The 70,943-nt window shown below is 46.9% G+C and overlaps 4 protein-coding genes and 3 pseudogenes across 5 annotated transcripts; 3 read left to right on the top strand and 4 right to left on the bottom strand.

The window, feature by feature from the left end:
* Positions 1 to 11,570: 11,570 nt before the first annotated feature.
* On the bottom strand, positions 11,571 to 14,818 carry LOC120662632. Its single transcript, XM_039941739.1, has 4 exons — positions 14,662 to 14,818; positions 12,219 to 12,724; positions 11,921 to 12,142; positions 11,571 to 11,816 (listed from the first exon to the last, which is right to left on the bottom strand). Exons 1-4 carry the CDS (start codon positions 14,816 to 14,818, stop codon positions 11,571 to 11,573), a joined length of 1,131 nt encoding a protein of 376 aa, XP_039797673.1.
* A 329-nt stretch (positions 14,819 to 15,147) lies between these two features.
* Positions 15,148 to 24,676, top strand: LOC120660506 (probable U3 small nucleolar RNA-associated protein 7). 2 transcript variants are annotated; one of them, XM_039939053.1, is made up of 8 exons: positions 15,148 to 15,388; positions 15,607 to 15,675; positions 15,815 to 15,904; positions 16,572 to 16,704; positions 16,877 to 16,995; positions 21,890 to 21,957; positions 22,560 to 22,608; positions 23,259 to 24,676. In XM_039939053.1, exons 1-8 carry the CDS (start codon positions 15,359 to 15,361, stop codon positions 24,276 to 24,278), a joined length of 1,578 nt encoding a protein of 525 aa, XP_039794987.1. In that variant the 5' UTR covers positions 15,148 to 15,358; the 3' UTR covers positions 24,279 to 24,676. The 2 variants fall into 2 exon arrangements, with proteins under 2 accessions (XP_039794987.1, XP_039794988.1); XM_039939054.1 differs by having other exon boundaries at positions 15,610 to 15,675; positions 23,259 to 24,278.
* Positions 24,677 to 25,575: 899 nt separating this feature from the next.
* Positions 25,576 to 26,570, top strand: LOC120662631 (uncharacterized isomerase BH0283-like). Its single transcript, XM_039941738.1, has 2 exons — positions 25,576 to 25,755; positions 26,325 to 26,570. The coding sequence occupies exons 1-2, from the start codon at positions 25,576 to 25,578 to the stop codon at positions 26,568 to 26,570; spliced, it is 426 nt and encodes a 141-aa protein (XP_039797672.1).
* A 617-nt stretch (positions 26,571 to 27,187) lies between these two features.
* LOC120658837 lies at positions 27,188 to 28,634 on the bottom strand (annotated as a pseudogene).
* Positions 28,635 to 32,151: 3,517 nt separating this feature from the next.
* On the top strand, positions 32,152 to 33,424 carry LOC120662630 (annotated as a pseudogene).
* A 19,477-nt stretch (positions 33,425 to 52,901) lies between these two features.
* Positions 52,902 to 55,258, bottom strand: LOC120658836 (putative cyclic nucleotide-gated ion channel 7). Its single transcript, XM_039936994.1, has 2 exons — positions 54,374 to 55,258; positions 52,902 to 54,254 (listed from the first exon to the last, which is right to left on the bottom strand). Exons 1-2 carry the CDS (start codon positions 55,256 to 55,258, stop codon positions 52,902 to 52,904), a joined length of 2,238 nt encoding a protein of 745 aa, XP_039792928.1.
* An 8,611-nt stretch (positions 55,259 to 63,869) lies between these two features.
* On the bottom strand, positions 63,870 to 63,997 carry LOC120663173 (annotated as a pseudogene).
* Positions 63,998 to 70,943: the final 6,946 nt, after the last annotated feature.

Below are 70,943 nucleotides of genomic sequence, written 5' to 3'. Positions count from 1 at the left end.
GAGAACTGTCCATGGTCATGTTGACAAAGTTGGATAACTTATTCCAAGGAGTGCAAACCATTTTATTTTACATTTTTAGGATTTTTTTACAAATTTATATCAATTTTACAAGTTTCCCTATTTTAATTTCAAACTTGAGTTGCATTTTTTAAATTCCAAGGAGTCCCTCCTTTTAAAATCCTAAAAGAACCTCTGAAGTAATAATCCTAAAGGCCAATCCTAAAATCCTAAGATTGAGTTTGCATTTTTTAGATTTCTCTACAAATTGATATCAATTTTACAAACTCGTTGAAATGGATTTTGTAAACCCTAAACCCTAAATAGGGGCTGACCACCAGGGCCAACAGGTCAGTGCCAAAACAGTCGTTGTGCAGGCACCAGTGCACGCAGTCGTTGTGCAGACAGAGTAGGCTTGTCGCGCCAACACCACTGGCGCGACAGATGCCCGCTGTCACGCCATTGTGTGCCCACGCCCAGTAAGGACTGCATTTTTCACTTGGTGGCGTGGCAGCTCCCTTTGGTCGCGCCACTCCCAATGGCACGACAGAGTAGCTTTGTAGCGCCACTCCGAGTGGCGCGACAAGCACAGAATTCGGCCAGCTAACTACCTTGCTGCTCTGCCTTGCTGCTCCCTCTCGCTGCATGCTATTTGCAACAACATTTCAAATTCAAAGTATTTTCGTAATTTGTTCGCATAAATGCTTATCGACATCTGTTGCACCTATGATTCGGACACCGAAACATATTCTAATTAAAAAACATTGAGCATGGACGTCGCTCAAAACTTCAAAACCAACAAATTCGCAATAGAGCATTCTTGAACAAATGTTGCTCCAAATTTTGAAATCTATAACTTTCATACACAGCTAACACAATTCAATGCTATTTTCTATTTCTCTTGCATAATTTTTCAAATTTGAACAGAAGATATACTTAAAAACAGTACTCAATATTCAAAAGATCTAAAATATTTCCACTTTCAAATTCAACGTGCTTTGGCATTCATTTTCAAAAAAAATATTTATAAGATTACGGTGCGCAATTGTAATCTAAAACACTTGTTCAATAATGGAGATGACCCATCATTAAATTGCACACGATACAAACTAAATAAATTCCTAATTTCATAACCATACAATGTTCAAAACTACAAATAAAGTCTCATACACATACGACAACCACATGAATAGCTAAAGCCCATAAATAGTCCAGCAATAAAAAAGTCCGTCACACACATAGTCCAATCATATATAGAGTCCATACAATTATAAATAAAACAAGTTAATTAGAGTCGCCGTCAATCAAAAGCTCTCCCCAACCATCATCATCATCATCTCCATCATCTTGGACTACAGCTTTCCCCTTTCTTGTCTAAATTTGGGACACTATGACTTCTACTTCATCTGCATTCATTGACCACCACTCGTCATCATCTCCATTATCAATAACGTGGTCATGCTCAGAAGCACTCTTCCCTTTGTCCTGCACTGCACTATTCCCTTGGTTATCGACTACAGGTGTGTCCACTGCTTTTCCTTTCCTGTCAGACGGGTGATCCTGCACTGCACTTTACTTTCTGTCAGACCTTATTTTTGTGCTCAATCAACCCTTAAATTTTGTAACGACACACCTACGCTAAGGTAAGAAGGTAAGGATCCTCAGTCAGCTGAGGGAGTCTGACCTTCCCGTCGGTGATGCGAGCCGAACGTTGCCCTCAAGCAATGACTTACTTGAGGTGCTGCCAATATACCAACTATCAGTTGACTATATTGGGAGTAAAGTATACTCAGTCAGCTGAGGGAGACTGACCTTCCCGTCGGTGATGCGAACCGAACGCTGTGCTCAAGCAGTGGTCTACTTGAGCTGCTACCAATATAGCGACCTCGGTCGATTATATTGGGAGTAAAGGAACTTGTGAATACGCCACTGAGTGGCGTATGTTAACGTTGGCCATACGACGGAAATTTGTATGGCTGCCGTTTCTATAGTGAATGGCAATGTATGGGTGAATATGTGGGCAACTGCATATGCGTTACTCATGTGGCGTAGGACACATGGGGGCCGTTCGTGAGTGCTGGCACGAAGGGTCCAGTCGTGGATATTCATATATATATATATATACATGCTATGCATCTTTTGCAGGTACACTAACCGCGATTACGTTAAGTTAAGAACGGTTAGAATTCGGCTAGACATATATAGGGAGAGACGTAATTTTGTGCTATGCTACCGGCGCTAACCCCGTAAGTCCAAAGCTATTTGGCAGTTGTTTGTTTTGTGAGGACGAATAGGTCGTGCATGCATCATGATCTTAATCTGTAAATCAATAAAAGTACATGTGATAATAGTGAAATACTGAGGTTTGCACCTGAGCACATGTTATTTTTACACGCTTAAGGTCTATCTAGACTCTGTTCTGTCTGCCGTGTCTGGATATAGGAAGTTACCGAACTCAGCACAGGACTTTATTTGCCGAAGTGCTTGAGTAGAATACCAAGGTGTAGAATGTTAAAATACCCCTCTGCTGTCAAGAGTTGTTCTTGAAACAAACAACTTTTTCTCCATGTTGTTATATAATTCATGCAAGTTTCATTTAACTGCACTTACTCTTTTGTACTTTGGGGCATGGTATATCAATTGCTCACAAAAGAGTTTTGCATGTTACAGATGGTGGGATCTACGCGTGGCAATCCGGAGGGTTTCATGAACGCGAGTGGTAGCGGATCGCAGCAGCCGCCACCCCCACCACCAGGCTTTGCGGAAGTCCTGGCCGCCCAGACTGAGTTGCTTCGCCAACTTGTCCAACGGCAGCAGCGAGGTGGACACCACGCCCATCAACCTCAAGCTGCTGGTTATCAGGATTTCTTTGCAACCCAGCCTCCTCTGTTCCACAAGACAGAAGAACCACTGGATGCGGATGCTTGGATTCGCACAACCGAGTCCAAGTTTGCACTACTTCCGGTGCCATGTTCGGAGGAAAATAAGACTCTCTTTGCCGCACAACAGCTTCGCGGTTCTGCTCGTCTTTGGTGGGACAACTACTATGGCATGCTCCCGGCCGATCATGTTGTTACTTGGAACGAATTCAAAAATGCATTTAGGGACCACCATATTCCAGAGGGTCTTATGGAAAGGAAACTGAATGAGTTCCTGGCTCTCACTCAAGGGACTCGTACGGTTATCCAATATGCCCAAGCTTTTAATGGTCTCTGTCAGTACGCAGGCTATCATGCTGACACAGATGTTAAGAAACGTGACCGCTTTCGCAGAGGACTCAATACCAAACTCAAGGAACGTCTGAATCCCATTAGGGTTGACACATATAATGAGTTGGTTAATCTGGCAATTACACAAGAAGATTGCATTGTGGCTCATCGTGCTGAGAAGAAGCGGAAGGCTCCACCTGGACCCTCGAGTGCTCAGTCACCGAGGTATCATTTCGTGCAGAATATTTCTCCTACAATCCCTCAGAAGGCCCCTCAGCCAGGGCGTTGGGTTATTAGGCCGCCACAGCAACAGGGTGTAATGCGACCCCCTGTTCCTCAGCTAACTGGTCCCAGGCTAATTGCCCCACCACCAGCCCGTTCAGGCGATAAAAATCGTTGCTTCAACTGTGGGAGTTCATCTCATTTTGCCCGAGAGTGTCCGCAGCCTAAGAAACAAAACCAGGGTCAAGGTTCTACTCAGAACAACCAGAACAAGGGAAGAAGGCAGACTGTTCAGGTCAGGCAAGGGCGAGTCAACTTCACCACTCTTGCAGAACTTCCTGAGGGTGCACCAGTGATGATGGGTACCTTTTCTATCCACAACAAGTCTGCAGTTATACTATTTGATTCCGGTGCATCCCATAGTATCATTAATGCAAAATTTGGTGCAAAAGTGGGTTTGGATTTCTGTCACACAAAAGGGTCTTATATGATATCAACACCGGGTGGAAAAGTTGCTTCCAATCAGGTTATAAGAAACGTACCCCTTAAGCTGGGTAGTAAAATTATCAGAACTGAACTGATCCTTTTGGCACTTGAAGGCATAGATGTCATTTTAGGGATGGATTGGATGACGCGATATGGAGTAGTCTTAGATATTCCTTCCCGAGTTGTGGAAATCAATTCCTCTACCCATGGAGCCACTACTCTTTATTTACCCTCCCAAGAGTGCACCAATTCTTGCGCATATGCCATGAGCTAATCCAGATTAGAAGAAATCCCAGTGGTATGCGAGTTTGCCGATGTTTTTCCGGATGACTTGCCAGGAATGCCACCGGATAGGGACATCGAGTTTATTATTGAGTTGCAGCCAGGCACTGCACCTATCTCAAAGAGGTCCTATAGAATGCCACCTAAGGAATTGGCCGAATTAAAAATCCAACTTCAAGAACTTCTTGACAAAGGTTTTATTCGCCCTAGTGCATCACCTTGGGGTTGTCCGGCCTTATTTGTGAAGAAAAAGGATGATAGTTTGAGATTGTGTGTGGACTACCGGCCTCTCAATGCGGTGACAATCAAAAATAAATATCCCCTTCCCCGCATTGATGTTTTATTTGATCAATTGGCTGGAGCTAGGGTGTTTTCCAAGTTGGATCTTCGTTCTGGATATCATCAGATCAAAATCCGACCCTGTGATATTCCTAAAACCGCCTTTTCTACAAGATATGGACTATATGAATATTTAGTCATGTCCTTTGGCCTCACAAATGCACCTGCCTATTTCATGTACCTTATGAATTCGGTGTTCATGCCTGATCTTGACAAGTTTGTCGTGGTTTTCATTGACGACATCCTTGTTTATTCTAAGAATGAGGAGGACCATGCCAAACACTTGCGCATCGTTCTTCAACGTCTTAGAGATCATCAGTTATATGCTAAGTTTTCCAAATGTGAATTTTGGTTAGACAGGGTGAAATTTTTGGGTCATACTATATCCAGTGAAGGCATAGCTGTTGATCCTGGTAAGGTGCAAGAAGTGATGGACTGGAAATCTCCTGCTTTCGTTCATCAGATTCGCAGTTTTCTTGGTCTAGCTGGATATTATCGTCGATTCATTCCGGACTTATCAAAAATTGCTAAGCCTATGACCGAACTGTTGAAGAAAGGAATGAAATTTGTCTGGGATGAAAGATGTGAGAAAGCTTTCCACACCCTAAGGGAATTGTTGACTAAGTCCCCCGTCTTAGCTCAACCTGATAATGCCAAGCCCTTTGACGTGTATTGTGACGCGTCGGGTACGGGTCTTGGTTGTGTGCTCATGCAAGACAATAGAGTCATTGCCTATGCTTCACGATCTCTTCGGCCCCATGAGCAGAACTATCCTACTCATGACCTCGAGTTAGCAGCCGTCATTCATGCTCTGAAGATTTGGAGACACTATCTTATGGGCACTCATTGCAATATCTACACAGACCATAAAAGTCTCAAATATATCTTCACCCAAGCCGATCTAAATATGAGACAAAGAAGATGGTTGGAATTAATCAAAGACTACGATCTCGAGGTGCACTACCATCCGGGCAAGGCCAATGTAGTCGCGGATGCACTAAGCCGCAAAACTCATTGTAATTGCCTAACTGTGGAATCTTATGACCAGACACTGTGCTCTGAAATGAGAAGACTAAATTTGGAAATGATTCCCCAAGGAACTTTAAACCATATTTCCATTGAACCAACCCTCCACGATCAAATTATCATGGCGCAACTACATGATGAAGGTATTAATATCATCAAGCAGAAGCTCTCCCAAGGGGAAGAGAAATATAAATGTTTCCGCCAAGATCACAATGGAATTCTATGGTTCGAAAGCCGCATAGTCGTTCCAAAGAATCATGAGCTCAGAAAGCAAATTCTCGATGAGGCACACCTTTCCAAGTTCTCCATCCATCCAGACAGTAACAAAATGTATCAAGATCTTAAACAAAACTTCTGGTGGACTAGGATGAAAAGGGAAATTGCTAAGTATGTTTCTGAATGTGATACCTGTCGGCGAGTAAAAGCCAGCCACTTGAAGGTAGCTGGTCCTCTTCAACCTTTGTCTATCCCATCTTGGAAATGGGAAGACATAAGTATGGATTTCATTGTTGGATTGCCAAACACGTCCCAAAAGCACGACTCCATTTGGGTTATCGTGGATAGACTTACAAAGACGGCTCACTTCATTCCAGTACACACCACCTATAATGCCAAGAAATATGCCGAGATTTATCTCGATCGCATTGTTTGCCTACATGGCGTACCTAAAACGATCATTTCCGATCGTGGTACTCAATTCACAGCACGCTTTTGGGAACAATTGCAAGCTTCTCTTGGTACCAAACTGATTCGAAGCTCAGCTTATCATCCTCAAACCGATGGACAAACAGAGAGAGTAAACCAAATCCTAGAAGACATGTTGAGGGCTTGTGTCATCCATTTTGACAAGAATTGGGATAAGTGTCTATCTCTAGCAGAATTCTCGTACAACAATAGCTATCAAGAGAGTTTAAAAATGGCACCCTTTGAAGCCTTGTATGGTCGAAGGTGTCATACTCCGTTGAGCTGGTCGCAAGTCGGAGAACGAGTGGTATTCGGACCTGATCTTGTAACCGAGGCAGAAGAAAAAGTGAAGGTAATCCAAGCAAATCTTAAAGCGGCACAATCTAGGCAAAAGAGCTATTTCGACAAAAGAAGAGATCCCTTGCAATTCGAAGTTGGAAATCATGTATACCTTCGGGTTTCTCCAACCAGGGGTGTACAAAGATTTGGAATGAAAGGAAAACTAGCTCCCCGGTATGTAGGTCCTTATGAAATCATCGAAAATTGTGGACCCGTGGCCTATAGAGTGAGACTTCCTCCGCAACTATCCACCGTACACGACATCTTCCATGTTTCTCAGCTTAAGAAATGTGTCCGAGTTCCCACGGAGATTGTTGAACAAGAGGATATACGGGTTGAACCAGACCATTCCTATGTGGAATATCCTATGAAAGTTCTGGATCGGAAAGAAAGGGTAACCAGAAGAAAAGTAGTTAAAATGTACAAAATCCAGTGGAGTCATCACACGGAAGAAGAAGCCACCTGGGAGACTGAAACCTATCTGAATGAACATTACCGTGGTTTTCTAGCTTCTCTCCAAGGTACACATACCTTCCACACTTAGCCTATGTACTCGAATCTCGGGTCGAGATTCTTTTTAAGGGGGGTAGGCTGTAACACCCTAGGTGTTTAATTAGTTAAACTAGGGTCATTAGCATCAAATCCTGCACCCTTAACCAAGAAACGTCGAAATAAATGCATGTGTTTGTATGCGTGTGTTTGTGTATATGTGCATAGTTCGGAAACCTTAAATAATTATTAATCCAACGCTAGTATGCATATGAATTTGAGTTGGCATGTCACTAACATCACGATAAATCAAAGTCTAGTTGAAGTCAAAGTGAGAAAGTGAAGTTTTGCACATGAAATGACGAATCATTTGAATCAAGGTTTTAAAGGTTTAAATTGTATTCTTTTCAAGTTTTAAACAAATATTCTTAGAGAATAATTTCAAAAAAAAAACATAGCTCAAACAAAATTTTGCCCAAAACCAAAGTTGTAGCATGTTTTATGTGAACAACTTTTATGCGCAAATATTTTCGAGTTTCGATACAAAAGTCGAAGGAAATTTGAATTTTAAATTCGAACCGACGAATAACGTACATTCGTCGGGATGTCAAATTAACTTTTGAACGAACTCTCAAACGAACTAGTGCTTGAAACAAAAAGTGTAGCATTTGAAATTCTTTACAACTTTCATATTCAAAGTTTTTCTTGTTTCAACAGAAATTTTTGAGAAAAAATTGAATTTGAATCATTCAAACCTCTCTTTTCTCTCTCTCTCTCTTCTCTCTCCCTTAATCTCCTGTTCTGTGCCGGGCCGTGGTCGCTATAGTATGGCTCTGCAACATTTCCCCTTTCTTTTCGGGTTGTGGATCAGGGTCACCGTCCTCGACTACAGAGTACGACGACTCTGCACCCGCATGTGCGCGCATGAGAAACGACGTTCAAAGAAGGTGAGGGAAAAGTCCACTCGCCGGGCCAATCAGGTACTTAAGCTTACCGATTACCATATTCTCGGCATGTGTTTAATACGTTCAAACGCTTAACTACCACTACCACACACTGCGGCCTTATCAAATTTCACTAAACAGACGGGACACCCCAAGTACCACAGTCCCGTCCGTAGACCTTATGGTTGCAACAGGTAGTAAACATCCAACTCCTATAATTCTCGCGAGTGACAGGAAATCACTCGACTTCTACCGAACATTAGCATAGCCAACTAGCGACCTACACACACTAGTGTTCAAACATCGGTACCTAGGATTATGCAACTAAGGTTCCAGTCAACTACTGTAAACTTAAATGCACAATAGATAGGAACAATAATAAGTTGCATAAATTTAAAAAAATAGTAGGACATGCTCCGGGGCTTGCCTTCCTGGGCGTAACTGGATCCGTGCTCTTCCGAAATCGAGTTCGGGTCTTGCGCAGCTTCAGTTAGATTAACTTGAGCTTCGTGCTGCTCACTCTCGGACTCGGGCACCAGCTCGTAAGTTCCGTCAGCGAGAGTAGTAGTATCTATATGAGATGCAAGGCACATGAGTAAGTCGTTGTGATGGTAAGAATTTATGAATTATTTCACAATAACGGTGTAACGCAAACAAAACCCGAAGTTAAAGAGTGAAACACTTTCATTCATATTTTACTGGGCAATCGTTTATAGAGTAGTAACTTAACATATCTAACTACACAAAACATCATGATCAACAGCACAAGAAAGCTATACTAACTCCTAAACAAGTGGGAGTAGTTTCCTATAGCAATTAAACCATGGTTGGTTAATAAATCAACAACATAGCACACATATAGCAGTAAAATCAACAAGAATTACATCAACCAGAAGGTAAACAGAACTAGCTATCCTGCAAAATTCATCCCAAAACCTGTAGTCAAATAACCAGAACAAATCATGTAATCAGACAACTCCTAGAACAAGATTGAATTATACATATTAAACCAGAGTATAAAACAATCTCAAACTTTAACAGTAGGTCTAAAAAGGGATTAATTAACTACTGTGAATTTTTAAGGATTTATTATGCACAGAAATAAATAGGAGAAAATAAACAAAACATACATCAGCTTAACAAGATTAATTTTTAGATCCTGTTCTAATCATGAACTGGGGCTCAAACTCCATGGACAAGCGATACTATGCAAAAAGAACACACAGAAATATTTTCATGATTTATTATCAAAATAAACTATTTATCATAATTAAAGTCTATTAAACAAGCATTAAAACAAATAAATAGCTACACAAATCTATAATTAATGAAATTTGGACAGCAGTGTTCATCTAGTATTCTAAGTACACATAAAAAGTTTCATACATATATCTAAGTCAGAACATCCAGAAATAAAAAGCAAAGTGTTTTACTAGATCTAGACAAGACTAGGGTTTCATCTAGTTACAAAGGTCAACTGGTGCTCAAATTTTTACACAACACTAAGAATGGCATGTATTAGCTACCAACCAAAAATCAGACACAGATAATGAGTAGAACTCCTAGAATAATTATAGTCTATGAAACCTAATCTTTTTCCTAGATTAAAATACAGACAGAAAATAAACATGTGCATGTAATGAAAGTTGTAGATCTTGTTGCAAGGATTCCAGAACATTTGGATTTGCATTTTTCTGATTTTTCTATGAATTTATATTGATTTTGCAAATTTGCTGGCTTGGAAAACAAAAAGGAAAAAGAATTTCTTTTTGCACAAAGACCCCTGGAAGACATTTTCTTCTCGCGGATAGGCCCCTGGCCGGACATCAGAACAGGGGAGGCGGCGGTTAGCCGGATCCCGGCGCCTGCGGCGGCCGGCGGTGAGGGGGAATAGGGGGAGGAGCACGAGGGCGGCGAGAGCAACCTCGGGGTGGCCTCGATTGGGCGCGGGACGGCCGGAGGCGGCGGCTCCGCGGAGCAGGAGCGGCGGCGGCGGTGGTTGGCGGCGGCGGCGGCGGCGGCGGCGGTCCGGTGGCCCGGGGCAGCGGCAAGCGGGTCGGGGAGCACCAGCGGAGGTCAAGGGAGCTTGCTATGTGGTCCGTTTGGCGCGGGAAAGGGTGGAGGGGTGAGCTCCACGGCGAGCTAGGGGGAGGCGGCGCTGATGGCGGCGGCGGCGGCCGTTCCTGGCAACAGGGGCTCGCGGGGCGTGGGGCTCGCGCTCAGGAAGGAAGGAGGGGAGGGTGAGGACGGCTCGGTGCTCGCGGAAATGGTCCAGGCGAGTCAAGGCGAGGGGGAGGGCGTGACGCAGTCGGCCGGAGCGATACGGCGTCGCCGTGGCGCTTCGATGGCGGTCCTCGGCGTGCGCGCACGGGATGGCGCCGCGTGGTGAGGCCAAGAAGCTACGGGAGAGGCTAGGGACGGGGCGCGGCGAGAGAGCAGCGCGTGGCCGGCGGCGACCACGGCCCGGCACAGAACATGGGAGGGAGGGAGAGAGAAGAGAGAGAGAGAGAAAAGAGAGGTTTGAATGATTCAAATTCAAATTTTTCTCAAAAATTTCTATTGAAACAAGAAAAACTTTGAATATGAAAGTTGTAAAGAATTTCAAATGTTACACTTTTTGTTTCAAGCACTAGTTCGTTTGAGAGTTCGTTCAAAAGTTAATTTGACATCCCGACGAATGTACGTTATTCGTCGGTTCGAATTTAAAATTCAAATTTCCTTCGACTTTTGTATCGAAACTCGAAAATATTTGCGCATAAAAGTTGTTCACATAAAACATGCTACAACTTTGGTTTTGGGCAAAATTTTGTTTGAGCTATGTTTTTTTTTTGAAATTATTCTCTAAGAATATTTGTTTAAAACTTGAAAAGAATACAATTTAAACCTTTAAAACCTTGATTCAAATGATTCGTCATTTCATGTGCAAAACTTCACTTTCTCACTTTGACTTCAACTAGACTTTGATTTATCGTGATGTTAGTGACATGCCAACTCAAATTCATATGCATACTAGCGTTGGATTAATAATTATTTAAGGTTTCCGAACTATGCACATATACACAAACACACGCATACAAACACATGCATTTATTTCGACGTTTCTTGGTTAAGGGTGCAGGATTTGATGCTAATGACCCTAGTTTAACTAATTAAACACCTGGGGTGTTACAGGTAAGTCTCCTACAAGTGCCTCCATTTGAGTAGCTCTAATACCCAAAACCTCCGTGCTCGCGGATGACACATCCTTCTCAACGTTGGGCACCTTGTGTGGCAGATTGGCAACTAGGGCCTGCATTGCCTCCATCTGAGGCTCCTGAGCTAAATCCTCCATCTTTTCCATTTCTTCCATCCTCTTGTTAGCCTCCAATTTCTGAAAATATTCTTCCCATGAATCCTTTGGGTATTTAGCTTCCGAATCAACAGTAAAACCTTTCTTTGCTCTTTCCTACCTTAACCTCTGCCTCTCCATCTCCTCCTCCTTCTCCTTCTTCTCATAATTTGCCAAAAGCTCCCTATCTGTGAGGGGCTGTGGGTACTTGCTTCGATTCCTCCTTCAATAAATAATGCAATCCTCAAGAGTCGTCTTTTCTGCTGCCTTCTTTCCATACTCACGCCGTAGGTCTTGGAGTACAGGCCCTGACAGAAATGACTCAAGGGGCAAAGTAACTTGGTAATCCTTCCTTATCTTCAGTTTTCTATTTAAAGTGTCTCGAGATTTCCAAGGCTCTTTTGTTCTGCCCAATTGCAACATTAGCTCATACCGGCCTTCAAACCACTCCCAATCATATGTCCTTCCCTCCTGAAAAATTATTGAGAGCCAAACATTTAGAAATGTTAATATACCAAATACTAGCACAATGACATAATCATAAGGAGTTTCAACTTTGTGGTTAATATACGAACCCAATACTCTCCGTAGCTATTGCCACAGTAATATCCGTAGCCAAGCTCAGAAGGAACTACGCCTTTTGTGGCCAGAATACCACACTTGCATCGAACACTAGGAGTAGTTGTACATGGCCATGGCTTCTTCCCACTCTCAAATTCTCGCACTTCCTCTTCTGTCGGCCAATGAGATCTAGAACCATAAATATACTCATTGAAGTCACATGCCGTCCATCCATCCTGCATGACACGTAACATTAGCGAGCATCTACTCCTGCAAAATTAAAGAATCAATGCTACGCTACATGACACTTACTCTAGTCTTTAGCGAGCATCTAAAAAAGGGAGTGAACTTTGGAGGGACACCAATATTAGGCCTTTGAAGTTTGGCACGAACACCGCAATGACATTTGGGAGGATTGTTCACACGATATATAGCAGCTTCTTGCTTCTCTTCCTCTGTCATAGGTGGTGGATTTGGTGGGGGAGGGACCCATCGTCTAAACTCATTGTACGCCCACGACTCTGACCGATAATAAGGGAACAGCCGAATTCTAGCATCGAACTTATCCGGACCATCGATCCACTGAAAGAAAAAGCAGTGGCAAGGATTCAATGAATCATTCCACTTGCATATGTAGAATGCTCTACAGGCCGTCTTGGGATGCCTCGATTGCTTCACCTCTGCCAGCTGATTGCCCGGTTCACAACGACAGAATGGAACTGGAAGGGCAGGAGGGACTGGGGCATCCTCATCACACTCGGATGGGTACTGTCCACCACCAAGCAGCTTGTACCGGGCATCACTCATTGCCATGTGCACTGCAGATACATAAAATCAATTGCCATGTGGAATAAAAAAACTTATGGAAACAAAAACAAAATAATTATGGAAACAAAGTATGTACTAATTAAGCATAATATACCAGCGCTCAAAATATAATATGTACATTCCTAAAACTATGGAATAAAATTACATGTAACTCATATTAACATCCCCACCACTCAATCCTAGAAATCATATTAATCGATGCATGCACATACTACCTCACGTCCAAATCGAGAGTAGAGTACCATCTAAATATCATCTAAAATCCTAATCATGATAAAACTATCAACAACACCACCATTTCTCATATCAAGAACCTAACCCTAATAAAAAAACCACCAATAACTACTAATGCACACGGTTAAACGATGAGATATTAGAGGCAATACCTTCGGGGAAGGGTGGGGAACGATTCCCCGTACTTTTTCTCCTCAAAAAATCCGATTTTGGGGGGGATCTGGGAGGGGGGGGTTGGCGGCGGCCGGCGGCGACCCTGGACGCGCTGTGGTCGGGGTGGAGTGAGGGAAGGAAAGGGAGGGTGGGGAAGAAGGGGCCGGCGGCCCAAGACATTGGCCTTGTCGCGCCAGCCCACATGGCGCGACAGGCTTGTCGCGCCAGTGCATGTGGCGCGACAGGGAGGGCCACGTCATCGCCGTTGTGGCGCAGCGCTGGCTCGGGCCGCCAGCGCTGCCACACTGTCGCGCCACATGCACTGGCGCGACAGAGGCTATCTGTCGCGCCATGCGGGCTGGCGCGACCAAACGGGCTACGCCCTGCAAATAAAAACCAATACGGGTTAAACTTATAATATTTTTTTTAAAAAAGGTTAAAAATAAAAAAATCCCTAGCACGACCTCGCGCTACTTGGCAAGGTGTGGCGACTGGCGCTCGGTGGCGCCGCTGCCGCGGTCTTTCTGCCCCAGCACCGTCGTGGCTGCGGTCATCCATGGATTTCGAGCGCGCGGAAGCGGGAGTAGCAGATCCGAGCAGGGCATCATCAAGATGGAGCAGCAGCGTACAACGCGCTCCGAGCTGTCCCCAGGCCCTCGGAGCAAGAGCCTCCGTCGTCGCCTCGCGAGGCGACGAGGAACTCGTCTGCTCGCCCGACCGAGGGGCTTTTTGCAAAAAGGGAATGCATGTCGACTCCCCGTTGTACGTGCCCTTAGGTTCTTACTTTTAATGTAATTACCATGTTTATTTGTGATTAGTAGATTTAATTTTGGTGGCCCCTGAAAATGGGCTTGTCGCGCCCATTACGATGCCTGTTCTACGGGCTTGCATGCGCGCGCCGCACCGTGCTGCCGCCAGCCCCTGCGCGCACGCCGCACCACCCTCATTGCCCAGCGCTGCCGCCCAAGCTACCGGAGAACAAGATCCAGATCGAACGAATCAATTCAATATTTTGAATATAGGTTTTCAACATTTAATGTTTACAGCTTCAACATTTCATCTTTTTAATTTCAACATTTGAAAATCAAATGTTGAACATGTTTAAAAAAATATTAAATATATTTAAAAAACCTTACATTAAATTTATCTCTATCCTTAGTTAATTGGATTAAAATGGACTTTAAAAATACATAGTTTATTTATCTTTCCATAGATTTTTTTTTGAGGGGATCTTTCCATAGATAGATAGGAGCCCCATGACTCAGGGAGGGGCTCGGGATTCGGGAACAACAGATGTAGCCGTACAATCAAAATGTTTAGGCCGACAGCGAATTTGTGGGCCGCTCAATAATGGGCTGTGGTGGGCCGTGCGACGTGTAGCTTTCCTGTCTTCCGGAAGAGGTGTATAGGAGCGGAAATCCTATATATCTTTCGGAAGATTTTTTCTTCCCTACCTTCCAGTATTTGAGATTCATACAAATCATCTCATTCGTTAGATCTTCTCAATTCTATCTTCTTCCTCCTCCTTCCTCTTTTTCACCATGCGCCGCCGCCCCGTCGTCACGAGCACTGCACGCCTGGGCGTAGTGCTGCTGCGCGCTGCAGCGCTGCTGCGCGCTGCAGCGCTGCTGCTGCAGGGGGCTGCGCGCTGCTGCTCCTGCGTGCTGCTGCCGCGCATACTGCTGCTGCTCTGCCATGCTGCTGCTGCTTCGCGCTGCCGCACATGCTGCTGCACTGCTGCTTTGCTGTGCTGCGCTGCGTTGCTGCTGCGCCGCACGCCGCCGCTCCCGCTCCCCGCCGGCGCCGGAGAGGATGGATTGAGAAAAAAATGTTGATCTAGATTTTGATTTGTTGAATCTATTTTTTTAGATGTTGAAATGGTTTGTAAAAAATATTGAATCTATTATTTTCAAATATTAAATTATTTTTTCAAAACTTTGAAGTTGATTTGGGTTTAATGGGCTTTATAGATAAATAGTTTATATATCTTCAAGTTATATGGGATAGGAGTGCCCAGAGAGAAACCCTACTACCGGTGCCACGCTTGGCGGCTCCCTCCCACCGTTGGCCGTCGCTGCGAGTCCCGGTCACCCCCGTCGCTACCGGGGCACCGTCTCGTCTGAGATCTAGTCGCCCAGTCCCTCCCACCTCCGTCTCCCCTCGGCCCTTGCCACGCCCGGGCGCCTTCGCTCCACCCTCTGTCGGTCTGCTGCCGTCGTGTGCGTTGCGGCCTCGCCATGGCACCGGCGCCGGCGAACGCCGAAAAGGTAACTAAAGAGATCCGCTTATTGATACACAGAAAAAAAATCTCCCCCGCGTTCTCCGAGGTGACACGGGGGCCATCGCCATCGCCGCCGCCGACCCAGCCCCCACGCAGCAGCCCAGCTGGCCGCCGCCGCCGACTCCGTATCCATGCTTCTTAGTTTCTCCCCATTCATGCGGTCGTCTTATGCTTCTCTATCATTCGCTGCATCGATGGCGCTAGCAGGACGCCGAGGACGAGCTGGAGATGAAGGTGGAGAAATATTCGCGGGGGAAGGGTGCTGACCTGAAGGTAATCCATTATGGTGCTCTTACATGTTACAAGTGCTAATCATGCTACTTTAGCGTGAATTTGTCGGCCACCTATGCTACTACTGTCGCTCCTCTTGAAACTGCGCATTGACTTGTCTGGTTTTGGAATGGTTCCACAGGCGCTGAGGGACAAGAAGTTGAAAGGCCAGCTCGCTGTAAAAGAGAAGCTCTATGGCCAGTCTGCGAAAGTTGCTGCGAAGGCTGAAAAGGTAGCCCTTTTTTCTTGCATGCTTGTGGATTTTCTGCAAAAATGTCTACAAATTTATACTTGGATTGCAAAATATGCAAGTTGGTGTCTCACTAGAAATCTTAGGCGCCGTTATGAGCATTAGTTGGATGAGACAAGTGAGTATGATATTGCAAACCTGTGATTTGTTATAGTTTTTTTTTGTACCACCCAACTGATGTTTAGCTGCTTCAAGGGAATCCAGTTTGGATGAACTGATGAAGTGAGTAGCTGCACATACAGGATTAGCTTTCTAAGTATTATATGAGCCACTGAAACATTACTGGAAAAAAGGACAAAGCCTCAGGAAGATCTATTTTTAGTTTTCTATGCATTGGCCTGAAAGTACTCTTGCTAAGCTTAAAAGATACATGCTTTGGAGCACAATTTTTGTTGGCTTAGATCAGCTCCAAGCTCTTAGCCAATTGTCACACCAAGTGACTATCATTGTGAATCAAGTCCTAGGGACTCTCTTGCATAACTTAAATTTGTTTGTTAAAATAGCAATGAAGCGCTATGATTTTAAATTTTTAATTCCTTAGTTTGACTTGCTATGCTCATAATCTTCATTCTTGATGGGTATACTCTTGAATTAGCTGTTGTTAATTTCAAAATTTATCCTTTTCTGATTTTTGTTACTCCATTTGCAGTGGCTTATGCCTAGTGAGGAGGGTTTCTTAGAGCCTGACGATTTGGAGAAGACATATAGATTTCCACAAGAATCGATTGTGAAGGAGGTGGATCTTTTGAGTTCAAGAAAACCATTTGATATGATCTTACCTGGTAAACCTGTTAACCAATTTTAGTGTTCTATGAATTTCTGTCAACATAATTTGTCTTTTGCTCTTATCAAGTCCAGAAATCCATATATTCTATATTGTTCGCTTTCCTTACTATTAACTTTTGTGATTATGATCACTGAGGACTATGGATTGCTGGCTCTCGTTTTGTGCAGTACTTGGTTCTTATACTATAGAGTACACATCAAATGGCCGCTACATGCTAGTAGGTGGACGAAAAGGCCATCTTGCTATGATGGATATGCTGAATATGGATCTGATCAAGGAATTTCAGGTCAATTATTTTACTATTGAATCATTTAAACTTCCCCTTGTCTAGTTCACGTTCTCATTCTGCTACTTTGGAAGAGTTGTTTTTTTCCTTTAGTGTGGGAATGATGCTTCTGGGAGAGGGTAATCGAGCACCGCCTAAGAAGAGTGACAAGTATGACCCAAAACCAGTTTGGGTTCATGCCTAGAAGGTCGACCATGGAGGCGATTTTCCTAATATGACAGTTGATGGAGAGATATAGGGAGCATAAGAAGGACTTGCACATGGTCTTTATTGACCTCGAGAAGGCGTATGACAAATTACCGAGAAATGTCATGTGGTGGGCCTTGGAGAAGTACAAAGTCCCAACTAAGTACATTACCCTTATCAAGGATATGTACAAGAATGCGATGACGTTTGTCCGGATATGTGGTGACGACACCACTGACTTTTCTATTAACATAGGCCTACATCAAGGGTCGGCATTGATCCCTTATTTATTTTCTTTGGTGATGGATGAGGTCACAAGGGACATACAAGGTGATATCCCTTGGTGTATGCTCTTTGCTGATGATGTGGTGCTAGTGGACGAGAGTAGAGCAGGGGTAAATAGAAAGTTAGAGCTGTGGAGATGCACATTAGAGTAAGGGTTCAGACTTAGTAGAACCAAGACCGAGTACATGATGTGCGATTTCAGCGCATCTAGGCATGAGGGTGGTAATGTTAGTCTCGATGGGCAAGTGGTGGCCCATAAGAACACTTTTCGGTATTTAGGTTCGATGCTACAAAAGGATGGCGACATTGATGAAGATGTTAGGCATAGAATCTCAGTTGGCTGGTTGAAATGGCGTCAAGCTTCTGATGTTCTCTGTGACAGGAGGGTGCCACAAAAGCTAAAAGGTAAGTTCTATAGGACAGCGATTCGCCCAGCGATGTTATACTGTGCTTAATGTTGGCCTACAAAAAGGCGACATGTCCAACAACTGAGTGTAGCAGAGATGAGGATGTTACAGTGGTTTTGCGGGCACACAAGGAGGGATAGAGTCTGGAACGAAGCTATTCGGGAAAGGGTAGGGGTGGCACCAATTGAGGAGAAACTTACCCAACATCGGTTGAGATGGTTTGGACATGTCCAACGGAGGCCTCCAGAGGCGACGCTGCGTAGTGGGGTGCTAAAGCGTGTTGATAAAGTAAGGAGGGGTAGAGGTAGACCTAAACTGACTTGGGACGAGTCGGTTAAGAGAGACCTTAAAGATTGGGATATCTCTGAGGAGTTAGTTTTGGATAAGAGCGCTTGGAGACTAGCTATCAACGTGCCTGAACCTTGACTTTTGTGTCTTTTGGGTTTTATCTCTAGCTTACCCCAACTCGCTTGGGACAAAAGGCTATGTTGTTGTTGTTGTTGTTGTTGTTGTAGTGTGGGAATGATGCTAGAGAAGACTAAAACTATGAGTGACTAAGTAATAGCCCGTGCGTTGCAATGGGCACATAAATTTTCACGAGATACAACTTTTCCAAACAAATGACATGCAAATTAGAACCCTTTACAAATTTTCTAGTACATGTCTATATGCTAAAATAATTATTTTCTTTAAATATCTTTTGAGGCAAACGACCATCACCATATGGCTTGAATTCATTAGGGCAGCAACTAAAACCTCACTGTAATGTGAGATGCGTACATATTCAATAGCTATGGTATATTTTGCTTTGAAAGTTCAAGTAAAATATATGTGGAGGCTCAAGCCACTTCACATTGAGGCACAAGAGCAATCTAGCACTCTATAAAATCAGTAGACAGTATAAGCAAACTCATATACTGGCTATTCACGAACAAGGACCAAGGAACTGCACAAACCCTTTTAACATTATGCATTCTGCTCACATGTGAGTCATCTCAATAGTTGCCAGTCAAAGATGGGTAGGAGAATGTATCCCGGGTTCAGTTATACCATGTCCAGCGTCAGACAGACATGGAGATCAAAGCTCATATGCAAGTATAGAAAATTATACAAGACTCACTTAACAAGTATTTACCATTTCTTTTCTTCTCCATGCACACCCTCTCCCTCCCTATCCTCTCCATCCGCAATGGCTCCAAGATCTAGCTGCACATTCACAAGAGGAGTCCTTGCCACCATTCAGCAACATTGCGCCTTGCTTGCACGCTACCATGGGCGAGCTGTCCCATCATCATCCGCCCGCTAACTTGCTGGCGTCCTTCTTGTGCTCGCATCATAACATCGCCTACGCGTCCACGAGCAGCGATGATCTCTTGATAATTGGGATGACGTACCCGGAACGTAGCTCTGGAACATTTGGTATGAGATTCATAGGGGGTATACAATGTTCGACAAGTCGCCATTCCGCGGCCGCCTAGGCGACCCTAGTCGCTATGCGGAGGGGTTTCCGCCTAGCCTAGAGGGTAGGCGGTACCCTAGGCAGTGCCCCAACGCCGACAACAAAGGGCAGGCGGGCTGGGGCGTCGGGCGACGACGGCGGAGGCTCGGATGTTAGCTGTGGCGGCTGGGATGTCGGTCTGTGGCGATAGTGGAGAAGGAGGTAGGGATGGGCGCGGGAGAGGCTAGGGCGGGTGGCGGCGGATCCTTGGGCATTGACCCGCGTCGGTGAGGGCGATGACATGATGACGGTGGAGGAGTAAGCAAGGGCGGCGGCTGGGGCAGCGGACGAGGAGGTAGGGGCGGGTGGGCAGGCGGCAGCGGCCTGGGCAGTGGAGGAGGCAGGAGTAGGCAGGCAATGGATAAGGTGGAGTTAGGTTAGGGTTGAGACTCGGGTTGGGCTGGTTTGATGGGCCTTCTGTCCAACTTTAGACATATTAGTCTTCAAATTTTCTTTTCTTTTAGAGATATATTTGATGTGTATAGCAAGGTATATGTAATTATGTATAGGTACAACACCGCCTAGTAAACTGCCTAGAAACATCTGGGCTCGCCTAAGCTCTAGGCAATGAGTCACCGCCTAGAGACCGCCTTGCGCCTTGTCAAATATTGTGGGTATACCTTTTCGTGACGTTTGGTTCTTAGGTTTGGATCGTGATCCCTAGATGATTGGGACAATGTACCCGGAACATAGCTATGAAACGTGGATCTTACTTCGTACTTCGAATTAGGATATGCAGTTTTTTATCACAAGGGTCTTGGAACTTGGTTACTGTGTGTTAGGATGGCATGACGACCCATTAAAACGCACATCCCAATACCAAACACACCAATCTCTAGCGGCCCAACATATATAAACAACACCCCTCAATTCCTAAACCTAACCCAATTTCCATTTGCCCTCAAAGGCAGGCACCAGGCATCCACCGGTGGCGGCCAACCAACCACCCACCCATCCAGTTTCGATCTATTAGTTCCTGCTTTGATCTATTAGTTCGTGCTTTCTTTACTTGGATCTGTTGATTCCCACGACCCGTCAGGGTTCGGGGATCCCACGGGGCCTTGGCGCCCATCGTCGAAGAGCCGCACTTGTGTCGACTCGCTGGCACTAATGCTGCCGTCTGATAGTTACTCGTAAGTTTCCTCCTCTTTTCAGATCCTGTTTCTTCCTCCGCATGATCCGGTTCCATTTGGTATGGCGTTCCCAATCGTGTCCCGTCCACAATCCTGCGATCGTATTGCGATCCGTGTGATTGTGATGGGGCTGGCCCACCCATGGCTCAACAGCGACGCGGAGGCAGCAGTGTGCGGGGGGAGAGAGTGGGGGTCGCAGTGGCATGGAGGGGAGGCACTGTTGATTGGGCAGATAGGGGATGGCGGTGGATGGGGGCTCACCCACCCGCCCATGGCTCTACTGGCTGAGCCAGGGGGCAACGTGGACACTATAGTTTTATTAGTAGTAGATATAGGAGCAAAAGATAAAATATCCTAGAAATGGCAATTTTTTATGTTGCCATAATTTGACGAGGAATTTCAATCTTTTCGGTTGTGCGAAGGTGGAGGTCAAAGAACTTATAGTTTATATTGGAGTCACTAGCACCACGTTGCACGAAATAAGAGCTTGATAGATGCAAATGCAACTAGATCAAGGATCTTGACCCAGTTAGTCAAAGTTATTCAGAATTTCTTTCTGTTATCCTCTACAGGCCAAAAAACATATGCTGGCTTGCTCACACCATTGTTCTTAAGGTGGTCCAGAGGTGTGTGACCATAGCAAAATAGCAGCAGCCCACCAGCCAGTCCATATCCCTTCCTCTGCCTTGTCACATCCATGATGCAGCCTCCCTTGGCCTGACCAGATCAATTCTACACCGCCATTGCTCCTTTCTCTCTCGTAACACTCTGTCCTTGCTTCCTTTCTTAGCTCGATAGTGGTACCACCTGGGAGGGAGGGTGGGGGTGGATGGATATGAAGGTTGAGTCATATCTGAGTATCAAGGTGGTGTTACAATAGTTATGCTTGTCAAGCTCCCCTTTATCACACTGGTAACATAGTAAGCACTAAACCATCAATCCTGTCTGCTTGGTTAACAATTAACTGGGCAACTTTAAAGAGTTATCAAGATTCAAGATGCAAGTTCTACATGTGATGCAATTAGTGGCTTACATTTATATATTATGTTTTTTTTTTCGTTTCATATACTTTGATTGGTTGCAGCTAAGTTTGGACCAACTTTGATTATTGATTATCATAATCTAGGGTGTTCATTTTCTTAGAACAGTAGGAGGTTATATGAGGCTGTTCCTCTATTTTATCGTTTGTGTTTTTATGTGGAGCTATGTTTGGCGGCCTTTGGTTAATGGCATGCATCTCTAATTTTTTGTCAAAATATTTTCCATGCCACACATTTTTGGGTACTTCCACCTGCTTTTAATAATCACAACTGTTGCTAGATGTCTCTTTTCTTTTTAATGTGCTTCATGCATTACACTCTCTGATCTGGTTTTTATTTCTTCAGGTGAGGGAAACTGTTCGCGATGTGGCATTCTTACATAATGAGCAGATGTATGCAGTAGCTCAAAAAAAGTAAGTTTTTGAATTTGCTTGAACTGTGTGGCATGTTGTTGTTGCTCACAGTCTCAGAAATAAGACCATATATGGTTAAATTTATAAGGCTATAAAATTAATCAAAATTCTGCATTTTCCTAAAGAAATATCTGGATTCATATTATCTCATGCAAACAACATTTGTGAACAATAAGCCTATTTCTGGGAGCACATTAGACTTCTTGTACTTAATCTGAATATTAATGTTATCCTGGCCTCCTGGGGCATATTTATATCATGCAAACAGCATTTGTGAACAATAAGCCTATTTCTTGCAGCACATTAGACTTCTGTACATACTCTGAATATTAATGACATTAGGTAGGAGCAGCTGAGAATTGCCCTCCAAATTTGGAGCTCTGACTGCTTTGAATTACTTGTCTGCAACCTTTCGTGATTGCTTTACAGAGGCATTTAATGATTCTGTGCATCAAAATGTTTATACTAGATTAGATCAAGCAAAGTGTATATGCTTCATCAGTACTTTATTCGTTGTGGCAGTTGTATAAGGCTGTTGATCTTTGTTTCCTGTGTTATACTGTTAACATTTCATAGTTACTCATAGGAATGTTTTGAAACAGGTACCCTTACATATATAATCGAGATGGTGTGGAAATTCATTGTCTGAAGGTAAAGCACCAGGAATTTCTTTTCTTGGAGAATGTTGTTGATAGTTCTGTGGTATTGTTATTTACATTCTGATTTTTCACTTGCTTGTTTGGAAAATTGTAGAAAAAATAGAAAAGAATGTAAATATTCTTATTTTCTATGTTCATATCATTATGATGATCCCACTGAACAGAAAATATGGCACTTGAGCTAATTGTGAAGTATATGCTCATTGATTATTAACATATGCACACTTTCTATATTCAGTATTACTGGGAAAATTAACAGCACTGCAGATCACATGCTCTTGGAAAATATGTACCATTGTCTGTGAGATTCACATGTGGCTATGGTCCACTTGTGGGTTTGACTTATAGTGAATGTTGAGTGGTAAGAATACCCTGCATCCAGGAGATTATGTCACTTAATCAACTCAATACCTTTTTGTTTTCCTTTCAAATCCGATTGGGCCTTCAAATGAACTTATTAGATTGAATTCCTTTGGAATATGATGTTGTTTTGCAACCAGCATGAAATCAGTTTGGCAACATAGATTTTGAGAGATGTTTATCATTTGGTCTTTCCTCAATGCGTAGATGTGGTACCTTCCTAACTCAGTGAAGGTGTATTCTTTTGCTAGTCTGATCATTTTTTTCCTCCTGTGTTGACAGGAACATGGCAAAGCATTGAAACTCCAGTTTCTGCCTAAACACTTCCTCTTGGCTTCAATAAACAGCTTTGGGCAGCTCCACTACCAAGATGTGAGCACTGGTGAGATGATTGCAAATTACAGGACAGGTCTGGGGCGAACTGATGTTATGCGGGTCAATCCCTATAATGCTGTCATAGGCCTCGGACATGCTGGTGGCAAAGTTACCATGTGGAAGCCAACAAGTGTGAAACCCCAGGTCACCATGCTGTGCCATCATGGCCCTGTGACTGCTGTTGCATTCGACAGGGGTGGCCATCTTATGGCAACAGCAGGTGTTGACAGGAAGATAAAAATCTGGGACCTGAGAAAGTATGAGGTTATAAAGTCGTATGGAGCGCGTGCTCAATCCTTGGATTTCAGCCAGAAGGGGCTATTGGCCTGCAGCAACGGATCTCAAGTAGAGATCTACAGGGATTTCGGTGGGCATGATTATAGGCTTTACATGAAGCACAGAATGATGAAGGGCTATCAGGTTGGGAAAGTTTTGTTCCGGCCCTACGAAGATATTCTGGGGATTGGGCACTCGATGGGCCTTTCGTCCATCCTTGTTCCAGGATCCGGTGAACCGAACTTCGATACCTTTATTGACAATCCCATGGAGACTACCAAGCAGAAGCGGGAGAAGGAAATTCATGCTCTCCTCGACAAGCTCCCGCCGGACACTATCATGCTTAATCCAAATTCGATAGCCACTGTCAGAGCTCCGAAGAAGAAAGAGAAGAAGACCAAGGAGATTGAGGAAGAGATGGAAGAGGCTATTGAGGCCGCGAAGAACACTGAGCACAAGAAGAAGACCAAGGGCAGGAGCAAGCCCAGCAAGCGGGCCAAGAAGAAAGAGGAGGATGTTTTCAGAGCCAAGAGGCCCTTCTTGGAGCAATCAAAGGAGGTCGACGGACGAGCTGACAAGAAGCAGCGGATAGGCGAAGCCGTGGAACTCCCAAAAGCCTTGCTGCGGTTTTCCAAGAAGCCACAATCATGATCATGGTATCACAAAGAGCTGGGGTTTCACTGTGGTTTGTGGTTTGTAATGCATCATTAGTGAATCTTTATCAATTAGCTGGCCAATATGTAAAATTTCTGCGTGAGGAATTGGTGCACAAGATTGCGCCAAAATTTTGTTCTAAACCGTGGGCATTCCAGTGAGCATGGACCATAGCCCTGTGTGCTGAAACTCTTCTGTTCACGTAGATTACTGTTTTTCTTTTCATTCAGATAGTGAAGGTGATAATTCCTAGGTTGTTCTTGGACCACCTAAGGCACTCTGAGTAGAGCCTATGTGCCTTTGTGGTCTAGTACTGACGAGAATTAGAACTTTGATGATGAAGCATTCATTAGCTGGCCCTTTATGCTGTGGCGAATGTATTGGCAATTGTGTCACTATCTCGTGATGTTTGGCTCTCGATGGTGTTTGGAAAGGCGTTGCTTGTACACACAAAACTAGTCCATAAGGCATTTGTATTTGTTACTCCCTGTTTCTTTTAAGGCGTGCAATTAATTCAGCATATAAGCTTTTTATTTTTTTCCCGTCAACAAGTAGTTTAAAAATATACTCATGGTATGCGGTATCTAAGACTATACGAACAAATTTAGTATATTTGATACATAATAATTTGAAGGTACTTGCATAAAATGTGAATTAGGTGAAGACAAATTGAACACTGCCATTTGCCAATGCAGTATTAAGTGAGAGTATAGATGGAGTATCCAATTACTTTGGACATGGATGAAATGACAGGTGCATACTGCAACCAAGGACTCTTTTTAGTTGGATACCCAAAAAAATGTAAGAAAGTATCTTAAGAATACCATTGGCGCTGCTGCTCATGATATATCGACTTACAGAGCGCACGGCTGTACAGACGCCTGCGATTGGATTTCCCATCGCAGCAACCTAGCGCCCCCGACCAGCCCTCGGCCATCGTCTCGGCGACGTCGCCACCCTCGGTCCGCCTCCACACCCACCTCCACTCCGACATCGAGCTCCCCCGCTCTAGTACCGGTACGCACGTGATGAATAGAATTAGCTCGGCCAAAGGCCGCACGGCTACCTGTTCAACCTTCTGAGTTCACAAACAACTGAGCATAGAGCCCGAGAGCTCAGCACTAGGGAGCTTGGTCTCGTACTCTCGGGTGACGATGGCCAAGAAACCTAACCGATACGACGTGGTCAGTGCTGCTCTACTCCCTTCACCAGTCGTGTTCTATCGTGCTCTTGACCGGCATCAACCATGACGTCATCGTCATAGCATGTGGACACCTTTGCGGCAGGGCCGTTCATGGGCAACCCGGCCACGGTGTGCCTTCTCAATGCCGCCACGGACGAGCGCTGGATGCAGGCCGCCGCCGTCGAGTTCAACCTCTCCAAGACCACCTTCCCCCTCCGCGACGATGGTGGCTCCTTATCCCCTGCCGCCGCCCCTCTGTTCCAGCTCAAATTGTTCACCCCCACCATCGAGGTCCCCCCACCTTCCTTATCCACAGACCCCTGTAACTTTTCGCTTGCGTCAGAGTTTATCCTCCTTGATCGCTGATATGGGAGCCCTGTTGTGGGAGCTATACATTGCTCGCGCAACAAAACCCCGATCCTGAAGAGGTTGCGCTTCTTCCTCCATGCTCTTGCGCCGCCGATAGGGATTAGGGGTTCGGGTGGGGGCTGGGAGCAGGAGGTGGTGGGAGCGGCCGCCGGCGCCGCCGGCGGGGTAGTGGTCAAGGCTGGCAACGAGATTAGGGTTCCAGAGTTGCCGGGGTCCGGGAGCTCCAATGGCCGCCGGCATTAGAAAATAAGGTGTGTGTGGGGGAGGGGGGGGAGGAATTGGCAGGCGGTGAGCAGTGGTGTGTGGAGCGCCGTCGGCCGGGGTGGTGGGTGCTAACGGCTGGGCCAGGTGGGTGGCGTGGCGGAGAGAGCCACCGGCCGGGGCGGAGGACGGCGGTGCGGGGTGAGGAAGAAGAAGGTGTTTGTGGACCGATTTTTGTGGGCCGTCTTCAGGCAATGGATCTCGTTTCCATCACCTTAGGTGATGTATAGCTGTGCCCGGCCGACCTCTTCAGGTTCGTCCTCGTGGAGCACGACGCGGCCGTGGAGTTTGTGACCAAATCCGGGGTCTTTATCGCCAAGAAGGTTCCTGCGGCGACGGGCGTCTCAGGTGAGGGGAAGCGGTTCATCGAGCTGGATCCCATGATCGATTTTGTAGCCATCCTGCCGAGCTGCCCTCGATCCCCAAGACCCTCAACGGAGCTACCACTGCAGCGTTCACAAATCCGCGGCCGGTGATCTCATTGTAATTCCTCTCATTCTCATTTTAGTTGATCGCATGAATGTTTATATTTCAGTGCTTATTGCTGTAGGGGGCTCGTAATGAATTTCTCATCAAAACATTGAACTATTTCCGACCATGAAAATGGATGTGAACAAATGTATTAGTGCTACCTTGATCGATTTCCTTTGTTGGACCATGCAAGTATTCTCTTGCCAAAAAAAGTGAATCACTCAACATTATGCTCTGGTTATTTATCTTTGTATGATTGTGCAATGTTGATAATTAGTTTAATATTACCATCTTGTTACTTATAATTGAACAATCATTAGCCGTATTTCATACAAAAGACATTGTATTTCTTCTATGAGGTTTTTTTTCCCATTGCAACGCACCGGCATATATGCTATTTTTAATAATGGGGCCACCAAGTAGCCGCGGTCGCCTCATTTTTGAACAATTGCATAATAAGGATGGAACAGAAACACAGAATAGACAACCAATATTATTAAGAAAACAAGCTCGAACCTAATTCAAATCATAAGGAAATTCTCAAAGCTGTTCAGTACCAAAGAACTTATCTTTAACTCGTGCATGCCAGATTGATCGATCGAGTACAACATATTAGCGCAGAATTCAGACATGCATCATCCACATGCGACCTAAATCCTAATGCCACTAGCCTATCAATCGAACACGGCAAGCTTCTGGTACTCGGCACCTGAGATTGCCGCCGCCATGACAGCCTCCGGGCTCACCACGGCCATCGTTCTCCAGGAAGAGCTTGACCAGGTTCTTAGAGAAGCCGCTCACCATCGCGACTCCTGGCTGCGTCGAAGCCACCGGCGTGGACCGCGAGTCCCTTAGGTTCCAGAACACGATCTGCGGCACTGCGTCTCCGTAGCCGGCGTCCTTGAACTTGCGGCAGATGACCTGGTAGTCCGTCTCCCAAGGGTTTGCCGACGCCTCGTCGAACTCCATGTCGCTGAACACAAAGACAGTCCTGATCATCTTGTCCTTGGGCAGCCGGCCGTCCACAGCTGTGCGGAGGATGCGGTAGAACACTGCCTGGAAGTTGGTGTTCCTGTCCCACTGCATGCTCTCGATGAAGCTCATCTTCTGGGCGAGGGTCTTGCCCTCGATCTTGTGGATCTCGGGGGTCGTGCTGAACGTGATAACTCTGCCGCCCCACGCGGCTTCTCACTGAGCTCCGAGATGAGCAAGCCCAGCGCCACGCACACCTGCATTGGCGTGCCGCTCATGCTCCCGGACACGTCGCAGACGGCGATGCAGTTGCTGAGCGACCCCTTGTTGCGGAGGTCCTCCACCATGCGACGCCACTGCAGCTCCGACACGTCGTCTGCCTCGCCTCTGAAAGCGGCGGCCGCGATCTCGTGGGGCAGGAGCGCGCCGGCCGCGATCTTGGCTTTGCCAGCCTCGACGTCCTCGAGGTACTTATCGAAGCCAGCCTCGTCGTGCTTCTTGAACAGGTCCTTGTAGTTGTAGCGCCTCATGGCCACCGACGCCACGCGGGTGTAGGGAAGCTCGGACCACCGCTGGGCGCTCATGTACACCTCCGGAAGCTCCAGGACCTTCCGCAGCGGCACCAGCACCTCGCGGCGGAGACGGTGGAGCACGCGGTACGCGTAGTGCTCCTCGGACAGGTCGGCGTAGTCGGGGCTGGAGTCGCGCGGGAAGAGGCGGCGGGCGATGGCCTTACAGAGCAGCGTCGTACGGTCGAACGACGAGCCCGGAGTTGGGCACCACTTGGCGGCGAGCCCGATCTTCCTCTTCTTGCCGCCGGGGGCGAGCTGTTCGACGTCGGAGGCGAGGAGGTCGGCGAAGAACTGCGCGACGCAGTCCAACAGGAAGCGGTAGGCGACATCGCTGTAGTACGTCTCCAGAGATTGGACTGCGAGCTTGGCTACCTTCCGCCCCTGCTTGGTCATGGGGATCTCCTTCGCAGCAGCAGCCGCCTCCTCCTGATCCACCTCCATCGCCTCGGGTTTCTGCTCCTCCACGGCCTCCGTCGCCTGATCGTGAGACGCCTCCTCCTCTGTCTCCGTGGCCGCGGCAGAGACCACGCCGCCTCCAGACCTACTGCCACGCTTGACTTGGTGAAAACGATCGGATGCTCTAGCTATTATAATAGGGAGAGGGGGTGAATTATACACAATTAAAATCTTAACTTATGGTTCCAACTAATTTGCACAAAACTTAAACTAAAACAAACTATCTAGATGTGCAACTACGGTTCACCTTAGTGTAAAACCCTCGTTCCAAAAGAGTTTTGCAACTTATATCCAATCTTAGCAAGATACTACACTAAAAAAATAAGACACACAAGTTGCAATATGAAATGCGGAAGCTTAAACGGAGGGATGAGAGGAAGCGAACTCTCGACACGAGTATTTATCTCGTGGTTCGGTTTGCCACAAAGACGCCCCTACGTCTACGTTGTTGAAGCACTCACTAAGAATATCGCTTCCCGGCAATCAAGTCTCTTCCGTGAACACAATCATGGTCACCTTGGTCCCGATCTTCACTAAGGGAGATTGCCCACGAAGGAGGGGTCTCTGTCCCCCGCACAATGTCGTCAACGTTGCTCCACACCAAGCCGGAGGGTCGTTGACTTGCCGGCGAGCCACCAATTGCTCCAAGTGGCCGGCGCACCATTATATAAGTGTGGTTCACTCTAGAACCAGCCACAAGGATCTCAACCTTGCTTGTTCACTCACTCAAAAACTAAACTAGCACTCACACTTTACAAAGCTAGTGCTAAAACCTAAGGATATGATCAATGAGCTCTTGTATGGCTTGGAGGTGTTCTTGGGTGTGTATGAGATGTCTTGAGACTCCAGCAAGCTCAAAATGGCCGGGGTGAGGCGTATATATAGGCCACCAACTCAAGAGAGCCGTTACTAGCCGTTGGCCAGTTTTCTGCGTAGCCATCGGAACTTCCGGTGCTTCTGCATCGGTTCTTCCGGTCACTCACAAGCTGAAACTAGCCGTTGGCTTCTCTGACGCTTCTGCAGCTGAGTTGGCGACCACCGGTTTAACCGATGATATGGTGTCGGTTCAACCGGTGCCTCTTTATCTCCATGTAGCCATTGCCTTTGCTGACATCATTGCTCCGACGCACAACCGGTTCAACCGGTGCTGAAAGATTGGCTCTTGTGCGCTTGACATCGTCTCTGGAAAATAATACATTGAATGCACCGATGCCTCTCTTAACACCGTCGGTTCATCCGGTGCTTCACTTTTTTCTTCACTTGATCTCTAGAGGCGCACAGACTTGTGCCAAAGCCAGGGCATCGGATCTTCCGACAACCAACGGATGCACTGATGCTATGGGCATCGGTTCTTCCGGTGGTACTGGTTTCAGTAGAACTCGTCCAATTCAGTGTTTTTTTTGAGTTCTTTCTTCGTGTTTTGATTTGCATGGCCTTTTTACTTCATCCCTGTGATCTAGAAATATTCACTTAACAAAATCATTAGTCCCATTGATTGCGTTGTCATACGATCATCAAAATCACTTGAAATGGCATAAATAGTGTCATGTTCGTTACAACTTGGTCTCGAGGTTCAGAGCGCGGCGCTGACGAAATCGGCAAGCACGGGCGCGGCAGCGGGCTGTGGCGCAGCGGTGTTGCCGCGAGCGCGCTTCGTGCCGGCCAGCCGGGCGGCGCGGACCTCCGCGACCTTGCGCCTAATCTTCGCGACGCCCACCTTCTCCTTGGCGAGCTTGCGGGCGTCGGCGCCGTGCACGAGGCGGTAGAGCAGCTCGGGGAAGAAAGGTGTGGTGAGACGAGGCATGGATGACGGGTGTGCCTATTTTGGTAAAATGCCTCCGCTCGGTTCGGAGGTTCATTTCCTGCCTCGCGCCTTACGCGGTGCTTCTCCAGGCAAAACATTTTGGCTGGTTGTGCTGCCTGTGAGGCAGGAAAGGTTTGACCATGCGGGCTCCACTCGAATAAAGAAAACTATCCCCATCCGAACATTTCGCTTCCAGCTGGGTACCTTTTTCTTAGGGTTGAAAACGAAAACAAAAATTTTCGATTATCGGGAACCGTTTTCGAGATTTTACCGAGATTCTGGTGTAAATGAAAATGAAAACTGCTACCGAAAATACGGAAACGAAAACGGTATTTTTATCCGAAACTGAAAGCGAAAACAATTTCAGCCTCTATCGACCGTTTTCGAAAATTACCGTATTTATCCAGTAATTTACCGCCGGTATTACCGTATTTGAAGCCCAGTCCAACACATGCTTTCCCCGGCCCAATAGCTTGCGGAGGTTCAGCTGTAGGCATAGGCAGCCTGCAGCCCGGCATTAGCACTATTCTTAATGACATACTAGTTTATGTTTAAGTCTCTATTTGAATTTGGTTAATGATCATGTATGACTATGTCACTTATGTTGTGTGTAACTTGTGCCATACTATCGTGCATGCTACTATGTGTTAGTTATCACGGATTGGTTCGATATTTGGATTAATATCTTAATGGAATCTTCACTACTTGCATATGAGATGAGATGTGTCAAGTCATATAGTTAATGTTATGTTCTATTGTTTGATATATTTATCGTTTTTTAAATATCGTTTATCGTTTTTTAAATATCGTTTTGATGGGTTTCGACCGTTATCGATGTGTTCTCGATCGTATATTTTCGTTTTCGAAATTACCGGAATACCGGCATCGTTTTTGTTTCCGAAAATACCGTACCTCTTTTTGTTTCCGATGAAAAAATGTGAAAGTGAAAATGGTGGAGTCATTCACCGATTGTTTCCGACCGTTTTCATCCCTACCTTTTCTCGTATCCCGGAGCCCGCGCGTGTATGCAACCGTTGGATAGGCTCACCGGTCGCTGGTACAAGTAGATTTTTCGGTCTGCTCTGCGAGGCCATCGCCCACCGCATCTTCCCGCGCGAGTCCAGCCAGGTGTACCTCAACATCCCGGACAACGTTTTCTTATACGGCGCGCGGGTAGCAGCGCACGGCTCCTCAGGCATCGGCGAGCTGCAGTCTTGGGGAGGGGGAGGGGGCGGCCAGGGAGGGTGGGAGGTGGGCGGAGCGGCTGCCGGCGAGGTCGGCGGCGGCTAGGGTAGTGGCGGGAGGCGGCGGCGTCCTTTAGATTTTCGGGGTGCCGGATGTGGGGGCGGCTCCCATGGCCACCGGCTACTCCTGCTAATGGGGCGAGGCTTGACAAGTTTTTTGGTGGGTTTTAATATGGGTACCATTGAATGGATGGAAATGTGTGACACTATAAAATAAATTGGGGTGGGTTGGGTTGACGACACAGACGGGTTGGGACGGGTTGGGGCGCTATGGAAATAGATCGGCGCGTAAGTCGCATATCATCTTCTGTCGTAACTTCGGGTTGGGACGGGTTGGACCATTGGGCCGACGGGGTGGGTCGGGGTGGGTGGTAGTTAGGGCTCTTGAAATATGGGTAGGGGCGGATTTGGGGAGGGTTCAACCCCATTAGCAGGCATACCACCGGCTACAGAGGAGGGGGCCAAGGGTGGTGGCGGCCCGGTGGTGGAGGTGGCTTGGCTGGCGGAGGACGCGGCGGCGCTCGGGGCCGGATAATCGATGGGCGGTGGCGGGGGCAAGAAGAAGACGACGCGACATCGGCTGGGCGGCGCGGTGGCGGGCTCGGTTAGGGTGGGCAGCGGCGGAGGGTGGCGGCGGAGGCCGCCGGAGCCGGAGGAGGCGGTCAACGGCAGGGGCGACGGGAGGAAAGAGGAAGGAAGAAAGAAGAAGGAAGGAAAAGGGGTGAGGAAGAAGATAAACAGCACCTTTCGCTAGGAACGACCCTAGCGAACTAGCGCTGAGAAACGTCGCCCTCTCGGACAAGCACCTACGTACGCCTACCGCATCCGCGACCGGCTCCGCCGCGAGGTGCTGGTATGCTGGTGCCGCTGGGCAAGGCGCTCGAGCTCCCAGATGTGTACATGTGCGCGTGCAAGTTTGGAGAGCTGCCGTACGCGCGCGCGTGGCGTCTGTCACCATGCGCAAGTACAAGGAGGTGTTCCAGAAGCACGACAAGCGCCGCCTGGGCAGTTTCTTCGACGAGGTGCGCACCGGCCACGCCAGGATGTTTTTTTTTCTAGGCCAGCAGATGGGGTGCTGCCGCACGAGCTCATCGCCGCGGCGTTCAAGGGCGAGCACGACGAGGCGGCGGAGCTCCAGTGGCGCCGCATGGCGGCCTCCCTTGCCGCTGAGGGCCGCCTGGCCAACTGCATCGCGGTGCGCGGGCTCTCTGGCGCCGCCGCCGCTGACCAACCAGCCTCCGCGGCCGTCGCTCTGGGTCTCCTCATCTCTGAGCTCAGCCAGGAGCCATGGAAGGGGCGCGTGATCACCTTCGACAAGACGCACCAGCTACACAAGGTGCGCGGCGCCAACCTCAAGGAGAAGGCGTGTTCAGCAAGATCCTGCAGCTGGCGGTGGCTGGCGGGCTGCGCAAGGACACATGATGGTTAAGAGGGTGTTCGTGCTGAGCGACATGGACTTTGACGGGTGGACAGGCGGCGCGTCTGTGTGGAAGAAAGAGTACCAGGGCATCTGCGACAAGTTCGCCGCCGAGGTGTTCACTGTGCCGCAGGTGGTGTTCTGGAACGTGGGGAAGTCCAAGGCGTCCATGCCGGTGGTGGCGGAGCAGGAGGGCGCGGCCCTGAGCGGCTACTCCAAGAACCTGGTGAGACTCTTCCTGGAGGCGGACGGCGAGCTCACACCGGCCGCCGTCGTAGTTGACGCCATCTCTGGCCCGGATATGACGCACTGGAGATGTTCCACTGAGGTCTTCCTGTGCACGTGTGTTGCTGTTCTCCATAGCCAGCTTAATTTCTGCAGCAGGTATTGCTGATTAGTGCCTTTGTGGTACAAATATTTTACTAGTTTCCGTTATTCCATAGTTTGAATCGAATGGGTTTTCATAAAAAAAGTTTGAATTGCACATGGTTATCAAAAACAATTCTTGAATAGGAAGAATTATCATTGAACTGCTCCATCAATTTGTTTAGTTTGCAAGGCCTGAGTCGTGAAAGCATTTGATTTAATTTTGTACTGGTTGCTATGAAATGGTTCTCACTGGACGGCGAGTTCACATACAAAAGGAAAGACCCAACCAGGGAGCGAACCACAACCAATCGATCCATCATAGTACTGACCCGGTGATGCCCCAATTGGTTATTGTGGGTCGACCCAGTTTATGCTTCCTGCTGCTTGCCGGTGGCTTACCTAAACGAACGTGGCTTGCTTGATTTTTGACGAACAAGTCCGTGTGAACACAGTTTCTACAAAACTGTCTGCACGGCTTCATAGACAAAATATGCAACAGTTAAAAGAAACAAATACTCCCTCCTAAAATATAAGGTATTTTGTTTTATTCTAAATCAAAGTAGTCTAAATTTGACCAAATTTATAGAGAAGAATATTAACATCTAACACATCAAATAAGCAAATTATGACATTATATTTCATTATAAATTTAATTATTCTCATTTACATTTAAAATATTATTTTTTTATAAACTAGCAGAGATGCACATGCACGTGTTTAAAAAATAAACTACTGTTCACATGTGTTATATTCATAGAAACACAAGTAGTACCAAATGTTTATTCACCATATAGTTTGAGATTTTAATATCTCGTTGCTTATAGCATTGCTAGGCATATACAAAGAAAGAATAAGACAATAGGGTAGTGTTTGGTTGAAGAGTGGAATGGAATGGAGCCACTGCATTCTACGTTTGGTTCGCGAGTGTGGGGATGGATCCGTTCCAGGTAGTGGATATTCCTTCCAGATGCGGGGTGGCTCAGTGTAACACCCCGGGTGTTAATCACCTATAATTAAGGTTAGTTAAGGGGTTAACATGATCATTAGCATTAAACATGCATGAACAAAACCAATAAATAAAATTTTGCTAGTAATTTAACCTAGGTGATGAGGAAATTTCGTTTAAAACTATTTGTGATAAAGGGTTCGAACCATTTTCAAAAATCAGAATCGACTTAATCTAAATTTTATCGCCTTGGAACTGGTTGGGCCCGGATAGTCCGAAAATATGTCCAGATAGTCCGGACCTGCCTGGACACTCCGGAATTACGCCCGGATACTCCGGACTAGGTGGTTGGGCGTCTATAAATACCTGGCCCGTACTCCTTTCTCTCTCATTTCCTTTTTCCTCCTCCAGCTCGGGACGTGCCGAACCGAGCTGAGCTCGCCTCCGCCGGCGCCCCGGCCACCTCCGGCCGCCGTTCGTCGATTCCTTTCGCGAGAGCCTCCCCAACCGTGTCCCGCACCTCCACCGCACCTCCACGAGCCTCGCTCGAGCTTCCTCCGGCCGGAATCGATGGCCCTACCGCCGACCACCATGGGAGCACCACTCGAGCTCCGCCCTTTCGCGTCGATCCGCTCCTCCTCCACCCAAATCGATCATGAGAATGGATTCATGGTGAGCTCCTCCACCTTCCCCATCCCTTTTCCGGCCCTTTCTCCGCCGCTCAGTGTGCCGCGCGCACCGCCATTCACCATGGGTGCGCGAGGTTTGCTACTGTTTAGGTATACCCGGAAACTCTGGATATACGTTCGGATTCTCCGGACTAGGGATCCCGGAAACTCCGGACAATTATCCGGAAACTCCGGACATTGTGTCCGGAGAATCTGGGGTCAAATCCGGAGTCTCCGGTGGTTGGTTTCTGATTTTTATTATTTCAGCGAAAACTTGCAGGTTGCCTAATAAATCAAGGAAAAATGGTACAAATACAAAGTTAGTTTTGTTAGATTGGTTACGTCTGTATCTACAAGGGAAAAATATTTGTTCTTGCGAAATGTAGTTTTTGCCCATAGTAGAGTTTAAGTGGTATTTAGACTCATTTAATTAGTTTCCGCAAATCTGTTAGTCCAAAAATTATGAAACCGAGGCAGTGGTTTAGTTTAGGCATGTGTAGTCCACTATACAAGTTTCCGGCCTAGAAAATATAGTTGAGGTGTTAGTGAATTCTTCATGTGTTGGTTTATTTGGAAATTAAAGAATAGTTTACAATTAAGAAGAATCAGGTTAAATTCAATTAGAGAGCTAAACCAGTGTTATATGACTTAGTTAGGGTTTATTTTCGGCCAGCCGGTCTGACCGGTGCTTGGACCAGTCTGACCAATATGGGTCCGGAGACTCCGGCTATTTGTCCGGATACTCCGGGTTTGTAGTGGTTTAGCTACTCCGAGTTTATGTCCGAATACTCCGGGCTTGGGAGTCCGGATACTCCTGTAACGAACATGGCACCATTTATGCCATTTCGAGTGATTTTGGTGATCGAATGACAACACAACACTTGGACTAATATGATTGTTAAGATGATCATTCTCAGACTTTTAGGTTCAAGTGATGACAAAGAGAAAGAGAAAATAGGCGTAGCAAGGCCCGAAGGGCAGCCCCTACGGGGGTTCCGCTACCCGGTTAGCGGACGGGGGTCGAGGGGGAGCCGCCCCTCGCGGGTCTCAGGGCAGCGCCCTGAAAGCTCTTCGGATCAGGAGCACCGGAAGAACCGACGCCAGGGGCACCGGTGCATCCGACGCTTGTCGGAAGAACCGACGCTACGATGTTTGGTGCAGGAGGAAATCGAAGCCAAGTCAGCCTACAGGCACCGGTTGAACCGACGGGTCAAAATGGGGCATCGGTGCATTGGCCGTCCTTTGTACCAGAGGCGATGTCAGTGCCCAGGAGAAGTGTCTTCAGCACCGGTTCAACCGATGGGGCATCGGTGCATACCACCGGTGTAATGACGTCAGCGTCCAGGAGAAGATTCCTTCAGCACCGGTTGAACCGGTGAGGCATCGGTGCAAAGCATCGGTTCAACCGGTGGTCTCTGCGTCAGTCGTCAGGAGTCCAACGGCTACTTCGTGTTATGAGTGACCGGATGAACCGACGCTACCCTGCCAAGAGGCATCGGTTCTTCCGGTGGTACGCAGATTTTCAGCTAACCGTTGGAGCAACGGCTACAAGACTTGGTGGCCTATATATACGCCTCACCCCGGCCATTTGAAGATTGCTGGAGTTGCTGGACATCCCACACACACCCAAGAACATCTCCAAGCCATACAAAAGCATCAAGATCATATCCTTAGCCCTTAGCACACTTTGAGAGTGTTGTGTAAAGGATTAGCTCTTAGTGAGTGAGTTTGCAAGGCTTAGAGCCTTTGTGCTGTGGTTCATTAGTGAACCAAAACAAGAGCTTGGTGCGCCGGCACCTTGGAGCGTGGAGCTCGCCGGCAACGTCATCGACCCTCCGACTTGGTGTGGAGCGGCGACGACACCTTTGTGCGGGGGACGTGGAGACCCCCATCCTTTGTGGAGAAGCTCCTTAGTGGAACCCGGGGCCAAGGTGACCGTGATTGTGTTCACGGAAGAGACTTGGTGGCCGAGTAGCAATACTCTTAGTGAGTGCTACAACAACGTGGATGTAGGTGTGCCTTTGTGGCTAACCGAACCACGGGATAAACACCCGCGTCAAGAGTTTGCTATCTCCTATCCCGCTCTTTAAGCTTCCGCATTTCATTCTAGTAATTTGTATGCCTTTACTTTCATAGAATAGTTTCTTGATAGGAAAGGCTATAGGTTGCTAAACTCTTTTGGGATAGGGGTTTTACACTAGAACAACCTAGTTGCACATATTGATAGCATGTTTTAGTTTAAGTTTTGTGCAAACTAGTTGGAGCCATAGGTCTAAGTTTTTATTAGTGCCTAATTCACCCCCTCCCCCTCTTAGGCTAGAGCACCCGATCACTTTCAACTCCGAGAATATGTCCGAATACTCCGGATTTTTGGTCTCGAGTCGCACACAGGCCAGACCGGTCTGACCGGTAGTAGTAGGGCTGACAGTCGTAATTATATGAGAATTGTAGCATTTATACTCGGTCAATAGTTGCTTCGTGTTTATGAAATTGTATCCGCATTATTTATATGTATGTACATTAATTGGCATTTCATATGCATTCGTATAGAATTCGTGGTGAGAACGTCGACTACAGATGGATCGTGAAGCTCAGGATCAGTGAAGCGGGATTGAGAGGGAATTCGTGAAGACCTGGCCCAATGGTCGGAAGGGCCCAATGCCTTGTTAATATTAACACTAACTTAGTGTTACCCTCAGGCAAGCCCTATTATTTCAAATTTATGACACCTGTATATGTGTTTCTAATACTTGTGTATTAGGTTTAGGAATTGATTGGAACCCTAGTTGCATGATCCCTAGGTTTCCTTGAGAATACTAGTATGAATAGGACGATAGACACGCTATGCTTACTAGATCTCGGTAGATGTCGAGTGATTTCTAGTCACTCGCGAGATGTAGGTTATCTCATTATTCGGAATATATGGAATATTGGCATATGTAGGAAAGGAAAAGAATTTGGAAGACCGGGCAGGGAGAGGTTAGCCCCATCTGTGTCGGTTAAGGACCGTTCGTTATCTGGCCCTGTGATCATGTTTGAATTGTACTAGCCGCATATCGGGGAGTAGGAGGTAGTCGAAACCGGTAAGCCGAGTACTGCTTTGTTTCGAAAGTACAGGAACCCGCACCCAACTCCTGGGGCGAGTCGAGTAGTCGCGGAGAATTGGGGATGCATATGATTACTTTTGGTGGTCTCACGTTGAGCTCGGCTGACCATATGTCGTTGGACTGGTTCCAATAGTTCGAGGCGGGGAGGGGAAAGGTTGGTGTGTGAGGTCCGACAGGGCCTTTGCGTGCCGTGTTGATTAGGTCCACCTTGCAAGGTTAAATCGAATCGATTCGCCGTCAGTCGCTCTCGGATATGAGCAACTTGATCGCAGCACCGCATCGTAGTGATACAATATGGAATATGGATTATACATTTTTTATGATGATTACATTGAATTATAGTATATTTGCTATATCATGTGTGCTCTAGTTGGTTTAAACAAATATTAGATTATAGTTAATTTATATATAACCTAGAGCTAAAATATTGAAAATAAGGATCCACCTTTTAGATGCTTTTTTTTTCAAAATAAACCACCAGCCAAATGTCTTGCATGTCTAGATATGTGGGCTAAGTATACCAAATAGTCGGGTAAGTCTTGCTGAGTATTAGTTGCTCAGAGTTTGTTGTTTACCCTATTTCATGTTTAGGAGCTAACTAGGTGTCATATCGGTGGGCTCGATGTGGCGCCTTATCTTCACGTCTCGGTAGTTCTCGAATTATTTAGTTTGTTTTATTTATTCTCTAGTAAAAATGCTCTGTAAGTTAGATTCTCTTCCGTGCTGTCATTTCTTTTGTAAATTTTAAATTTAAAGCTGTTTTTGTAAAAGTCTTAGTTTTAATTACTATTTTTTGTAAGATTTTATCATGCTGTGCCTTCTGTGCTCGCCTTCGTGTGAGACTTCTGGTGTGTTTCGATCGGCTGTGGGTTGGAAACAGCCTGTCAAGTTACACTTAATTAAGTTAATGTGCCAAAGAATGGCGTTTACGCTTAATTAAGCATTTTAACTCGTCGGGTCTGTCACAGCTGGTATCAGAACTGAAATGCACCGGGGTACCAGCATTATTATTTTGGTGTTTTCAAAACTAAAAATGAGTTTCAGAAGAAAAAAATACGTTTCCTTGCGATTAACAGATTAGGGGAAATTAGATCGTAAGCCCTATCAACTAACTCCTAGCCATTTAGTAGTGGTGAATAGATATATATTGTGATTTTTCTGCAGGTACACTGACCCCGTTTACGTAGGAAAGGTTAGTAGCAAACGACTAGTATATATAGAGAGAGTATATATGGTGCCACCGCAATGATCTCCGTATATTGCCATAGTTGATTTGGCAAAAGTTTTTTTTTGGTGAAGACCCATAGGTCATGCATGTATGCATCATGTTACTCATATTGTTTAATAAACGCCCAAAGCAAAACAACATGTATGATTAGTGTTTGTACCATTCGTTTATTAGCGTTCGGTATCAATTTTATTTACATATTAGCACGCCTCACAAGTTCCTAGGTGTTGTCGTGGTTTTGGTCATCTAGATCACTTTTCTTCAAAACTCTCAACTATAGAAAAAAGCCGATTCATGGTCTAGTACGCTAGTCAAGATAGGAATAAAATTTGATTTATGGTTAATGTTGTTGAGCTCTGTTTTCTAAAAAAAAATGTACAACCGTTAAGAAATTTAAGCTTTGACTTAGGTAAGTTTGAAATTGCAGTTTAGGAAAAATTGACCAAAAAAAAATTGAGTACTATTTCTGGTGTTTCAATTTATGCCACTTCCTATTTTGAGGATAGTCATTTTAATAAAAGCAAATCTAGTCATGCCCAACTCAGTTTCGATGGTTTTGGCCTTAAGGGTTAAGAAAACTAATGCATATATTTGAACAAAACCTATCTTTTTGGTTCAAACAGTCCCCGCTCAAAATTATGAATCCAGTAGTGTTGTGAATGTTTCTTATTTTTGAGGATGAACTCTTCTGATCCATGTTTTGCCCAAGATTTGAGATAAGAATATTATCCTTAGATGAAACCCTTAGTTATTCTTATTTATATACACACACACACACACACACACACACACACACACACACACACACACACACACACACACACACACACACACACACACACACTTCCCTACCATGAGTGGTTCCGTGATCATTTTATTTTATCCAAACCTTTTTCTACTATTGGTCAATGTTAATTTGAGATCGTATATCCTCGTCTCTAGGCCATTTGTTCCAATGCTCTCGGATAATCCATCCCAGCCATTCTTAATGACTAGAAACATCCTAGTGTTCTTCTGGCATCGATATTTGTTATTTCTAACTGTCTTGATTCCTATGCCTAAAATGGATTTACCTGTATTCTTGCTCGAATGAATATGAATAAATTAAAAATGTGATCATAGATATCATAGTCATCCTTCATGAACAGGATCGCGTTCAGTATCTCTTCTTCTGTTCAGCTATATAATCCTCTACTGCTGCTCTCCTTGCTATCACAAACAGTAAGTTTCAGGATATGTTACCCAGCGGAAAACGGAGACGATTTTTATTTGTGGAAAAATCTTCTTCTACCGATTTCGTATTCTAGAAACTTGTCCTCTGAAGAAAACCGGCTCAAACCATTATGGAGCTCTTCTTGAGTTCTTTCACGTTCTATTTAGCTCACGACCCCTTTATTTCCATGGTCCGTTGACCAGTCAGCTTTTCTTTTTCAAATCTCGATCTAATTCTCTTATTTTAATCACCTTGAATTCAATATCAGGACCATGTTAGTTTACTCTTTCGCTCAATTAGTCATGGCAACCACACTATTGTGTGATATCACATTGCATTTGCCAGCTTACTGCATGATCATGGGAAAAGTTGGTGGTAGTTTAGCTGACCGTGAGTATTCGTGCTTTTGAGTATATTTGCTAGCTGTTTTCGACTTCTTTAATCCATTGTGTTATTCGATTGCTATTATTCATTATATGTGGTGGAGTTTTGTCCCCTAACCTGTAGTGCCGCGACGGGACCTAGGGCCTCGCGTGTGCGTCCGCCATGCGATGGTGCTACTGGGTGCGCGCTGGTGCTTAAGTACGTGTGGATGTAACTACATTGACATTACTTTTGTGCGCTACTTGGAACTGTTTTTCCTCTGCGTTTGTTCATTAAGGGGGTAGGCTCTCGGAGAGCAACCATGCTAATGGGTTGTTTACATTTGAGTTCCTGGGGATCATTGCCACTAACGTGCATAGCATAACGTGCATAGCAACATGTGCATTTTACATCATGCAACTCAATTAATAAACATTATTGAGCAAGAATATTCCTGGGCAAAAACTTTTAGTTGATATTCCAATGATTCCTGGTCCCAACCAAAAAGAATTTGATTCAATTGATGTCAGGATTTCTGTTGATCTCGTGTAAGCAACTTGGAGTCGAGTTTTTATTTGAGTTTTCTTTCTCCAAGTGTCCCTTAATTTCCTTTGGATGTCACATACAGTTTTTAGAAGTCTATTCTCAGCCCTTTTTCTTTTTCTCTAAATCTCGAGACGAGATTTCTTTAAGGGGTAGGATTGTAACACCCCTGGTGTTAATCACCTGTAATTAAGGTTAGTCAAGGGGTTAACATGATCATTAGCATTAAACCTGCATGAACAAAACCACTAAATAAAATTTTGCTAGTAATTTAACCTAGGTGATGAGGAAATTTCGTTTAAAACGATTTGTGACAAAGGGTTCGAATCATTTTCAAAAATCAGAATCGACTTAATCTAAATTTTATCGCCTTGGAACTGGTTGGGCCCGGATAGTCCGAAAATATGTCTAGATAGTCCGGACCAGCCCGGACACTCCGAAATTACGCCCGGATACTCCAGACCAGGTGGTTGGGCGTCTATAAATACCCGGCCCTGTACTCCTTTCTCTCTCATTTCTTTTTTCCTCCTCCAGCTCGGGACGTGCTGAACCGAGCTGAGCTCGCCTCCGCCGGCGCCCCGGCCACCCCCGGCCGCCGTTCGTCGATTCCTTTCGCGAGAGCCTCCCCAACCGTGTTCCGCACCTCCACGAGCCTCGCTCAAGCTTCCTCTGGCCGGAATCGACGGCCTACCGCCGACCACCATGGGAGCACCACTCAAGCTCCGCCCCTTCGCGTCGATCCGCTCCTTCGGTCCTCCTCCACCCAAATCGATCGTGGGAATGGATTCCTGGTGAGCTCCTCCACCTTCCCCATCCCTTTTCCGGCCCTTTCTCTACCGCTCCGTGCGCCGCGCGCACCGCCATTCACCATGGGTGTGCAAGGTTGGCTACTGTTTAGATATACCCGGAAACTCTGGATATACGTTCGGATTCTCCGGACTAGGGAACCCGGAAACTCCGGACATTGTGTCCGGAGAATCTGGGGTAAAACCCAGAGTCTCCGGTAGTTGGTTTCTGATTTTTATTATTTCAGCGAAAACTTGCAGGTTGCCTAATAAATCAAGGAAAAATGGTACAAATACAAAGTTAGTTTTGTTAGATTGGTTACGTCTGTATCTATAAGGGAAAAATATTTGTTCTTGCGAAATGTACTTTTTGCCCATAGTAGAGTTTAAGTGGTGTTTAGACTCATTTAATTAGTTTTGGCAAATCTGTTAGTCCAAAAATTATGAAACCGAGGCAGTGGTTTAGTTTAGGCATGTGTAGTCCACTATACAAGTTTCCAGCCTAGAAAATATAGTTGAGGTGTTAGTGAATTCTTCATGTGTTGGTTTATTTGGAAATTAAAGAATAGTTTACAATTAAGAAGAATCAGGTTAAATTCAATTAGAGAGCTAAACCAGTGTTATATGACTTAGCTAGGATTTATTTTCGGCCAGCCGGTCTGACCGGTGCTTGGACCAGTCTGACCGATATGGGTCCGGAGACTCCGGCCATTTGTCTGGATACTCCGCGTTTGTAGTGGTTTAGCTACTCCGAGTTTATGTCCGAATACTCCGGGCTTGGGAGTTCGGATACTCCGAGAATACGTCCGGATACTCCGGATTTTTGGTCTCGAGTCGCACACAGGCCAGACCGGTCTGACCGGTTTGGTATACCGGTCTGACCGGTAGTAGTAGGGCTGACAGTCGTAATTATATGAGAATTGTAGCATTTATACTCGGTCAATAGTTGCTTCGTGTTTATGAAATTGTATCCGCATTATTTATATGCATGTACATTAATTGGCATTTCATATGCATTCGTATAGAATACGTGGTGAGAACGTCGACTACAGATGGATCCTGAAGCTCAGGATCGGTGAAGCAAGATTGAGAGGGGATTCGTGAAGACCCGGCCCAATGGTCGGAAGGGCCCAAGGCCTTGTTAATATTAACACTAACTTAGTGTTACCCTCAGGCATGCTCCGGTGCATGTCCTATTATTTCAAATTTATGACACCTATATATGTGTTTCTAATACTTGTGCATTAGGTTTAGGAATTGATTGGAACCCTAGTTGCATGATCCCTAGGTTTTCTTGAGAATACTAGTATGAATAGGACGATAGACACGCTATGCTTACTAGATCTCGGTAGAAGTCGAGTGATTTCTAGTCACTCGCGAGATGTAGGTTATCTCATTATTGCGAATATACGGAATATTGGCATATGTAGGAAAGGAAAAGAATTTGGAAGACCGGGCGGGGAGAGGTTAGCCCCGTATGTGTCGGTTAAGGACCGTTCATTGTCTGGCCATGTGATCATGTTTGAATTGTACTAGCCGCATACCGGGAGTAGGAGGTAGTCGAAACCGGTAAGCCGAGTACTGCTTTGTTTCGAAAGTACAGGAACCCGCACCCAACTCTTGGGGCGAGTCGAGTAGTCGCGGAGAATTAGGGATGCCTATGTTTACTTTTGGTGGTCTCACGTTGAGCTCGGCTGACCATATGTCGTTGGGCTGGTTCCTGTAGTTCGAGGCTGGGAGGGGAAAGGTTGGTGTGTGAGATCCAATGGGGCCTTTACGTGCCGTGTTGGTTAGGTCTACCTTGCAAGGTTAATTCAAATCGATTCGCCGTCAGTCGCTCTCGGATATGAGCACCTTGATCGCAGCACCGCATCGTAGTGATACAATATAGAATATGGATTATACATTTATCATGATGGTTACATTGAATTATAATATATTTGCTCTACCATGTATGCTCTAGTTAGTTTAAGCAAATATTAGATTATAGTTAATCTATATAGAATTTGGAGCTAAAATATTGAAAATAAGGATCCACCTTTTAGATATTTTTTCTGCAAAATAAACCACCAGCCAAATGTCTTGCATGTCTAGATATGTGGGCTAAGTATACCCAATAGTCGGGTAAGTCTTGCTGAGTATTAGTTGCTCAGGGTTTGTTGTTTACTCTATTTCAGGTTTAGGAGCTAACTAGGTGTCATATCAGTGGGCTCGATGTGGCGCCTTATCTTCACGTCTTGGTAGTTCTCGAATTATTTAGTTTGTTTTATTTATTCTCTAGTAAAAATGCTCTGTAAGTTAGATTCTCTTCCGTGTTGTCACTTCGGTGTTGTCATTTCTTTTGTAAATTTTAAATTTAAAGCGGTTTTGTAAAAGTCTTAGTTTTAATTACTATTTTTTGTAAGATTTTATCATTCTGGTACCTTCTGCGCTCGCCTTCGTGTGAGACTTTTGGTTTGTTTCGATCGGCCTGTGGGTTGGAAACAACCTGTCAAGTTACACTTAATTGAGCTATTGCGCCAAAGAATGGCGGTTACGCTTAATTATGCATTTTAACTCGGCATGTCTGTCACACTCAGTTCCACAAAATTCATCGAACCGAGCCATCCCACTTCGACAGCGTCGCTCCCCATGGACGGTGATTGGTTGATACGGCAGCGGAGAATGAGACGCAGCCATCGTCACGGATCGAGGTCCGGGTGGCAGAGCTCAGTGTGGAGGCGACGGGCCGAGCTTGAGGCAAGGATGGCGCTCGGCGTGGGGAGCTGCTCGGGTGGAGGCGGAGTTTGGCGCGGAAACGGAGCACTGACGGTGGCTGAACTCGGCGCAGTGCGAGCTCGGCGCAGAGGGCGGATCACTGACGGCAGCGAGCTCAGCGCGAGGGCGGAGCGGGCACGACGGCGGTGGCGGCGGCGGCCGAGCTCGGCGCGAGGGTGGGGCGACGCGGAACCGGCGGAGCTTGGCAGCGGCCGAGCTTGGGGCGAGACAGGAACGCTGGGGGATGGTGGAGGGAGCTAGCTGCGCGGTGTGGGAGGAGCCATGGCTGAGCTCGAGCATGGTGGAAGAGAGATGGAGAGAATTGGGTGACTGACATGCGGGTCCTCTATAACGGTGGATAACATAGCATTGACACCTCCCATCCCCATACTTCCAACCAAAGAAGAAATGGAACGGCTCCATCTCTCCATCCAAACACAATGCATAGAGCCATCTCATTCTTAAAATCAGGGATGGAACCGTTCCATTCTATCTCTAGATTTCCTCGACAAAAAATGTCACCTTTATTAATATCAGCTTGATTATAAAGCATGCAAAAAATATCTGATATCTTGTATATGGAATGTATAAGAATCATATCTTCCGAAAACTTCTGAAAACTGATAGTAGCTACCTCACGGGATTAGTAGCTAGGAATAAAATTCGGCATAAGCAAAAATGTTTTGCCGGAAAAGTAGACTGATCTTGTGGCAAGAGGCCAACCAGCCTAAGAAATCGCTCCAACTGCAGCCCAAGAGCTTGAAGTTACCACGGCATGCTGCTCTGCTTGACTGCTTGCATGTCTCCCGAGTCTCTAGTGTCGTCTCCCGGTACTTCTAGACAGACAGCACCCCATCCCCTTCCACCCTCCGCCAGAACACTCAAGCAGCAGCGCGATAGGGAGAAGCAGCAGATCTCTGGCAACTCGCAGTCCTCCGTCGAGCCGCAGCAGCATCGAGCGAGGGAGGGAGGAAGGAAGGAAGCCATGACGGAGCTGTTCCATTGGACCGGGACCAGCATCCTCCACCCGCCGGAGGTGCTGACTCGACCGCATGGTTTTAAATCACTGGCTAAGGCATTTAGCGGCAATGCTGCCGTTACGATGTTTAGCGGGCTATAACCGGCATTTAGCGAGCTATAGCCGGCTTTAGCGGGATAAATGCCATAGCGATTGCCCTTTATAGAGGCTATAGCCGTCTATAGCGGAAGCTATAGCCGGCTATTTAGAACATTGCTCGACCGCCTCGCCGCCGCGGATGGCGCCTGCCGCTCGTGTGGCCACCACGGCGCGCACCATCATGGGCACGCGCGCATCCACGGCCTTGGCGGTGGCGCGCCGGTGGACATCGTGGATGTTAGCTGAATAATCCCGTGTGCCGGTTAGTTAGGCGTTTTTGTTTTCCGTTTGCTTTCTGTTAAGATCAGAGCGCGGCTTGGGGTCTGTCCGAGTCGCGCGCTAGGACGGCGAACTGCGCGCTGGATCGTGCGCATCAAGGTGCGTGTGGGATGGCACACGCGCTGCCGATCGTGGCACGCACAAGCCGGATCGTCGGCCGTTTACTGGGCGTGGCGATCGCTAATAAAAGGAAGAGAAAAAACCAGAAAACGCTGCGGCAGTTTGAGCAGCACAAACCCTTGTGTTCGTGTGTGCGTTTATTTTGTTCAGCCTGTGTCCACTTTTGTTCGTGTGTGTGTTCATCTTGTTCGTCGCCTCCGGTGATCATCTTCGTGCTCGTCGCACTCGGTGTCCACCTCCAGCAGCTCGCGTTCCGTGCATCGGCGACCACCGCTCGCCAACAGTGGAGACCCTTGGGGAGTACGCCTTCCTGCTCGACGTCCCCGACGGCCACAGCTTCCCGGCATGGGAACGCTCCGTTGCGGACTACGAGGCATCCGCGATGCAGCCCAGGATCTCGGTGAAGCCGGGGCTCTTGGCCCTGTTTGTTTTCTCTTTTCTGAACCTTATTTTTCTGAGAATTAGGATTCTGAGATAAGCCTGCTGCCTGGAGAATCGGCTGTCTGAATAAGCTGAGTGTTTAACAATCCTGATTATTTTGAGCCGATTCTCCGAGTTAAGTGGTAAAATGTCTGAAATGCCCTTGAGGCTGATGACATCTCATTTTTTTCTGATTACGAGTAGAATTCAATTATTCTTATATTTTTGGAGTATATTGACTACATAATATTACTATTAGATCAAATAGATTAATATCACAATATACCAATACATGTTCCAGCACTATTTTCTAAACTACGAGTACATAAATGATGGATACAACTAAATCACGAAACCATAGCGGTAGCATTCATATCGACATCATCTCCAGTACCGCCATCATCTGTCTTATCATAAATTGGATGAGGACTATCATCTTCAACATCTTCTTGAAAATGCGGATCTTCTAAGTCACATTCCTTAATGAAATTGTAAAGTGCAATACAAGCAACTATAATCTTGGACCGCTTGTTAACTGGATAACTGGGCAAGTTCAAGAGAATGTGCCACTTCATCTTTAGAACTCCAAATGACCGCTCAATCACATTTCTAAGGGATGAATGTGCATGATTGAACACCTCTTTAAATCCCACTACTTGGTGACCATGACGCCATTCAGAAACATGATACCTTTGTCCCTTGTAGGGTACAAGAAATCCTTTTCTATTAGCATATCAAGAGTCAACAAGATAGTACTTTTCTGCATATCAAATTTATGTCATCTTATGTAGCAATGAGGAATTATTTATCAAAAAATAAATTGCACCGCAGCTTGTTCTTACCATGAGGATGTGGAAATTCATCCTTGTATGTGAGCAGCGTATCCAATAGTAAACGAGTGTCATGAACAGATCCAGGCCAACCAGTGACAACAAAAATGAACCGCATATCAAAGTCACATACCGCCATCACATTCTGTGAGGCATACCCATGGCGGCTAATGTACTTGGGTTGCTCACTTAATGGCATAGTCACCGGTATATGAGTACCATCTATTGCACCTATGCAATCTTCGAAATGCGGACAGAACCTAGCCTCTTGCCGTTTAGAATGGATTGTTCCAAATTGTGGATCTTTTGGCCTCACAATATCAAAAACTAGTCACAGAATGGATTCAAGAACTTCTGCAAATTTTCTACTAACAGTTTCTAATGATCGCCGAAACTTATTCCTACATTGCCTAAAAGATTGAGGTGAACCACAAGCCCATAAAAATATTCCTAAGGCTTCCTTGCTAGTGTATCTCCTACTAGATCTCAATCCATAATTTTGAACCAAGGTGTCATGAAGCCGTAAGAAAACTGACCTTCACATTCGGAACATGTCATAACAATCAACTGGGTTTTATAATGTTATCTCAACCCATTGTAATCCGGTTGTGATAGGAATTGAGGAATTATCTATTGTCTTCTTGTGCAAATTGCCTGATGCCATCCAATCCAAAGCAATCATTGCAACCATGAAATCGTCATCATCATCACTAGACTCATCAACAACCATGATATTTTCAGACTCAGAAGTGCCTCCAGATTCATTAGATCAACTAGAAGAACTCATAGAATGAAAGCATGTGAAAAAGTAATAATTAGCAAGCCAAGTTTTTTATTGGTACAGCACAACTGATAAATGTCTTAAGATAAAAATACTCCAAAGTCACACACAACAAATTTAAGGATGCAAGAAAAATGTCTCACACTAGAACATAAGGATAATAATAAAAAAGAACACACTAATGCTTCTTTCTGTTCTCCCATGCCCTCCTTAGCCAACTCAGCCTTCCATTTGGTGTCTTCAATGTAATGAATACATCACGGTTCTACTTCTTGGTAAAAAGTTGTGTAGCATAGAAGTGCTCATCACTCCATTCCTCAGCCCCATCATTAATGAATTGCTCCAGCATACTTCCAATCTCATCTCAAACAAGATCAACAACTTGTGAAGTAGCAGAGTGTTTACTACTCTAAGCTTTAATCTCATATGCTTCAACTAAACGCTTCATGCATTGGTCTCTGAAAGTCTTCTTCTTCTTTCCCTTAGGTGACTAATGTGCAGCCCTTTTTCCTGCCCTCCTCTCTGTACTAGTTCCAATCCCACCTATCTCTTCATCATCATTACCCGCAGCATCACCCTCCCCAACTTCATCATCATTGCCATGCCCTGTTGGAACATAAGATGTCTCATTTGTAACTATAACAGCTTCAAACATTATTCTCATTTGATGCTCATGCTCAAATGGTACAAATCTGAAATTAGCCGTACATCCTGGCATAGCCTACAAAATATATTAATGCATTCATTAGACAATTTGTTCAACAATACAAATTTTTCAGTCACAATGTATGTCTCTTAATGTATTGCGCACCTGTTCTTGTTTCTTCCACCAATCATCATCAGCAACAATACAACCAGTATTAGGATCCCTTCCCAATCCTGTGGCTCTTAAGTTCAAGGTCTTCCATTGTGTATACTTTTTTTTTCCAGTACATCCCATCGGTTCTTCATTTGCCCTTCAGTGTATGGTCTTTTGGTTCGTTCAAAAAATTTGCGAACCAGATTTGCATATCCCACATTGTTCAAACATTGTTGATGGTGATTGTGCGCAAGAACTTCTTCGCAGCAAATATCATTGAAAATTTTGGCGGCAAATGAGTCCCATTTTTCCACAACCTTTCCTGATTTTTCCATCTAAAAATACAAGATCTAGTATTTCAAAAAAAATATGTACTACCAACTACCGCCCAATGCACATCCCACCAATGCACAAAAAATATGTATCCATCCAGCAACAAGGGTGGCAGCGTACCTTGGAGTGGCGGTGGCACACTGCAGGGGTGGCGGCGCAGCACTGCACGGGTGGGCGGTGCACCTTGGGGGCGGCAGTGGAGCATGGCATAGGTGGCGGCGGCGCACTGCAGGGTTGGGACCGGCGTCAGGGCCGGCGGCGCTACTCCAATCCGAAAAAAGGGGCGGCGGCGTACTTCTTGGGGGAGGCGACGGCGCATGACAGGGGTGGTGGCGGCGCACTGCAGCCCAGAGCCGGAGTCAGTCAAGGCCGGCGGCGCTATTGCAAGCGAAAAAAAGGTGGCGGCGCACCTACCTGGGAGCGGCGGTGCACCTTCCTGGGGCGGCGACGGTCCATGGCAGGGGCTGGCGTCACAGATCCATGGTCAGGGGCGACGGCCGGAGCGATTCTCGTCGCCGGCGCAGGACAGGGGCCGCGGGGAAAGGGGCGCAGAGGAGGGTCGACGGGGTAGGGGGCGCAGGGGAGGGTTGGTCCGAGAAGAAGGGTGTATCGGGGAAGGGGGCGCATGGGCAGTCGGCAAAAAATCGAACTGCTTACCAGGTGCGCGAGCGGAACGACGCTTCTCAGAAAATCTGCCCGCACGTTGGTTTGCAGCATCCGTGGGAATTGGCGGCCCATTGAATCGAAACTTAAGCGAACCGTTTGGGTGTGCTTCTCGATTTTTTCCATCCAAAATCGGAATAAAAGCAAAAACAAACACCCCCCCTTGTCGGCAGACGCCGCGGCGCAGCTGCGCAAAACAGAGAAGTCCGGTGCGGTTGGAGATGTTGGCGGGTATAAGATGCGGTGAAAAAAATCGTTTTGGGCAGAAACACTCTCCAGCTCGCAGTTTCTATAGGTCTACTACCCCCTCCACCTCCCTGAATCCCAACTAGGGATGGCACCCGCGGATGCGGTTGCGGGTTTGGCGAAAAAACACACCCGCAGGCAAACCCGCGGGCTGTGAAAAACCTGCCCGCAGGTAAACCCGCGGGTGTATTTTTGCACCCGCACCCGCAAATTTCGGGCGGGTTCGGGTGCCCGCAGGTTTAGCAACAGGTATAATAAGAATGCACAAATTCCTCAATTTTAATAGTCAAGCAGCACATTTCCAAAGTAATAAGAGCAAACTAACAATAAATCCGTAAGTTCAAAGTACCAAATTACAATTCAGCATAGTAGTAGCACCATAAATCCACAATTAAGTGTTACAATACATCGAACAATCAACATAGCCACATAGGGAGAACTACTACAGTGATTTTTTGAAGTCCACAAATAATTCAGCACCACACCACCACTACCACCCGGTGTTCGCTGGCTTGCAATTGCAGGTCGCAGATCTGCTCGCCGGCCGCTAGCTGGGGCGTGAGGGCTGGAGGCCTGGGCGCCTGCCGCTTGCCGCTTGCCGCCTGGGCCGCCGGTGGCCAGGCGGCGGGCTGCTACAGCCTGCGGGCTGCCTGTGCTGGTCTGGGGACGTGAGGAGCCGAGGGCGCTGAAGCCTGGAGGCCAGGCGCCTTGGCCGCCGCCGGCCAGCCGCCTGGTCACTGGGATGGGGAGGTGCCGAGGCTGTAGGCCTAGGAGAGGAGGGGTAGGCGGCAGCAGCCTGCAGGCTGCCCTTGCCCAGGTGGGTGGCGGCTGAGTGAGATTGTGAACATGTGAGGTGCGGGGGTGGGATCAGGTGAGTTAGGGTTAGGTTCTGATATTTATATGTTGATAAATGGGCTGTGCCAAACTGATATCTGGGCCAGGGTTTAGTATGGTGCGGGTGCAGGTTTCACCCGCGGGTAAAATTCTAGACCTGCGGGTAAAATTCTAGACCCGCACCCGTGTATTGCGGGTGCGGGTGGGGGTGCACCTGTGGGTTAAATTTCAGACCCGCATCCGCATCCACCGGATCTAAAATCCGCGGGTACCCGCATCCGCGGGTGCCAATTGCCATCCCTAATCCCAACAAGTGGGTACAACGGGTCTAATTTGGGTGAGAATTGTTTTCAATTATTTTCGATCTATATAGTATAGATTTGATCAAACTTAGACTATTTTTACGTAGGACAAAGAAAAATATCTTATATTTCAAAACAGAGGAAGTAGCTAGCTAGAATAGGAGTTTCTGTTGCCATATGTGTCTACCACCACATCACTCAAAAATTATAAAACAAAAGAAATAGATGGTGAAGAGATTTATTGCATAACATTAAAGTAAGAAGACCAGCAACAGCTCATGGTGCACTTCATCTGCATGTGAGACCTTTCCTTTGGCCATCCTTGATCCAAAAATTCATCATCCAGCTGCAGCCATCCCAAAAAAGTTGACCACGAAGCAGCAAGAAGAAATCGAGAAATTCCTGTGGATGTGACACAAACATATATTTGATTGAGGTAACATATAGCAACACAATATTCAGATCAAGTCCAGCCTCTTCAATTTCACCTACACCACAAAGGAAAAAGGAAAAGAAAGGAGGGCGTATGAATCGGACTGCGGCTCACCTTGCTGTGATGTTGTGCTGCTCCGCCTCCCCATGCCCGCGAGACCTACAGATTTGCTTGACCACCGCCATCCTCTAAGCCGCTCCTCACGATGTACATCAGATTGGTTATTCGGAGGCAGAGAGGGAGTAGATTGGAGGAAGAGATTGGAAGGAGGCGCCATGGCAATCTTCCGGGGAAAAAATGTCACTGGATGAAGAAAGGTGGGGAAGAAAGATATTTCTACCCTGTGTGGAGCCCATCTTAGTATTGAACATAGTTTTAAATAGCAGACTAAGGGGTTTAACGACTGGACTCAAAAAACAGCTAATAGCTGGCTAAATGAAGCTATGGCGGGCCGGGCTATAGCGGCTAAATTACACGAGTTTAAATAGTGGTACCATACCTCAAATAGCTATAGCGGGAGATTTAAAACATTGGTATTGATTATTGAATATGGGTGGACAACGTTGGAGCAATATGCACTATAGCTTTACCATGCAATTTTGAGTAGCCTATACACTAAAGCTGCCCTCAGGTTCCAAGATTGAAGTACCATTTTTTTAGTTTCATCAGTTGTATGTATATAAAAAAACTTACAGATAATAATAAATAATTTGACGACCGACGATATGCTCGAGATCAGTAGTTCATAGATCCGAAGTCCGGCTCCGGCGGCTTGGGCAGCATGATGAGGCTGTCGGTCCTGACGGATCGCTGCCGCTGCACGCCGCGCATAGCGTTCTTGGCGAACCTGGACACGAGGAGGGTGGTCTTGAAGCGGCTGGTGGAGGCCCCCGACGCGTCCGCCTCGTCGGCCTCAATCTCCTCCTCCTCCCGCCGGCGCTGCTCCGCCGCCTTCCGCTTTAGGTGCCTCCTCCAGGCGGCCTGTATGAAGCAGGACGCCCAGGTCCGCCACTGCTGCGAGTAGAACCTGAAGGTCTGCTGCAGCTGCTTGCTGTGCAGCCGCCGGAACTGGCCGGCGACGAACTTGAGCTCCTCAGCGCGGAGGGCGAAGGCCTCGACCTCGGAGATGGCCCTGACGGTGCGCGTGGAGAGCGGGAAGTTGGCGGCGGCCTTAGGGTCGAGCGCCCACGTGAGCAGCTCCTCGCCGCAGAAGTCCCCCTCCTTGAGCAGGCCCCGGTTGTAGAAGCCCATCCGGCCGCCGTCGGTGGTGGAGCTCTCGAGCCGCCCCCTGATGATGAAGAGCATCTCGTCGACGGGGTCCCCCTCCCGCACGATGTAGGTGGACTCGGTGCAGAGGCTGGGCTTGAGGCGCTCGCAGATGGCGTCGAGGAGGCGCTCGTCCATGTTGGCGAAGAGCGGGACGCGGCGGACGAGGCGGAGGCAGAGGTGGCGCTTGACGTCGCGGCGGAGGTCCTTGGGCAGGCCGCGGACGAGGCTGTCCTCGTCGACGCCGCGCGTCTCGAGCCACTTGTACTGGTTGTGCCGCCAGACGCGGTCGCGGAGGTCGTCGGGGAGGACACGGTGGTGCATCCACTGCTCCGAGTCCCGGCGCTTGAGGCGCATCTCCTCCAGGCGGAGCGTCATGGACTGGAGGTAGGTCTGCATGTTGCCGATGAGGAGCGCCATGAGGATGAGGCCGACGAGGGCGAGGGTGATGGAGAAGAGCTGCTCCCCCTTGTAGTGCGTCGTCTCCAGGCCCTGCCCGATGGTGCTCAGGTTCTGCAGGCCCCACCACAGGCAGAAGAGGATCTTGGCCGTCAGGTTCTCGGTGGAGTAGATGCCCGACTGGATCGCCGTCGTGTAGATGCCGTAGGGGAACCCCGTGCCGGTCCGGTCGACGGGGGCGCACTCCTGCTGCAGCACCTGCCGGATCATGGTGCGCCACTCGAGGAATCCCGACTGCCCCTGGGTGCCGCCGCCGCAGTACATGTAGGTCCGGCACTGGTGGAAGTTGAGGTTCAGGCACTTGTCCCGCCAGCAGTCGTCCAGCCGCTCGATGGCCAGCAGGTACCAGAACGCCCCGACCATCTATATATGTGTATATATATAATAAAATAAATAATTGAGTGATTATATATATATATATATATATATATATATATATATAAAATTGCCACTGATGATGCATAGATGGACGACGGACGGACGTGGCTGGCCAGCATGTAGAGGAGGAGGTAGAAGGCAGCGCCGCCGAAGGCCGTCTCGGCGAAGACGCCGGCGGTGCGCTTGAGCTCGGAGGTGATGGGGTAGAAGCGCACCAGCCGGGGAACGTACTGCGCCAGCACCGTGAAGAGCAGCGCGTTCTTGGTGGGCAGCAGGTCGGCGCCCTTGGGCCGGTTGAGGAAGTTCCAGATGGAGACCTGCGGCAGCGGCAGCACGGCGAGGAGGTCGACGGCGAAGAAGCGGCGCAGGTAGCGGCGCGCGATGGCTGCCGAGTCGATGACCAGCTCGCCGCGGCCGAACACGCGCGACGACGGCGCGATGTAGGCCGTCCGGAACTGCAGCGCGATGCGGGAGAGGTAGAAGGCGTCCACGGCGGTGCGCACCACGGTGGCCACCGTCGCCAGGTTGCGGTCGAAGCCGATGCAGGTGTTCTTGTCCGTGTACTTGACGGCGAGCAGGTAGAGGAAGAGCGGGTCGATGGCCACGGAGACAATGCAGGCGAAGACGAAGGCGCGGTTCATGCGCGCCAGGAACGCGTCCTGCGGGTCGAACACCTTCTGGGACATCTTCCGGAAGTCCTCCTGGAAGACGAGCCCGATGCTCTTGAGCCGCTCCGACCGGTTCATCACGCCCGTCGCCACGCGCACCGACCGCGCCCGGAACTTGGCCGCCGCCGCGGCCGGGTTGCCGGAGAAGTAGCTGTCCATGTGGAACCCGCCGCCGTGGCCGTGGTCGTGGCCGCCGTGCCCGTGGTGGTCCATGGCCCGCGCGGGGGGGCTCGCCGGCGCCTCCTCCTCCTCGTCCTCGAGCCTCACGAACTTGTCCTTGCGCCCGTTGATGAACTGCGTCCGGTAGCCGCAGCCGAACATCCTCCTGCTCCCGCGCTACGGGACATCATCCTCCACCACCATCCGAGGATCGATCCACACCTTGGGAGATGGATGATCAACGCTGTGGCCGGAGCGAGATTCCTTTCGATCAATCTTGCAGATCGACTCAGCTGCATGCGATGGCGATCTCGCAGACGATTATTGCGTCCTCCGACTCTCTCGCGCGTAGGATCAGGGGAGGGAGGCGAAAGCCGTGAGCGGAAGTAGCGGCGGCTAATTAATGGACGCGACCGAGGCCCTCAAGAAGCTACACGTGGCGCTGCATGCCGACACTCTCGGTCGCCATTGCCCAATCGGGGGCGGGGGTGGCAACTTTTCTTGTCTGTTGAGCACTTGCATTGGGCTTCCGGGCTCCGGTTACCGGTTGGTTCACACGCTTTTTGGAGACGAGGCAGACTCAAGTGGCAAGCGCAGCAGCATCTTTCTCATCCGCCCGCTGCCTCGGCCACTCGCCGCCGCCGCCCATCGCCTTAGCCTTGCGCACCGTCCGGATCGACGACGTCAAGAGTCGCGTAGCGTACCCTCAAGGTCAAGTTGAATCAAGAAACCCTCAAGTCGGATTAATTATGTTTGACGCAAACAATCTTCTTAATTTCCTTCATGGAGGAATCAGGTGAAGTGAAAGAAGCGCGAGCTGACCGAAGATGAGCTGCCACAAGTTCAGCCGTCAGTATCTGGTGTCGAGCGCCGGGCGTCCGTTCCACCCCAATCTGGGCTCCAAGCTCTTCGCTGACAAACATCATGGCGATCACAAGAGCAGCCTCTACATCATGGACATGGACCCGTATAAGCAATGCATGTCTCCTTTAGCTGGGACAGTCTGTGGTACAGAAAAGCCATGGAGACAACGTACATCTCGATAGGTCACAGGCCGATGCACGTCCAGCGATATGTAACACCTAGACTCTGGCCCATATTCGATGTGGTTGTGCTATGGGCCGATGTGCCATTTCAAGAGCCAGCCCAAGGCCCAAGTCATGGCAGCAGTAGCTGTAGAAAAGATCCGACACCAACAGAACGAAGAGACAGAAAATTGAATCGGAGAAAATCCCCAAGTCGTCGTCTTCCTTGGGGAGAAGCGGCCAGGTGAGCTCGTCGAGATCCTCACGCCTCGGTCCTCACCGCCGGTGGCCACGGGGTGTGACAATTGGTATTAGAGACGGTGTTCCTCGGCATTGGGTTGCCGGCGCAGCAGTCGAATCAGGTCCTTGCCTGCGACGACGCTCGACCATGTTTTGCCCGCCCACCGACTCCCTGTCGCCGGCGGCCACCGCATAACACTGGTTAGCCGTTCCGGCGCTGTCGTCCACAAATCGTCGATCACGCCGCTTAGGTCTATAGTTGGGGGTCGATTTGGGGTTGTTGTCAACTACGGCGCCACCGAAACCTTTCGGCAGACGGCGTGGAGAGATCGGCTATCGGTGGGCAGCGATTGGAGGCGGTGATTTGGTGCGCAGTGGAAGTGTGGTGGGGCTGTAATTCTAGGGGATCTAGCCTCAACGCCATCCGTTCAGATGCAGTCGGAGCCATGGGCAGCGGTTAGTGGAAGCGATTCTCAGCATTATCCCGGTGCTCATCTGCTCATGTCGTCAGTGCCACATGTGGCTGTGGTTTCTGAGTTGCTCAGAGAAAAGCACCACAATGGTACTATATGGGATGAGGAGTTCCTGCAGAGTCCTAAGTTGGACAGTTGTTTGTTGGAGCAACTAGCCCTGGGTGTGGATGATGAGGACATAAAGAGCACACTTGAACTCAATTCCATGATGTCAACTAACTCTACACATGTGTTGCTCGATAGAATGCCCCACCAGGATGTGGTGTGGGATGTGGAACTTTTGCAAGGAATTGATTGCCAGGATGGTCTGTTGCAACAGCTAGTTCATGGGGTGGATGACCACATGCAGTGCAAGACGGTTCACCCAATGCTGTCCAAGAGTGATGCAGGACTGGAGTTCGATGAACTGCCTCACAAGGATGTCATTTGGGACGAGGACATGCCATCTGACCTTGACACGTATGAGGAGTTGTTGGAGCAATTAGCACTCGATAGTGATTACCTGATTAAAGAGAATACAAAGCCAATTGTTGTGTGGGAAGTTGATGAGATGATTGAGCTCAAGGTGGCTGACGGTGATAAATCCAATGTGAACTTGCAGCTGGGATTGCTTGAAGCTGATTTTGGTATGATGCTGCCATCTACAAAATCAGGATGTGATGCTGATCACTTCTCTCCACAATGTCCTAAACAGCATGACAAGGACAATTTATTCTTTGTTCTTTATGAAGCATGTGTTGGCCAGGAGATGAATTGTGACCATCAAAACCTGGTAATCTTCGAGGAGAGGCAAGAAAAAGGTAGTGCTCAATATATGATAACTGAAACACCATCATGGAGGCTAAATGCTTTCAGCACAGTGAACCGTGATATGGAAGTTGATCATTTAGTTTTTGACAACATACCTTCATGGAGAAGAACTGGTTTTAGTCCACGGAGCTCTGAGCTGAAAAGGACTTTGCGTGATATTTTTAACACACAACTCAGTGATCAAGCTTTCAAGTTTGAATTATTTTTGGATGCTTACTTGCTGGATGTGGAGTACCAGGGATGCATTTCTATTTGGCAATGTGATCCTGGCATTTGGAGTTATCTTATCATGGGATTATCCTTGAGAATAAGTGAAATTTCAGTCCTAATTCAGTTCATTCAGAAGTTTTCAGCAATATTTAGTTTGCAATTACTACCTTGTACTGTTGGCATGAAGTGTGATCCTGAGTTAGATGACTGTGGGATTGCTTCTAGTATGTGGGAGCTAACTACTATGCTGATGATCAGTTTGCAGAAACACTCTCCACATGGGAAACAAGAACCATCCATTCAGTATAAATTTCAGGAAGGCAATGGTTTCTATACAAATCTTATCATCCCTCCAAATCAATTGAGTGAGGTTGTTGCAGTGTGGTTGACGTTCCCAATTGCTGTGGATTCCATGTTTGAACAAATGGACACCAAGAGGATGGGAGCAAAATTATACAAGTGCAACATTGTTGCTGGTGTGCTAGAACATGTTCTGTCTCTGAAAATTTGGCAGCATTTCCTTGTGTCGGGAAATGATACAACAACGCAGGTTGCCGAGTTGATCACTAACAATTTGCTTGCTCATGTGGATGATACATCTCAAACCCTTGAGATTTGTGTGCTTGAAAAGATACCATCATGGAGAGGAAATGGTTTTAGTCTAGGGAGATGTGAGCTAACAAGTTATTTAAGTGGTACCCCATTGCAGCTGGCTGATAAAGCTATGAAGTTTGAGTTCTCTTCTGCTACTTATCTGAAGGATATAGAGTATAGGAGTCTGCGCATCTCTTTTAGGATTTGGGACCCAAGTATTCAGAAGTCTAGATTGAATGATGCTCCTCATGACTGCCTACACACACAGCTTGTTCAGATTATATGGCATACGGAGAATACACGGAGGCATGCATGTTGTGCAAGGCATGATGTTGCTTGGGGACAAGCAATTCGGCGGGGCGGAAGTGTAACACCTAGGCTCTGGCCCATATTCAATGTGGTTGTGCTATGGGCCGATGTGCCATTCCAAGAGCCAGCCCATGTGCCATTCCAAGAGCCAGCCCAAGGCCCAAGTCATGGCAACAGTAGCTGTAGAAAAGATCCGACACCAACAGAACGATAGAAAATTGAATTGGAAAAAAATCCCCAAGTCGTCGTCTTCCTTGGGGAGAAGCAGCCAGGTGAGCTCGTTGAGATCCTCACGCCTCGGTCCTCACCGCCGGTGGCCACGGGGTGTGGCACGATATAGTTTCATTATTTTTAAAAAAAAACGATAGAGTTTCAGATCTCTGAAAACAATAATGGTCTTCGTTACAACCCCTTCAGCATTGGCTGGCCACATGACGATCTTGAGCAGTGACGGGGTCCCTCAATCTGAACATATCAACTGTAACCTAGGATCAACGGCCTTCTCATCCAGGTTAGAATATTAATAGAACCCTGTCCATCCGGCCGGCAGAGACCGTCCAAACAAGCGGATACAAAGCTGCCACCCACCGCACGCTCTCGCTCCGTTTGTGGCAGCTGGGCACAGATGGCGCACCTGCACGTCTGTCGGCCCAAAACCAGGAGAGTTGGCCCAACCGGGCGCACACCCGGAGGAAATCCTCCTACACCCCAAAAGCTAGCCCAAGAGGTGAGAGACTCCCCTCACTTTTATGTTGGTTCAACTCTCCCCCCACAACCAATGTGAGACTAATCCCAACAATCTCCCCCGTCACACATTGGTGCCCCTTAGCACTGACCGGGCCCACACCACAGTCCACCAGTGACCGGCTCCACACACGAGCACATATGGGCCTCACACCCGCGGTCCACCACTGACCGGCTCGACACACGAGCACACACGGGCCTCACACCCACAGTTCACTGGGCTTCGGGCCTACACCACCCAAGTGTGCACGGGCACAGGAGATTGCGGACCCAGCTCTGATACCAATTGTCGGCCCAAAACCAGGAGAGTTGGCCCAACCGGGCGCACACCCGGAGGAAATCCTCCTACACCCCAAAAGCTAGCCCAAGAGGTGAGAGACTCCCCCCACTTTTATGTTGATTCAACTCTCCCCCCACAACCAATGTGGGACTAATCCCAACAACGTCTCCTCTGCCCTTCTCCCCCAAACAATTTTATCTTCACCCCCAAAACCAAAGCGTGCACCTTTGCCGTCTCCATCCCCATCCCAGCACGTACGATCCAACAGCAAAACTCCATTTCCCCGTCCGCCCCGCCACAGCTCGGCGACGACGGCAACGTTGGCAGCCACCCGTGCAAACCGCGTGCCACCACACCGCCCGCGCCTCGTTTGTCCACTCCTCGGGCCGTACACCGGCCACCAGCTATATATAGACGCGATCGACATCTCCACCTGCAAAATAAAGCTAACTTGCTTGGTGCGCTAGATCTCAGGTAGCTAAGCTAGTCATGAACACCGGCACCATCGTCGTCCCCATGGCGAGATGCCCCAGCAGGATTAACACCACTGCTGCCGTTGGCCGCCGGAGGAGCTGGTGCAAGGTGGCGGCGGCGGCTGCGGCAGGGACGACGGCGTCGGCGAGGTCAAGTCTCTGCTCGGAGACCAGAACAAGCGACGACTACTACAAGTTGCTGTCACTGGAGAACCGGGCGGACGTAAGCGCGGCGGACGTAAGCGCGGCGGACATCAAGCGCGCGTACCGGCGGCTGGCGCTGCGGTGCCACCCCGACGTGTGCCCGCCGTCGCGGCGCGCCGAGTCCACCGGAGCTCTTCCTCGAGCTGCGGCGCGCGTACGAAACGCTCTCGGACCCGGCGCGGAAGGTCCGGTACGACGCCGGCATGCGGGCTGGCGGCGGGGGCGCGGCGCGGCACGGCGGCGCTGGTCTCGCGAGGGACGTTTGGGAGTCCCAGCTCTGCGTGCTGCGCGCGCGCTCCGAGCAGCGCCACAGGGCGAGGACTGGCCAGCAGCTGGTCTGATGGACGGCACGCATGACGACAAGCGATATCTTTCACGATAGATACACATCGATCGAGGTCGTGTTCTAACTCATTCTTTGAGGGCTGTGCGATTGCATTGTGACATTGTGTAAAGTGACAGGTCATAAATAAAATTCATTGATCACTGTAAAACTTCCATCGTACACAAAACAAACTCCTGATTCAATGAAACCTGTCATGACAACTTCTACGGTTAGATAGTAGTATATATGCCTTGGTCAATTTTTGTTTAGTAATACTAGAGGTAGGGCATCCGATCGAATCGGATGCCCCACCCACCTTCCTGCACACCTGCCTCATGCTTTTTACTTCCCCGCTGCTGTTACTCCGCTCCTTTCTTATCAACTCATCTTCCCTCCAGACTCTTCTTCCCGAACCACCTGCTTCCCTGAGCAGCGCCGCGCCTCCTCCTCGGTTCCATGCTCCCCCCCTCTCTGCACGCATCCGCTCCGCGTGGGCGCTCTAGTGGTGGTGGCAGCTGTAGAAATCAATGGAACGGCATACCCATGAGGGCGCCGGTGATCTTTATTATATAGGCCGGTAGATGACCGACTCAGGTGGGATACAAAGTAGAGTCCATGTAGGACATCGTGTACATGAACAATATATGAACTCGGACTCTAAAGTCCGTATCCTATTACTCTTACAGCCCCCCTCAATCTAAACCGTGCAACACAATTAGCCACTTGCAAGGTTAAGATTGTGTCGAAACTCTTGAAGCTGTCGCAAGGTTTGAGCCTTTGTAAAACCATCCGCCACTTGATCATTGGTGGAAATAATGCGAACATCCAGGAGCTTTTGAGCAACACGTTCACGAACAAAATGATAATCCACTTCAATGTGCTTCGTGCGAGCATGAAAGACTGGATTGGCTGTTAAATAAGTAGCTCCTATATTATCACACCATAAGATAGGAGGACGAGACTGCACAACTCCAAGTTCATCAAGCAAAGATTGAACCCAAATAACTTCAGTAGTAGCATTGGCCAAAGCTTTATACTCAGCCTCCGTAGCCTCCGTACTTGACCGAGAGACGGTAGCTTGTTTCTTGGCTTGCCAAGAAATAAGAGTGGCTCCAAGAAAAATAGCAAAGCCACCCGTGGACTTGCGGTCATCCGAGCACCCTGCCCAATCAGCATCTGAGAAAGCACTAATTCCTTGAGATTTAGATGCAACAATCTTTAAGCCAATATCGATGGTACCACTGATGTACCGTAGTATTCTCTTGACAGCACTATAATGCTCTGAAGTGGGACAATGAAGATACTGACAAACCTTGTTGACAGCAAACGCAATGTCAGGACGTGTAAGTGTAAGATACTGAAGACCCCCAACAATGCTCCGATATCTCTTAGACATGTCATCATCCAAAGGATCACCACTATACATAGAAAGCTTCTCAAAAGCCGAAAGAGGAGTAGACATAGGCTTGCAATCTCGTAACCCTGCTTTGAGCAATAATTCACGAGCGTACTTGGATTGTGAGAGCAACAAACCACCATCAACAGCGGACACTTCAATTCCCAAAAAATAATGGAGTGGACCAAGATCTTTTAAGGCAAAATCATCTCTTAACTGATGCAGTAGACGATCAACAGCTGAATCACAAGAGCTGACCACAATAATGTCGTCAACATATACCAACAAATAGATGATATCATTGCCATGACGAAGGAAAAATAAAGATGTATCAGCTTTGGAACCTTTGAAACCAAGATCTTGTAATTTGTTGCTCAACCGAGAGTACCAGGCTCGTGGCGCTTGCTTGAGACCATAAAGGGACTTGTCAAGTTTGCAAATATAGTTTGGATAATCTTTATCCTCATAACCAGGCGGCTGTTTCATATAAACATCCTCCTCCAGAACACCATGGAAGAACGCGTTCTGAACATCTAGTTGGCGAATACTCCAAGAATTTGAAACAGCTAATAAAAGTACAAGATGAATAGTAGCTGCCTTAACAACAGGACTAAACATGTCCTCATAATCCAAGCCGTACCTTTGTTTAAAGCCCTTTGCAACAAGACGAGCCTTGTAACGATCCACAATACCATCAGCTCGATGCTTGACCTTGAAAACCCATTTACAGTCAACAACGTTATTGGCTGATGAAGACGGTACAAGATGCCATGTTCTGTTGCGTTGTAGAGCTTCAAATTCGGAGTCCATGGCAGCCTTCCACTCGTCTGATTCACTATGATCCTTTGTGTAAGACAAGTTATGATTCCTAAGGACTCGATTAACAATAGGAGATGATGGATGGCCGAGACGATAGTGCCAATGTGTAGATGAAGGAGTGGTGACATGATGAACTTCAGAAGTATGTTGAAGAGGATAGAGCCCGTCACGACATTTACCATATAGAAGGGGGGGGGTCTTCGTAGCAAGATCCTTAACACAGAAGAAGGAAGGATGAAATTCAAGAAAAACATCATTGTTAGAGGTGAATTGATGCACTGAGATTAAGTTTTTTATAGCAGCAGGAACATGAAGAACATTATTGAAAGAAAAATCACGACTAGATGTATGAAAAGTAGTATTGCCAATATGATTAATGCTCATACCTTTGCCATTGGCTGCATGAATCTGCTCTTGACCATTATACCTCTCCCGTGTGGATAATTGCTCAAGAGAATTGGTGATGTGATCTGTTGACCCCGAGTCGAAGTACCAATTTGTATCGACTCCATATGAGTTTATAGCTGTGGATGCAGACTGCCGAGGTGTAGTCCTAATCGGTTTCTGACCTCCATCTCGTGGGGCAACATATTTCTTGTTGAACCTATACCAACAGTCATGGACAGTATGTCCCGTGCGCTCACACAATTGACAGACAGGGAAGTCATCAGAATCAGCAGCACTAGGGGATCCTTGTCGTCGAGAAACAGACGGTCCTGAACCGCCACATCCAGAAGAACCACCACGGCCAGATGAAGAACCATGACCCCAACCCCGAGGGGCACCACGGCTCTGGTCACGCGATATAGTGTTTGCCGAGGAGTAGGACCAAAAAGTATCAAGACTCTGCTGCCGGAGACGAGCTTCATAGGATAGAAGTTGAGAGTAAAGATCACCAAGAGAGAGAGTGTCTTTGACTGAAACCGAAGACACAAAAGGATTGTAGTCAGAGTCCAATCCATTGAGAATATAACCAATGAGGTCATCGTCTTCAATCTTCTTGCTAGCTGCCGCCATCTCATCTGCAAGACCTGTCATCTTGCTGAAATATTCAGCGGCAGAGTAGTCTCCCTTCTTCTCTCTGGCTAACTGAGATCGTAGCTGCAGAATCTTGGACCGAGACTGTGAGGAGAACATCTCCGTGATTGACTTCCATAAGGAAGCAGCGTGTTCATGTGATGACACTTGCACCAAGATCTCTTTGGTCAAGGTGGATAGAAGATATGCGAGGAGCTGCTGATCTTGAACGATCCATGTCCTGTATGCAGGATTATCGACCTCTTCATCGCCGCCACCTTGTTTCGCAACACGTATCGTTGCCGTTGGTTGGACGACGGATCCGTCGAGGATGCCCATGAGACAAGAGCCTCGAACGACAGGGAGAACTTGCACTCTCCACATGAGTAAATTGGCGCGATTGAGCTTCTCTGAGATAGGGATGCTGAACATCACAGAAGCTGACGTCGAACTTGATGAAGCCATAGATGTCGCCGAAAAAAAATTTGCAATATGCAACTAGATGTATTTGGTTGGAGAAGGTGGCTCTGTTACCATGTAGAAATCAATGGAACGGCATACCCATGAGGGCGCCGGTGATCTTTATTATATAGGCCGGTAGATGACCGACTCAGGTAGGATACAAAGTAGAGTCCATGTAGGACATCGTGTACATGAACAATATATGAACTAGGACTCTAAAGTCCGTATCCTATGGCTGGATGCCACCGCGGGCGTAAGGGCGCATGGGCGCTGGACCTCCCTTCCACCTATGACAGCGGCTTGAAGGAACAAGAGGGCAGCGACGTCAAGCGGGGCCTGGCATTGGCCGTCCATGTCGTGCGGGAGTGCTCGCGGGGGGCCAGGACTGCTGCTCCCCCATGCCTTCCCCTGCCCCGGTCGCCGCTCCCCCACCAGGGGCCAGCCACGTCGGCTGTCCGAAGGAGCTCCGGGCCGCGGTCATGGCGGGCAGCTCCAGAAGGTTGCAGAGGAGTGAAGACTGTGGCTAGGGAAGCACCAGGTGGTGATGTTGCAGTAGATATATATATCATGATATTGCAGTAGAGATTTTGGATGTTGCAATGGGTACCTCGTAATGTTGCAATAGAGATTTTGGGATGTTTGAGGAATGGTGCATCAAACATGCATTCAATGTTGTGGCGGAAATTTTTTTCCTCATAATACGATGTTTACATTGAGCTATTTTTTTTCATATTTTTTCAGTGTTGCAATCTTTTTTTTTTATGTTTCAGATGTTTTGTTTTGATGTTGGAACGGAGTATCCGATCCATGGGATGTCCAGGCGCTAGTAACTCCATTTTTGTTTCATCATGACAAAGGAGAGGAACCCGATCAGTTTTGTATAGAGATGTGCTTTTGACTATTTCTCCGCACAACAAAACTTGCGACCCAGTTTCAGTCCTACGAACTTAGCCCCTTCACCATGCATCCCTACAATGCGCCTTGAACTAGTAATTAGTCTTCAGTTCTTCACTGTCCATTCCTTTCACAGCTTGACGTCGTAGAGCGTCTCGTAGGCGCGCCACAGCAGGTGGACGAGACGACTGAGGTGAGGCTGGTGGTACGACGCGGTGTGGACGTCGTCCTCGCCGAGCTGTTGCGGGGCGCGCGTACGGAGGCAGAGGTGGACCGGTGAAATGGAGTTTTCCTGGTGGATTGTGCGTGGTGATGAAGACGCCAAGGATGCACGCATCGGTCTTGGGCTCTTGGCTAAAAGTTTTATGGGCAGAAGGACCAACGCGCAGGTGTGCCATTTGGGGTTCGTCAAAACTGAGCAGTGGTCAGTGGACAACAAAACGACCACGCGCACGGGTGGTGGGGCTGGTGGCAGCTTGATCCGCTTACTAATTATTGTTCAAATTAGAAAGTAGAGACTAAATTAGGATGAACAAATGATTCATTGGTTGAATGAATGAACAATATGATTACATATTTATACATCGTGCATGAAATCATACTTGACGAATTGTTAGTGGAGACCACATTAGATTAATGATAAACACCATGAGGACCAAGTTTCCAATCATAGCCATGTCATTGGAGATAATATGATAGAGATATACATGTGTTGTTTCTTAATTTTCTGATATTCAAAGATCAAATGATGCATGCAAAAATGAAAGCAAGTTTGGCCTGTTTTCTCTGCTTGTAACATAAAAGTCTAAGGCCTGTTTGCATCCTCAGAAACAAGCAGAACTAGAATCACTTTCTTGCCTGATTGGCTGCTCCAACGCATTGGAAAGTGAGATTCCAAGCCTTTCAGAGCCTCGAATGTTAATTTACCGGCTAAAGAAACAGAGACCAATTCCAATCCATGCCTCATCTCCTCCAGACCCACCTCTATCCCTGAGCACGAGGCTTCAGCAAGACTATATTTGCAACATGCACTGACTAAAGTAGTAGACATTAGAACAATTGAGCAAAGCCAAATTTCAGTCAGCCAATTTATGGCCAATACAAATTGTTGCACTGAACTTAGACAACATGGAAATAACAAGTCACAAAAAACACACTTATAGTTGAACATCAGTGAACCTCCATAGGAAATCAGATTGCACGACCAATTCAAGAAACAGAAGAAAAATATGGCATTCACCAGCCACTGCAACCGCATGGCAAAGAGATATCTCAAAGTTTGGCACTTAAACACCCTTTTGCAACATTTTGCTGTCGAAACCTTAACCTGAAAGAAAAACTATTTTCTTTGTTAGTTATTTGGGTATGCAGAATACACACCACCTTTTTGCTTCAGAATACACAATCATACATGCACTATTCAGCCTCTAGGCTCAAAGAAACAAATACAATAGTCAAAATCTCGTAATCGCCTGGAACATATTTTCTGAGGAACTAGTTTGGGAAAAATATCTGAATCTTATATAGAAAAGTCTACATGCAGCTTACATGAGGGCTAAGTTCAGTGATCGTTCCAACCCATAAAGATAAAAAAATGAATCAATTATTCACTTCACACCATCTCAAATAAGGAATACACTAAGATCTTGACCACTACTAGCATCACACTAACTTATTTCGATATTGACCTTATATTTGCAATAGACATGGATATTGAATACATGTACCATTCCAGTCTACTGATTTAGACAGCAGTAGTCCCATTCTTGAGTTGATTTCATGATTCTCCTACGAAAGAAGAGCCATTTATTTTCTGTTTTCTCATATAGGACAGTGACCCAAGATCTGTGCATAGGCCCATACATGTTGAATATATCTACGGGGTGAGAAGCATCAGAGAAAAATGACTTTGTCTACATGATTTATTAGTGGAACTAGAAAGAATCATGTCAGGTTAACTAGGCCTGTCTGTGCAATTGACTAAACATGCTAAACGAACTAGAGCATGGCAAATTCCAAAGCATTTGTTATATGCTATATTGATCCCTTATGAATTCCCGCCACCATGTTATTCAAAAAATGTTCCTTAATAGAAAACAAACAATGGAGACCATTTTTTGTCATAACAGCCAGTGACCATGTGCTCTATGCCTCTATAAGACATGCACAAGAATTATGTATCGTGTACACTGGGTGAACTAGCATTATCTAATAAATGTCAATCAAATTATCATTAATGCTTTAGTACCCTTCATAGAGTAAACAGGACAAGATTAGTTTAGGAAAACAGGATAGAATTTGAAGAAAATGCATTGGTCGTTGTAAGCTATATAATTGGTGGCTTAAGTTCAGGTATTGAGATATTGGTCTTCATATACAAGCATTTATGGCAATAACATCAGGGAGGATTAAGATCCTTTTCTGACAATAAAAAAAAGGAGAGGTGAAGACGTGAAGTGCATGTTTCAATTCTTTATATAAATGATTGTGTCACGGATGTTAACAGAATTCAACTATAATGCCATGCAAAAGATATGAATACCAATGAAGTCTAGAAACTCCAACTGTATCCAACCAAGAAATTAAAAGATTATGTTGTGAAGATAGATATAGCATGTCAGAAATACAGAATAGGTGAAATATTGCAGAATCTATGTAGGCAACCATCTACACTACAAAAGAAATGAATGAAGGTGAAGGAGTTTGATATTTTGAGGGCAATCCCAACCCATGGCGTCCATAGATGATGTCTATGATGCCACAAAAGCAAGACATCACCTTCAAAAACTACACTCTACAACCCATGGTTTCTTAGTGTGGAGTCTAATAAATTTATTATCCTCTCCACCTATCATATTTGTTTTCCATCTTATCTATGATGAAGACACTACATTCTCCCAATGCAAACTTACTAGTTTCTAGTGTATTGGATTTCGTGTTGAAACCGAGTCTTGCATGAGACCTAGTTTCTCCCCTCTCTTCTCTCTCTCATTTATTATAGTGCCACATAAGTTAAAAGTCCTATGTGACAATGTATTTAATGTCATGGACACCATCCTACATGAAGGGTTGGGAATGCCCTATGAACTACTAAAGGTGTTGCAATAATGGAATTGTGTCATACTAGTACTAGTAGGGTCGGCCCCAGAAAGGGATTTAGGGGGCTGTTTGGTTGACATCCTAAACCAAATCTGCTCAGTACGTGATGTACTATCTTACTATAACCTAACAATGCATATAAATGTACAAAGAAGTAAAATTTACATAATTATTAGTGCGTGGAAAAATTTTATTAGATATAACCAATGGTGTCACACTAAAATTAGTTTCCCACAATTGCTCTGGTTTGATGTCAATTCATTTGAAAGAAATAAGTGCTCATTGCATCATGCACAAAAGTGGAGATACGATTACATAGAAATAAGTGCTCATTGCATCATGCACTATAGCGTCAGAATTATGTCTCTGTTCCGGAGATTTGTAAACCTTCCCTAGTTATAAATGTTCACTTGTTAATCGGCAGGTCGATGTGGACATAGCAACCCACGTAGATATCTACGATGATGGCCCAGAAAGAAGGTATGGCATCTTTCTTACCCGGCGCAACATGAGAACATATTCCGATGAATAACACATTGCCTACATGTATTTCAGTTTCTGTTACAGATGTGATGTGCTTTCCTTGCTTGACCAATTGCTATCATTTCATCAATGGAAATGCTGGATTATTTAATAACTCCTACCCTATAATGTCAAAGTGATTTGATCTCCTATGTTGTTCCATTTCAGCTTACTTGTGGTGGAAGCCGCCGATCGTCCAGGGTTACTTGTTGATCTTGTTAAGGCCATCTCCGATACTGGATACCAACATAACTGTCCAATCTGGAGAGTTTGATACTGAGGTGAGACTAGTTGTATGAAGTCTCTGCTCATGCAAGAAACCATTCATCTCCTGACATATTCTATCTTTCAGGGGCTACTGGCTAAAGCAAAATTTCATGTCAGTTATAGGGGCAAAGCTTTGAGCAAGGCTTTGCAACAGGTAAAGATTTCAATACCTATTCTTTTGGCTAGAGAATCCGACTCTCAACAAACTCATGCTAGTATGGAATTTTAGTACCACGATTCTGATTTATCTCATCTCTGCATGTTCTTTCCAATAGCTTGCGCTATTTCTTGAGGCGGCCGACAACAGAAGATGCCAGCTTCTATCTAGATAGTATGCTGAAATACGCACAATAATGCCCCACCTCAGTCATTTACTTAATTTGTGTGATGGGATTCACATGAATGGGATAGTATGCTGAAATACGCACAATAATTTTTTGAAGATGGATCAGAGGAGGTATACTTGATGCTATGGTGCCACACCATATGGTATTTTCCTTCGAATGAAGGGGAATCTGCTGTATGAAGTTCTGAAGGTTGCCATGCTTAAAGCATCACTATGGGAGATAGCCCTTTTGCCGTGTGCCAGGGGCACACGTCAAAGCCCCAAAAGCCCACGGCAAAAGGTTTGCCGTGTGCTGCACACGGCAAAGGGCACACGGCAAACAGCCGTCGGCAAAGGGCCCCTTTGCCGTGTGCCCTGGCTGACCCACGGCAAACTTTTTTGCATGGCTGCGAAGCTGATGTGGCGGGTTAAGTCTATCTGAAAAGTCCCATCTAGCCCATCTTCTTGAAAGAACTCACCGGCATATGTGTTTGGGTCTATGTTGTAATTTTCATTGTTCGGGACAGGTAATTTACCGTGTGGCGATACCTTGTACACAACATCCCAACCCTTGAGACGATTATCGGTTTGGCACGGATATGAGAGATAATAAACTTGCGTGGCTTGTTGAGTCACAATATAGACATCGTCTTCTGGATACACGGACGCTTGTTGAACTTCAACTAGCCCAAGATTCGGAGTCCGTCTCATAGCATGAGGATCAAACCAATGGCATTTGAATATGACAGGTTTCAGAGGTTTCGACCCATGAAACATGAGTTCGTATATTTCTTCGATTCTTCCATAGTACTCGAGCCCATCGTCTCCTGGCGTAAACACTCTGGAATTTGTGGTCCTTCTATTCGGCCGACTCTGCTCGTGACTTGTTGTGTGGAAGCGATATCCATTCACGTCATAAGCTCCAAATGACTTGACCCTATAGGCACAACCATTGGCAACCTGACGCAACTCGGCATTCACTGAGGCATATGTTTGGGCCTGCAAGTTCAAACAGGCCAAATTATGTACACGTACGAGCAACTTGTAAATTCATACTATGAAAGAGCCACGACGTAGACATTACCTTTTGTTTGAACCAAGAAATAAAATAGGGCCTTCCATTTCCCGCACCCTATCTAAGAAGGGTCTCAGCTTCCTGGAGGGTTGGTGTCCTTGATCGATGCCATAATTGCACATGAAATTCCCTGTTCGAAAGAGAAACGAACGGGTTGAATGCCGAAAAGGGAGTACTCGAGCACTAAATGAATGCAGAGAACTTACTGTATGTACGGCTGCACTTTGGATAGGTTGGTCAACACATATAGCATGATACTGCGCCACTCTTCAAAATTCAAGGTC

This window comes from Panicum virgatum, chromosome 2N, assembly GCF_016808335.1.
Source record: "Panicum virgatum strain AP13 chromosome 2N, P.virgatum_v5, whole genome shotgun sequence".
In the NCBI taxonomy this organism is placed as follows: domain Eukaryota; kingdom Viridiplantae; phylum Streptophyta; class Magnoliopsida; order Poales; family Poaceae; genus Panicum; species Panicum virgatum.
This window is presented reverse-complemented; position numbering and strand designations above follow the sequence as displayed.

Excerpts from the sequence above, each read along its gene's own strand:
- LOC120662632 (XM_039941739.1), bottom strand. The coding sequence starts at position 14,818 with ATGGCAGAGCAGCAGCAGTATGCGCGGCAGCAGCACGCAGGAGCAGCA. Across the intron at positions 12,725-14,661 it reads CGACGGGGCGGCGGCGCATG|TGCACATGGCAATGAGTGAT; the intron begins GTGAAAAAGAGG and ends ATGTATCTGCAG. Across the intron at positions 12,143-12,218 it reads GATGCTCGCTAAAGACTAGA|GATGGATGGACGGCATGTGA; the intron begins GTAAGTGTCATG and ends CGTGTCATGCAG.
- LOC120660506 (XM_039939053.1), top strand. The coding sequence starts at position 15,359 with ATGGCACCGGCGCCGGCGAACGCCGAAAAG. Across the intron at positions 15,389-15,606 it reads CGCCGGCGAACGCCGAAAAG|CAGGACGCCGAGGACGAGCT; the intron begins GTAACTAAAGAG and ends CGATGGCGCTAG. Across the intron at positions 22,609-23,258 it reads TGGAAATTCATTGTCTGAAG|GAACATGGCAAAGCATTGAA; the intron begins GTAAAGCACCAG and ends CTGTGTTGACAG.
- LOC120662631 (XM_039941738.1), top strand. The coding sequence starts at position 25,576 with ATGGGCAACCCGGCCACGGTGTGCCTTCTCAATGCCGCCACGGACGAG. Across the intron at positions 25,756-26,324 it reads TGTTCACCCCCACCATCGAG|CTGTGCCCGGCCGACCTCTT; the intron begins GTCCCCCCACCT and ends GGTGATGTATAG.
- LOC120658836 (XM_039936994.1), bottom strand. The coding sequence starts at position 55,258 with ATGTTCGGCTGCGGCTACCGGACGCAGTTCATCAACGGGCGCAAGGAC. Across the intron at positions 54,255-54,373 it reads TCTACATGCTGGCCAGCCAC|ATGGTCGGGGCGTTCTGGTA; the intron begins GTCCGTCCGTCG and ends ACACATATATAG.